The following is a 71,037-nucleotide window of genomic DNA, read 5'->3' as shown; positions in this document are numbered from 1 at the left end:
CGCTCTCTGTGTGTCCCAAGGTTTCATGTAGCCAAATGTACAGGCGTTCCCAATCCACCTGGGCAGCAAAAATTTGTACTGCTGCATCTGCTAGGTTATTTAGCTATGCAGTCAGGGTGTTATTCTTTTGGACACATGACTTATGCTTAAGGCATTTTGGGTTGCATACTGGTATATCCATTTCCAATATTCCAATCTCCAAACAGGCTTTCCTATTTCCCAGTTATTATTCTTCCAATTAGTTATCCACTGGATGGCTCCAGCCCATACAGCATAGGAGTTAGTGTAGATGGTACTGGCCCCTGCCTCACAAGCTAATTGATTGCTGCCAGCTCTGCAAGCTGAGCTGTTTCTTCTATGTTTGTGGTCAGGGGTGCAGTGGATGTGTCTGCTGAAACAGCAACAGCCTTCTCTGTCCACTTTCCTTTGAAGCCAAAAGTGTTATCAAGTCAGCCTTGAAAAAAAAACAGTTAAGTTTCAAAGCTTGAATTTCTAAACTAATAATTTGGTTTCTAGAAAGTTAAATGTCCTTACAAGTTGAATGCCCAACAGAAGCACTAACCAATTTGTGCCTTGTCTGTTTGCAATTTTAAGCAAGAGGACATTATCCAAAACAAAATAAAACTATTTAATTTGAAATTCACAAAATAGAGTTACAATATATATAGCTCATTCCTTTATGCAGTTAACCAATTAAGTTTCAGTAGAATCCTTAATTTTCCTTTGCAGATTTAACAAAGGTGTCCATAGACAAAATGTTTACATTTGATTGTTTCTTTGCCTACATGATTTGCACAGTGCTTAATGAAGAGGCTGCAAAGAAACAAGGTATCATTTTTAAAACAAGATTTCCCTTCACATATTACTACCATTGCTTAATCCCTTCCACACTCCCATGGAGTCCACCTTTTATCTTCACATTCCCTCAAATCACTTGCTTTGTCCTTTCAAAGAAAATGTTTTTCATTCCTAGTAACTTTCCAATGTCTGCTCTACTTTCCTTATTCCTTCAACTCTGCCCATAGGGCTCCAAACCTTTTGCCTTCCCCTTTTTTTACATGCTTTTTCCTTCTTATGGTCCATCCTAATTCCTGCTAAATGACTTTTTCCAATGACACAGGTTTGTCTACTATTAATTTGGTAAGGAGGGTGAGCTTGTTCACTAAGCCTCATACCTCCTGGTTCTTTTCTTAAACATATTCCTGAGGGAAGAAAAACAAAAAATAAATAAATCTGAGAGTTGCTTTAACTCTCAGCACCCATCCTTAAGGGAATCTAGCTCTGTCTGGGTACTGAGGGACATGCATTTCTACCTCTCCACTTTTGCAGCAGAGGCTTTTACATTTTTCCAGTTTCATGTTTGCATTCTTATTCAGTCAGTTTTGAAGAACACCTCATTACAGGTTTTCCATAGAAGACAAAAGCTGCAGCTGTTTCCCTCTCCTTTGAAGTTGAGGGTTTACATATCCACAAAGTTAGTCAATTTGTCTTCTAGGTCTGAAATTGTATGGATAGCAATTAACACTTGATCAGACCAAGGGCTATGCCCAAACCTTTGCAAGATTTTGTTTAAAAGGGGTAACATCTTTTACAAATGCCAATTTCTCAGTCTTCTCTCTGCCTTCTTAAAAGACTGCTTACATTTAAACTTTTCCTAGTATACCCAACCTCCTATTTCTTTCTTTCTTTCTGGAGGGCTACAATTTGAACTTTCTGATATTAGGTAGTTTGCTAATCAAACTTAGCTATTACCTGCAAAGCTTCTTTGTGCTGCCAGCTAGGGCATTTGCACCACAAAGGAAATCACAACCTGGTGTGGCTCCTGGAGCTTTCACAGCATTTTAGTCTGTTTGCAGTTTTTACTCATTCTATAGTTTACAGGAAAATGTGCAATCTTTGTTTACAACACTACTTAGCCACATTAAACTTTGCATATAGTGTAACTCTTTCTTTATGCTTACAGTTTTCCTGTACCTTCATTAAACAACTTGGACTAAAATGGTCTTACCAAACCAATTTGTTTTAAACCTACAAACAAGATTACTGGACCTTGAAAACTTCATATTATTTACACTATATATATATATATATATATCTACACACAGATACACATACATTCTCTCTGAACCTTTCTTACACTATTTCTACATAGCTATACAACAATTACATTCCCTTTTATTCATTGGGGTAGTTCAGTTCCAATAGAACCCCCTCCCTTTAGAGTTCTTTTAGCAGTCTCTCTAATCAAATGTTCAGATTTGAGTCAAATTTGCCTGGGTTATTTACAGACATTCCTTTGGAAAAAGGGCCCATTTTTCCTTCAGAATGACTGTAAAGAAACCACAATTTTCTATCTACACCATTTTAGCATTTGCACAACTGCTCAATTCTCTCCATTCTCTGCAGAGTTTAAATTCTCTGTGTTTTTCTTAAAACACTTTCTTATCTCTAAAATAAAAACTGGCCTTGTTTCAGATATTACTCTTGTATGTTTTAAGGGTTTAGATTCCCAGTACTTACTGCCTTTTTCTTAGTTCTATCACAAGGCTTTCAATCTTATCTGTTACCTGCCTGCTTGTTTGGGCCTGATCCTGTTTTCCATTTCTGCCTGCTTGTCTGGGCCTGATCCTGTTTTCCTTGCTAAATGGAAAGTGGCTCCTTTCCACAGACTCAGGCTTTGTCCCATTCTTTAGCTTGCAGGCAGTTCTATACTTACAGAACTGTACCCACAACTCCTTAGGATTTCCCCAATCCTTTTCTAACATTTCTCTATCCCATTTTGGGTTGCCCCAACCTTTCTGGGCAAACCCTTTCTTTATACCACTAAAATCCATGTCTATCATGACAGGCTTCATGTTGCTGTATGTGAACCAATAGCACAATCCTGCCGACTACGCCAATTCTGTCAGCCGACGGTCAGGGCAGTGAGTCCCTTATGACCGGCTGAAGTTCTTTTAAATTGTGCTTGGTTCTGTTATAGCAACTGAAGGAGTCAGGTTAAAGCTTAAACAGTTACTATTTATTGTTACAGGGTAAACTTAGTTGTTAAATGCTACTACTGTGTTACAGATAACACAGACACTACAAAGGACAGGACAGAAATTACACTAATAAGTTACTTACAGGTACCATGAAACCCTTTGGTTCTCTGAGCTCTTATTAAATGCATGCAAAATAGACACATAGCAGGTATATATTCTCACCCTGCGTTCCAGACTTGGCGTGGCCAGCGTCTTTCTCTCAATCCCTCGGGAAGAAGTAGGGCGAGGTTGGGCGTCCCACAGACCTCGGGAGACAATCAATACCTGCCAGCAGGTATAGATGATTGGAGCTCAAATGGGGTGGGCTGCTGAACCTCTTTTATACCCCTTGGGTCATGTAGGCTTCTTCCTGGGCTCAAGTGGCCAATTAGGAAAAATGGCTTTGAATGCCAAGTTTCCCATGAAGGGTGCAAAGCATAATTTACACCTGGGAAAATGCAGACAATGGGCACCTCTGGTATGTGATGGGCGAAGATTCCTCTCTGGGACAGTGCAGGCGTGTCAATTACTGGTACTAGCCATCAGGGCGACGGGAGGCCCCGGGTCATCAGCTAGCCCATTTACTGTCTGGTTTCTGTTTATGGTAGAGTCAGGGACAGGCAGCAAACCTGTGTTCCCAGGGCATCAAAGGCTGACTGCCTTTCTCTTGCTCTCTGGGGGGGGGGGGAACCAAGATGGGGTTCGTGGAAAAACAAGATGGGGTTTTGTGTCTGGCTACAATTACAAAGCAGTGCTCTTGTGCGAGAGGGCTTGTTCCGGCGCGGAGCACTGAGTGTGTGCATTACAAAGCAGTGCTCTTGTGCGAGAGGGCTTGTTCCGGCGCGGAGCACTGAGTGTGTGCATTACAAAGCAGTGCTCTTGTGCGAGAGGGCTTGTTCCGGCGTGGAGCACTGAGTGTGTGCATTACAAAGCAGTGCTCTTGTGCGAGAGGGCTTGTTCCGGCGCGGAGCACTGAGTGTGCATTACAAAGCAGTGCTCTTGCGCGAGAGGGCTTGTTCCGGCGCGGAGCACTGAGTGTGTGCATTACAAAGCAGTGCTCTTGTGCGAGAGGGCTTGTTCCGGCGCGGAGCACTGAGTGTGTGCATTACAAAGCAGTGCTCTTGCGCGAGAGGGCTTGTTCCGGCGCGGAGCACTGAGTGTGTGCATTACAAAGCAGTGCTCTTGTGCGAGAGGGCTTGTTCCGGCGCGGAGCACTGAGTGTGTGCATTACAAAGCAGTGCTCTTGTGTGAGAGGGCTTGTTCCGGCGCGGAGCGCTGAGTGTGTGCATTACAAAGCAGTGCTCTTGCGCGAGAGGGCTTGTTCCGGCGCGGAGCACTGAGTGTGTGCATTACAAAGCAGTGCTCTTGCGCGAGAGGGCTTGTTCCGGCGCGGAGCACTGAGTGTGTGCGTTACAAAGCAGTGCTCTTGCGCGAGAGGGCTTGTTCCGGCGCGGAGCACTGAGTGTGTGCGTTACAAAGCAGTGCTCTTGTGCGAGAGGGCTTGTTCCGGCACGGAGCACTGAGTGTACGTTACAAAGCAGTGCTCTTGCGCGAGAGGGCTTGTTCCGGCGCGGAGCACTGAGTGTGTGCATTACAAAGCAGTGCTCTTGTGCGAGAGGGCTTGTTCCGGGCGCGGAGCACTGAGTGTGTGCATTACAAAGCAGTGCTCTTGTGCGAGAGGGCTTGTTCCGGCGCGGAGCACTGAGTGTACGTTACAAAGCAGTGCTCTTGCGCGAGAGGGCTTGTTCCGGCGCGGAGCACTGAGTGTGTGCATTACAAAGCAGTGCTCTTGCGCGAGAGGGCTTGTTCCGGCGCGGAGCACTGAGTGTGTGCATTACAAAGCAGTGCTCTTGCGCGAGAGGGCTTGTTCCGGCGCGGAGCACTGAGTGTGTGCATTACAAAGCAGTGCTCTTGCGCGAGAGGGCTTGTTCCGGCGCGGAGCACTGAGTGTGTGCATTACAAAGCAGTGCTCTTGCGCGAGAGGGCTTGTTCCGGCGCGGAGCACTGAGTGTGTGCATTACAAAGCAGCGCTCTTGCGCGAGAGGGCTTGTTCCGGCGCGGAGCACTGAGTGTGCGCATTACAAAGCAGCGCTCTTGCGCGAGAGGGCTTGTTCCGGCGCGGAGCACTGAGTGTACGTTACAAAGCAGTGCTCTTGCGCGAGAGGGCTTGTTCCGGCGCGGAGCACTGAGTGTGTGCATTACAAAGCAGTGCTCTTGTGCGAGAGGGCTTGTTCCGGGCGCGGAGCACTGAGTGTGTGCATTACAAAGCAGTGCTCTTGTGCGAGAGGGCTTGTTCCGGCGCGGAGCGCTGAGTGTGTGCATTACAAAGCAGTGCTCTTGTGCGAGAGGGCTTGTTCCGGGCGCGGAGCACTGAGTGTGTGCATTACAAAGCAGTGCTCTTGTGCGAGAGGGCTTGTTCCGGCGCGGAGCACTGAGTGTGTGCATTACAAAGCAGTGCTCTTGTGCGAGAGGGCTTGTTCCGGCGCGGAGCGCTGAGTGTGTGCATTACAAAGCAGTGCTCTTGTGTGAGAGGGCTTGTTCCGGCGCGGAGCACTGAGTGTGTGCATTACAAAGCAGTGCTCTTGTGTGAGAGGGCTTGTTCCGGCGCGGAGCACTGAGTGTACGTTACAAAGCAGTGCTCTTGCGCGAGAGGGCTTGTTCCGGCGCGGAGCACTGAGTGTGCATTACAAAGCAGTGCTCTTGCGCGAGAGGGCTTGTTCCGGCGCGGAGCACTGAGTGTGTGCGTTACAAAGCAGTGCTCTTGTGCGAGAGGGCTTGTTCCGGTGCGGAGCACTGAGTGTACGTTACAAAGCAGTGCTCTTGCGCGAGAGGGCTTGTTCCGGCGCGGAGCACTGAGTGTGTGCATTACAAAGCAGTGCTCTTGTGCGAGAGGGCTTGTTCCGGGCGCGGAGCACTGAGTGTGTGCATTACAAAGCAGTGCTCTTGTGCGAGAGGGCTTGTTCCGGCGCGGAGCACTGAGTGTGTGCATTACAAAGCAGTGCTCTTGTGCGAGAGGGCTTGTTCCGGCGCAGAGCACTGAGTGTGTGCATTACAAAGCAGTGCTCTTGCGCGAGAGGGCTTGTTCTGGCGCGGGCGCGGAGCACTGAGTGTGTGCATTACAAAGCAGTGCTCTTGCGCGAGAGGGCTTGTTCCGGCGCGGAGCACTGAGTGTGTGCATTACAAAGCAGTGCTCTTGTGCGAGAGGGCTTGTTCCGGCGCGGAGCACTGAGTGTGTGCATTACAAAGCAGTGCTCTTGTGCGAGAGGGCTTGTTCCGGGCGCGGAGCACTGAGTGTGTGCATTACAAAGCAGTGCTCTTGTGCGAGAGGGCTTGTTCCGGCGCGGAGCACTGAGTGTGTGCATTACAAAGCAGTGCTCTTGTGCGAGAGGGCTTGTTCCGGGCGCGGAGCACTGAGTGTACGTTAGAAAGCAGTGCTCTTGCGCGAGAGGGCTTGTTCCGGCGCGGAGCACTGAGTGTGTGCATTACAAAGCAGTGCTCTTGCGCGAGAGGGCTTGTTCCGGCGCGGAGCACTGAGTGTGTGCATTACAAAGCAGCGCTCTTGCGCGAGAGGGCTTGTTCCGGCGCGGAGCACTGAGTGTGCGCATTACAAAGCAGCGCTCTTGTGCGAGAGGGCTTGTTCCGGCGCGGAGCACTGAGTGTGTGCATTACAAAGCAGTGCTCTTCTGCGAGAGGGCTTGTTCCGGGCGCGGAGCACTGAGTGTGTGCATTACAAAGCAGTGCTCTTGTGCGAGAGGGCTTGTTCCGGCGCGGAGCACTGAGTGTGTGCATTACAAAGCAGTGCTCTTGTGCGAGAGGGCTTGTTCCGGGCGCGGAGCACTGAGTGTGTGCATTACAAAGCAGTGCTCTTGTGCGAGAGGGCTTGTTCCGGCGCGGAGCACTGAGTGTGTGCATTACAAAGCAGTGCTCTTGTGCGAGAGGGCTTGTTCCGGGCGCGGAGCACTGACTGTACGTTACAAAGCAGTGCTCTTGCGCGAGAGGGCTTGTTCCGGCGCGGAGCACTGAGTGTGTGCATTACAAAGCAGTGCTCTTGCGCGAGAGGGCTTGTTCCGGCGCGGAGCACTGAGTGTGTGCATTACAAAGCAGCGCTCTTGCGCGAGAGGGCTTGTTCCGGCGCGGAGCACTGAGTGTGCGCATTACAAAGCAGTGCTCTTGTGCGAGAGGGCTTGTTCCGGCGCAGAGCACTGAGTGTGTGCATTACAAAGCAGTGCTCTTGTGCGAGAGGGCTTGTTCCGGCGCGGAGCACTGAGTGTGTGCGTTACAAAGCAGCGCTCTTGCGCGAGAGGGCTTGTTCCGGCGCGGAGCACTGTGTGTGTGCATTACAAAGCAGTGCTCCTGCGCGAGAGGGCTTGTTCCGGCGCGGAGCACTGTGTGTGTGCATTACAAAGCAGTGCTCTTGCGCGAGAGGGCTTGTTCCGGCGTGGAGCGCTGAGTGTGTGCATTACAAAGCAGTGCTCTTGTGCGAGAGGGCTTGTTCCGGCGCGGAGCACTGAGTGTGTGCATTACAAAGCAGCGCTCTTGTGCGAGAGGGCTTGTTCCGGCGCGGAGCGCTGAGTGTACGTTACAAAGCAGTGCTCTTGTGCGAGAGGGCTTGTTCCGGCGCGGAGCACTGAGTGTGCATTACAAAGCAGTGCTCTTGCGCGAGAGGGCTTCTTCCGGCGCGGAGCGCTGAGTGTGTGCATTACAAAGCAGTGCTCTTGTGCGAGAGGGCTTGTTCCGGCGCGGAGCACTGAGTGTGTGCATTACAAAGCAGTGCTCTTGTGCGAGAGGGCTTGTTCCGGGCGCGGAGCACTGAGTGCGTGCATTACAAAGCAGTGCTCTTGCGCGAGAGGGCTTGTTCAGCGCGGGCGCGGAGCACTGAGTGTGTGCATTACAAAGCAGTGCTCTTGTGCGAGAGGGCTTGTTCCGGCGCGGAGCACTGAGTGTGTGCATTACAAAGCAGTGCTCTTGCGCGAGAGGGCTTGTTCCGGCGTGGAGCACTGAGTGTGTGCATTACAAAGCAGTGCTCTTGTGCGAGAGGGCTTGTTCCGGCGTGGAGCACTGAGTGTGTGCATTACAAAGCAGTGCTCTTGCGCGAGAGGGCTTGTTCCGGCGCGGAGCACTGTGTGTGCATTACAAAGCAGTGCTCTTGCGCGAGAGGGCTTGTTCCGGCGTGGAGCACTGAGTGTGTGCATTACAAAGCAGTGCTCTTGTGCGAGAGGGCTTGTTCCGGCGCGGAGCGCTGAGTGTGTGCATTACAAAGCAGCGCTCTTGTGCGAGAGGGCTTGTTCCGGCGCGGAGCACTGAGTGTGTGCATTACAAAGCAGCGCTCTTGTGCGAGAGGGCTTGTTCCGGCGCGGAGCGCTGAGTGTACGTTACAAAGCAGTGCTCTTGTGCGAGAGGGCTTGTTCCGGCGCGGAGCACTGAGTGTGCATTACAAAGCAGTGCTCTTGCGCGAGAGGGCTTGTTCCGGCGCGGAGCGCTGAGTGTGTGCATTACAAAGCAGTGCTCTTGCGCGAGAGGGCTTGTTCCGGCGCGGAGCGCTGAGTGTGTGCATTACAAAGCAGTGCTCTTGCGCGAGAGGGCTTGTTCCGGCGCGGAGCGCTGAGTGTGTGCATTACAAAGCAGTGCTCTTGCGCGAGAGGGCTTGTTCCGGCGCGGAGCGCTGAGTGTGTGCATTACAAAGCAGTGCTCTTGTGCGAGAGGGCTTGTTCCGGCGCGGAGCACTGAGTGTGCATTACAAAGCAGTGCTCTTGTGCGAGAGGGCTTGTTCCGGCGCGGAGCACTGAGTGTGTGCATTACAAAGCAGTGCTCTTGTGCGAGAGGGCTTGTTCCGGCGCGGAGCACTGAGTGTACGTTACAAAGCAGTGCTCTTGTGCGAGAGGGCTTGTTCCGGCGCGGAGCACTGAGTGTGTGCATTACAAAGCAGTGCTCTTGCGCGAGAGGGCTTGTTCCGGCGCGGAGCACTGAGTGTGTGCATTACAAAGCAGTGCTCTTGTGCGAGAGGGCTTGTTCCGGCGCGGAGCACTGAGTGTGTGCATTACAAAGCAGTGCTCTTGCGCGAGAGGGCTTGTTCCGGGCGCGGAGCACTGAGTGCGTGCATTACAAAGCAGTGCTCTTGCGCGAGAGGGCTTGTTCCGGCGCGGAGCGCTGAGTGTGTGCATTACAAAGCAGTGCTCTTGCGCGAGAGGGCTTGTTCCGGCGCGGAGCGCTGAGTGTGTGCATTACAAAGCAGTGCTCTTGCGCGAGAGGGCTTGTTCCGGCGCGGAGCGCTGAGTGTGTGCATTACAAAGCAGTGCTCTTGTGCGAGAGGGCTTGTTCCGGCGCGGAGCGCTGAGTGTGTGCATTACAAAGCAGTGCTCTTGCGCGAGAGGGCTTGTTCCGGCGCGGAGCGCTGAGTGTGTGCATTACAAAGCAGTGCTCTTGTGCGAGAGGGCTTGTTCCGGCGCGGAGCACTGAGTGTGTGCATTACAAAGCAGTGCTCTTGCGCGAGAGGGCTTGTTCCGGCGCGGAGCACTGAGTGTGTGCATTACAAAGCAGTGCTCTTGTGCGAGAGGGCTTGTTCCGGCGCGGAGCACTGAGTGTGTGCATTACAAAGCAGTGCTCTTGTGCGAGAGGGCTTGTTCCGGCGCGGAGCACTGAGTGTGTGCATTACAAAGCAGTGCTCTTGCGCGAGAGGGCTTGTTCCGGCGCGGAGCACTGAGTGTGTGCATTACAAAGCAGTGCTCTTGAGCGAGAGGGCTTGTTCCGGCGCGGAGCACTGAGTGTGTGCATTACAAAGCAGTGCTCTTGCGCGAGAGGGCTTGTTCCGGCGCGGAGCACTGAGTGTGTGCATTACAAAGCAGTGCTCTTGCGCGAGAGGGCTTGTTCCGGCGCAGAGCACTGAGTGTGTGCATTACAAAGCAGTGCTCTTGTGCGAGAGGGCTTGTTCCGGCGCGGAGCACTGAGTGTGTGCATTACAAAGCAGTGCTCTTGTGCGAGAGGGCTTGTTCCGGGCGCGGAGCACTGAGTGTGTGCATTACAAAGCAGTGCTCTTGCGCGAGAGGGCTTGTTCCGGCGCGGAGCGCTGAGTGTGTGCATTACAAAGCAGTGCTCTTGTGCGAGAGGGCTTGTTCCGGCGCGGAGCGCTGAGTGTGTGCATTACAAAGCAGTGCTCTTGTGCGAGAGGGCTTGTTCCGGCGCGGAGCACTGAGTGTGTGCATTACAAAGCAGTGCTCTTGTGCGAGAGGGCTTGTTCCGGCGCGGAGCACTGAGTGTGTGCATTACAAAGCAGTGCTCTTGCGCGAGAGGGCTTGTTCCGGGCGCGAAGCACTGAGTGTGTGCATTACAAAGCAGTGCTCTTGCGCGAGAGGGCTTGTTCCGGGCGCGAAGCACTGAGTGTGTGCATTACAAAGCAGTGCTCTTGTGCGAGAGGGCTTGTTCCGGGCGCGAAGCACTGAGTGTGTGCATTACAAAGCAGTGCTCTTGTGCGAGAGGGCTTGTTCCGGGCGCGAAGCACTGTGTGTGCGCATTACAAAGCAGTGCTCTTGCGCGAGAGGGCTTGTTCCGGGCGCGGAGCACTGAGTGTGTGCATTACAAAGCAGTGCTCTTGCGCGAGAGGGCTTGTTCCGGCGCGGAGCACTGAGTGTGTGCATTACAAAGCAGTGCTCTTGCGCGAGAGGGCTTGTTCCGGCGCGGGCGCGGAGCACTGAGTGTACGTTACAAAGCAGTGCTCTCGCGAAATTCAAGCAGCCAGTGTAGGCAACTGACAAGGTGCTTTTGCACAAAATCTTGCTAGTCTAGACGCACCCTTTGGGTCTGACATAATATTTATTTAAAAATTAAGCCTGGCCAACAAGCCCCCAAAAAGCCCTCATATGGCCGCAGCATCATAACCCACCTAGACCCCAAACCGGAGCCTATCATACATTGGAACCCCCTGTCCTGAGCCTCTCGTACCCCCAAACGCCTGCACTCCCACACCCCCAGTCTTCTGCTAGGACACTCCTGCACCATCCACACACTGCAAATCTGTGTCCTGAGCCCATCATACTCCCAGCCTTCCTGCCCTGAGGCCCTCATGCATCCTCTCAGCCAAAAGCCTGCAGCTTCCTCAGCACCCCAACCCTCCACCTGACCCCAACACTCTCTGATCTTCCAGAAAAGCATTCTGCCAAACTAGACGTGCTTTTCCGAAAATGCTTTTCCGTTAAGTTTTCCATTAAAAGCATTTTCGGAAAATCATGCCAGTGTAGACATAGCCATAGAGTTTTGATTACTTTGGATGGAGTGGCCGCCAGGACACCTATGTTATTCCCTGGAGGCCTCTTTTTTTCGACAGAACTCCCTCTTCCGTGTCCATACATTCCTTTTTCCAAAAAAACTTTTTTGGGAAAGGCAATCTTCCTTGTAGAAAGAAGTTTTTCACCATTGGAAAAACCCCTCAGGTTTTTTTTTACTTTTTGTCAAAAGAATGCAATAGGGCTATGTCTACACTGGCAGCTTCTTGCACAAGAACATCTTGCACAAGAAAACGTCCACACTGCCATGTGCAAGCTGTGCTTTTACGCAAGCACATCCATGGCAGTGTGGACGCTCTCTTGTACAAGAAAGCTCTGACGGCCATTTTAGCCATAGGGCTTTCTTGCGCAAGAAATCCTTGCTGAGCGTCCACACTGCCCTCTTGCGCAAGAAGAGCGTAGCTCTTGTGCAAGAAGCCCTCTCTTACCATGCCGTACTGTAAATCTTCTTGCACAAGAGCGGGTGGACAGTGTGGATGCTTTCTGGAAGAACGGCCGTTTCTGCACAATAACCTGCCAGTGTAGACATAGCCTAGCAGTGTGGATGCAAGTATTGTTTTTCTGGAATAATGGCTGTTATTCCGGAAAAATGCTGGAGTGTAGATGTACCCTTGGGCTACATTTACACTGCAGGCTTCTTGTGCAAGAGTTGTTTTGCACAAGAGTTCTTGTGCAAAAGGTCTTCCACAAGCACGCGTCCACACTGCCATGTATTTTTGTGAAAGATGTGCTTTTGCGCAAGAACGTGCATGGCAGTGTGGACGAGCTCTTGTGCAAGAAAGCTCTGATGGCCATTTTAGCCATAGGGGTTTCTTGAGCAAGAAAATCATGTTGCTTGTCTACACTGCCTTCTTGTGGAAGAGCTCTTGTGCAAGCTTATTCCTCATGGAGAGAGGAATACCTTTTCCGGAAGAAGCCCTGTTTTCCGACGCTGTACTGTAAATTTACTTGCGCAAGAACGCACGTGCAGTATAGACACCTGGCAAGTTTTTGTGCAAGAACAGCTGTTCTTGCGCAAAAAGCCTGCAGTGTAGCCGTAGCCTTACCAGATAGCTATGCTGTATGGACAATGGCCCTTAAGCAGTGCCAATAAACACCTGGGCTGTGTCTAGACTGGCAAGTTTTTCCACAAAATCATCTGCTTTTGCGAAAGAACTTGCCAACTGTCTACACTGGCCGCTTGAATTTCCGGAAAAGCACTGACGATCTCATGTAAGATTGTCAGTGCTTTTCCAGAAATACTATGCTGCTCCCGTTCGGGCAAAAGTCTTTTTCCGAAAGACTTTTGCGCAAAAGGGCCAGTGTAGACTGCTGTAGACAGACTGCTGTAGACTGCTGTAGACAGGCGAAAATGGCGATCGGGGCTTTTTTGCGGAAAACCGCGTCTAGATTGGCCATGGACGCTTTTCCGCAAAAAGTGCTTTTGCAGAAAAGCATCCTGCCAATCTAGACGTGCTTTTCCGAAAATGCTTTTAACGGAAAACTTTTCCGTTAAAAGCATTTTCGGAAAATCATGCCAGTGTAGATGTAGCCCTGAGGAACTCTGCTGCAACCCTGCAGACCAGCAGGTATGCCATGGCTGTTTGCTTAAAAAAGTAATGGAAGGTGACTTGTTCATGTGACATATTCCATTTTGGGAGGTACAATCACAATGGATTTCCCTCCGCATGGGCAAGGTTATAAAAGGGGCCATAAGGGTTCCTTCATTTGTTTTCAATCCTGCTCTTCACTCCAGAAGCATCTTTGCTATGGACAAAGGGCCCAGAAGGATTTGTTGACCCATCCTAACAAAGGATGTACTTCAGAGACTTTTAAGATAGCATGCTATTACATCTCTATTAAGAGCCCGCATCAAGAACTTTGTGCTTGGTGTACGTAATATGATTTCCTTAATAATTCTACTCTCAACCTTTTCTTTCTTTCTTGCTTGCTTGCTACAGCTGTTGCATAAATTGCTGGTTTCGTCCCCTTGGAGGCTAGTCTGATTTACCCCAAAAAGAGAGTCACACTTTCAGGCTGGGTCCAACTCAAGTTTATTGGTTGCAACCAAGGTACGGCTAAGGAACTCAATGTTCAAAGCAGAGCCGACCCTGAGCGTTGGCTAAGCATCCTTTTTATACTTTCTTTAACTTTCTTATCTAACTTGGCACGTCTTGATTTGTTACCTTAGCTTCGTGTTGCCGCGTTATTGGTTAGCATATTTCAACTCTATTCCATTCAGTAACAACCACCAGTATAGCTTACTTAAGCAATAGCAATTAGCAAATTTCCCTAATTCAAGTAACACGTGTACTCCAGTCCTTGAGAAATGGGTCTAAACGGCTAGTTCCCCTTTTTACTACAGCTTCTAAAACATGCGCAATTAGCTAAATGATATGTGCTGTTTCAAACTTAAGTAATGGAAGGGGGAAGAAGCACACATAGTCTTTACTAAATTTTACTACACAGCTACACTACGAGCTTTGCCGGAAGAGGCAATGCAAATAAAGCGTGGATTAGCATTTTCTCGCTCTTCATTTGCATAATCTCTTCTGGTCCATTTTTGCACACGGGTTTTTGTGCAAAAACAAGCAGTGTGGATGTCTCCTTTTTGTGCAAGATCCTTATGCCATAAGGATCTTGTGCAAAAAGGTTTTTTTGCGCAAGAAGGAAACATCCATACTGCTTGTTTTTGCACAAAAACGGACCGGAAGAGATTATGCAAATGAAGTGCGAGAAAATGCTCATCCGCACTTCACGTGCATTGCCTCTCCCAGCAAAAGCTATAATGTAGACAAAGCCTCTTTCTTGTTAATAAACCAAATTAGATTTTTAGATTAGAAGATTTTCGATGCTAAAGGATTGGCATAGCATGCTCTTTTGACTAAGCTCTGAGGTATATATTGCCCTGGAAATGGCTGGTCCTTTGGAATTGGTAGAACCTGTTCAGATTTTGTGAGATTGTTTTTTATAACCTCTCGCCTGTGTAAGGAGCGGTGTTGGTTGTGGCATAGGTAAAGCTGAAGTGTCTAAGGGGATTGCTTATGTGACTTCTTGCTGGCCAGAGTGGCAGCTGACGTGCTTTTTGTTACTTATTTGGTTCCTTATAGAGGACGACTCCCAGTCTTGGGCTGTAATTAGTTCTAGTTCTAAGCAATTCACCCTGATGTGACCCTCTCAGCAGTGTCCCCAGACCAGTGCTGTAACTAGATAATTTTGTACCTTAGGCAAGAATATAAAATTGTGCCCCCTCATGTGTATATATTCATAGTAGTTATTTTGTAGAAAAAGGGAAAATACACAAACAACAATAATAAAAAAATAACACATTTATTTATTATAGTTACGAGATCTGCATAAACAATCAATTTATACATATAATTATAAAATATCACCGTGCCGGGTATTATTAGGTATTTGTTTATAATTGTACTTTGTGTGCTTTTAATGAGGCAAACTAATCAATAATTGTGTTGAAATTAATATTCTTAGCTACCTTGCGTTCTATTGATAAGATGGACATATTTGATAATCTCTCCTGACCCGTGGATGCTCAAAGGTAGTTCTTAATTCATTTTAGTTTACTAAAACTTCTTTTGCAAGAAGCCACAGTCGTTGCCTTGTCCCCTTGATCTGTGTAGCACATTCAAAGCACTTGGCACTGGCGGCTCAGCAGCATGGGCTCCAGTTTTTGGAGGGGAAACCATGACTCCAACAGGCTATGGGCCTGGACCCTGACCCACAGAACCCTGGGATCATAGCTCCCAGATCCCCAGCTCTAATCACATACCCCTAAGTCCCAGAGCCACTCCCCTGGCAGAGGTGAGACAAGACCCAAGAGTCCTGGCTCCCAGCCTGACACCCCCACCTTACCCCTTGCACCTCTGCCCCTGTGCAGGGCAATCTGAGCCCCTTCTCATCTGGCCCCGTGCCTGGGAACTGTGCTAGGGCACCTTAAGGTGGCGCTTGGTGCAGCTGAGCCAGTGCCCATCCTCCCATGCCGCTCAGAAGCAGCTGACGTGTTGGGTGGCCACCAGAGTTAGTGACTGTTGGATTGTGGAATGGCAATGTACAGCCTGACATGTAAACTGTGGGCCGGCTGATGCTAATTGTCGGGGGAGGGAAGCAGCGCTGTCTTAAAATAAGTAGTTTTTTATATTATTTTTCTGCACCCCCCTCAGCTATGAACCTGAGGCAAGTGCCTCACTCACCTCGCCCTTGTTACGGCCCTGCCCCAGACTACGGTTATATTACACCTTACTGTTCTAGCCTCCAATCTAGTCGACTCACAACCAACCTGCTGTTACAGTCCCCCCATACCCATGCTTTATGAAATTGACATGCATAACTCCAAGATGCTTTGGACAAAATACCTCATGTACCCTATCAATTTTAATATCACAATCTTCTGGATCTGTATATCTTATTTTGGTGTGTGTGTCATTCTTATATGTAAAGTTAGAAATTTGGGATAGGAAATGGTTTATGGTTTTAAATGTGCAAATTAAAGCCATCAAGGGTGTTTCCAGTGCTGGGACACCTCAGTGGGTAATCACCTGTAAACAGCCTCCTTTATCCTTTAAGTCTAAGCACTGGTTGATCTTAGGAAGACATGCGATCACACTAACCAGTAGGGTCTGAATAGGTAATTTTCCATGGAAGGGGAGAATGTGAAACAAAGAACTCCCACCTAAAAGGAAGGCTATTTACAATAGTGATAGAAATGTAGCCGTGTTAGTCTGGTGTAACTGAAACAAAATACAGGACTAGGCAGCACTTTAAAGACTAACAAGATGGTTTATTAGATGATGAGCTTTCGTGGGCCAGACCCACTTCCTCAGATCAAATAGTGGAAGAGTTTCTTCCACTATTTGATCTGAGGAAGTGGGTCTGGCCCACGAAAGCTCATCATCTAATAAACCATCTTGTTAGTCTTTAAAGTGCTGCCTAGTCCTGTATTTTGTTTCAGCTATTTACAATAGAAAGTTTTTAGGTTCTTTGTCTGGCATATCACTCCCAAGAGAATAAACCATACACTCCAGTGAAAAAAAGATCTGTCCTGGTTTGAAGGTTTAGCTGAAATAAGAACAGGGTTAGGATACATTTGCAATACGTTTTAGGATGTTAAAACTAGCCATGCATTTTCTGTTATTTTACATTTGTAATTTGCTTTGCATGTTTTCACTTTGCAACCATTTAAATCCTACTGTTTGTACTTAATACAATTACTTAAGTGTAAGTGTAAATGATTGTTACCTGGGGGAGCAATCAAGTGTGTACATCCTCCTTTCATTGTTAAAGGGAGCTTACCTGAATGATTTATTTGGGGTTCTGATCCCATTTGGGGAGTGGGTTTACTGGAAACTATGCCCAAACTGCATTCTACTTCAACCTGAAGAGTTTCAGTGTCTGCATTGCTCTTTGGAGGAAAGGTCTTTGTCAAGAGAACAAGCACCTCTATTCTGTTTTCAAACTTTCCAATCTTTCAAATTAACAGGATGTGAAGAATTGATGCAAATGCATAACACACTAGTGCAAAACTAAGAACAAAAGCACAGAATCTACATTTATCTATCTGTGGCTGTGTCTAGACTGGCAAGTTTTTCCGCAAAATCATCTGTTTTTGCGGAAAAACTTGCCAGCTGTCTACACTGGCCGCTTGAATTTCCGGAAAAGCACTGACGATCTCATGTAAGATTGTCAGTGCTTTTCCAGAAATACTATGCTGTTCCCGTTCGGGCAAAAGTCTTTTTCCGAAAGACTTTTGCGCAAAAGGGCCAGTGTAGACAGCAACAATACTGTTTTCTGCAAAAAAGCCCCAATCGCGAAAATGGCCACGGACGCTTTTCTGCAAAAAGTGCTTCTGCGGAAAAGCATCCTGCCAATCTAGACGCACTTTTCCGAAAATGCTTTTAACGGAAAACTTTTCTGTTAAAAGCATTTTTGGAAAATCATGCCAGTGTAGACGTAGCCTGTCTGTCTGAACTTGGAATCTGACACATCTCTTCTTGGTTACCATCACTTACACAGCTTGAAATTCCTTGTTGTCCATCAAAGAAGCCAGACTGAGATCCATGGGAAAGGAATATCTTCTGAACATTCCAACCATTTCTTTCCATGCCTCTTGAAACTTTGGCTCCAAATGGTAAAGGACACATTTTCTCAGTTTAACTTTGGCATCCTCAGGGATTTTAATCAATGCCACTAAACTAGGGAAAGATGTTCTAAACCCAGTTTTACCTGGGCCATAGGTCACAACAGAATCCATCTCTGGAGCAAACAACAAGCAGTGGTATTTACTATTACTAAGAGCTTGCCAAATACTTGGCCTTGGTTAGGGTAAATTTAAACGTGCCTGGAGTAGAATCCTTTACCAAACCACCCAAAATCTCAGTAGTGTTAGTGAGGAAAAACTTCCAGCAACATGTCTAAAGAAACTGATCTGGTGGCACAGGTCTAAATTAGGGACAACATTAGAATCCCTGCAAGCCACCAACGTGAGGTATCAATTAAAAAACAGCTATTCTGGCACATTGCAGGAGAATTTCTTCCCCATGCTGCATACCTGCCTGCCTGCCTTCTTGCATGGGGGTGGGGGGGGGGGCGTGTCCCATAGCTGTGCACCAGCTCCAACTTCTCAGGAAGCGCGAATGCTGCTCCTCCCCTCCCTAAAACAGCCAGCGAGCTTCCTGAGAGGTTGGAGCTGGCACACAATCAGGGACAGCACAGGAAGAAAGGCAGGCACCTCCCAGCACAGGAAGAAAGGCAGGCAGGCAGCATAGGGAAGAAAGTCCCCAGCTGCATGCCAGATCCGGCTTTTCACAAAGTGTGCTGGCTGTTTTGGGGAAGGGAGAAGCAGTACGCATGTTTGCTGAGACGCTGGATCTGGCATGCAGCCAGGGACTCCCCCTCCCCTGCCACAGGAAGCCAGCACTACCTCCATTTTCCCAGGAGGTAGCGTCAGCGTGGGCTCCTTCTTGGGGGAGAATGAGGAGGGGACTGGAATACCTCATGATCAACTGATCGTGCCCCCTACTCGACCGGTAGATCATGATCGACGGATTGGCGACCACAGCTTTACAATATGTCTACACTGCCACAAAGAATAAGTGGCAGCAATTCTCAGATCCTGGGGCTATCAACTTCAGCTCATGATACATTGCTCAGTGCATGATAAAGGTTCAGAAAAGGGCAATAAAAATTATTAGGGGTTTGGAACGGGTCTCATATGAAGAGAGATTAAGAAGACTTGGACTTTTCATCTTAGAAAAGAGGAGACTAAGTGGGGGGGGATATGATAGCAGTCTATAAAATCATGACTGGTATGGTAAAAGTGATTAAAGAAAATTATTTACTTATTCCCACAATATAAGATCAAGGGGTCATGAAATTAAATGAATAGGCAGCAGGTTTAAAACGAACAAAAGGAAGTTTTTCTTCACTCAGTGCACAGTCAGCCTGTGGAACACCTTGCCAGAGGATGTGGTGAAGGCTAGAACTTTAACAGGGTTCAAAAAAGAGCAAGATAGATTCATGGAAGTTAGGTCCATGGGTATTAGATGGGATGGGTAGGAAAGGTATCCCTAGCCTTTGTTTCTCTGGTGGGTGACAAGGGAGGGATCATGTGAGGATTACCTGTTGTGATCCCTACCTCTGGGGTATCTGACATTGGCCATTGTCGGCAGACAGGATACTGGGCTAGATGGACCTTTGGTCTGATCCAGCATGGCCGTTCTTACGTTATATTCTTAGTGCTAAAAGCCCCATCCTGAGGCATCAGAACCTAAGGCCCAACATCAATTGTTTTCTTTGCTATTTTTAGGCCTGTATTATAAGCCCAAGCATGTAGACCTAGGAAGGCTCTAAGCCAGGGGTGTCCAAACTTTTTTCAAAGAGGGCCAGATTTGATGAAGTGAACATGCGTGAGGGCCGACCATTTTGCCTGACATTCTTTGAACCATTAAAATTAAATGCAAATTAACTATTTTATGCAAACTTTATTGCAAACGGCATACTTTTCATTTCGTCACATGGATGACAAATCTAAACAGGTGTTAAATCACTCTGCCTTTCATATCTGAAGGCCAGATGAAAATATATGTCCTTGGAAGGAAGCTGAAATATATGTCAGGAACATTGTAAAGTACATTACATATTATTGGTAATAAAGGTTGTCTGTCAACTTTTTAAGTTCTAAAAATATGAACAGGAACATAACACCAAGTATATATGTTGTATCCAAATATATTTATAACTGATTTAGACCAACTGACTAACTGAGATTTTACAATGTATTCATCTCAATACATATGGATTCGTTGGGGGCCATAAAAGATAGATATTGCCAAATTATCTGTGGGGACGTATTAAACCGGAACACGGGCCGCAATTGGCCCGCGGGCCGGACTTTGGACATGCCTGCTCTAAGCCTTGCAACTGCAGGGGTTTTATTTGGAGTGCACACATATTCAATTTGTCTAGAAGCGGGAACTCAATACCTGTGACACTCACTCTGCTGACAGTGGGAGATAGCATAAATGTGTCGTCCAGGGCTTATCTGGGCTAGGAAAAGCGATGGGCTGTGTCTAGACTGGCCAGTTTTTCCGGAAAATCAGCCGCTTTTGCAGAAAAACTTGCCAGCTGTCTACACTGGCCACATGAATTTCCGCAAAAGCACTGACTTCCTACTGTAAGAAATCAGTGCTTCTTGCGGAAATACTATTCTGCTCCCGTTCAGGCAAAAGTCCCTTTTGCGCAAAACTCAGATTTGTTTTCCGCCAAAAAGCCCCGATTGCGAAAATGGCGATCAGGGCTTTTTTGCGGAAAAGTGCATCTAGATTGGCACGGACGCTTTTCCGCAAAAAGTACTTTTGCGGAAAAGCGTCCATGCCAATCTAGATGCTCTGTTCCGAAAATGCTGTTAACGGAAAACTTTTCCATTAAAAGCATTTCCAGAAAATCATGCCAGTCTAGACGCAGCCCTGGAGATTAGGTTAGGCCAAGGGGAAATGTACTAGCCCCTATAGGCCATATCTGTGCTGCAACAAGTGTGTTTTACATCAGGCTAGGTAACATGAGCTAATTATCTCCATGGAAAATCCTAGTGGAGATATGGCCCAGGCAGATTATACCTCAATGTAGCTGGTGGATGTTACCCTTATCTCCCCCCATGAGGCTGATGGACATTCCTGCAGGTGGAGGAACATCACTCTCTCCACTACCAGGACAAAGAAGCTGATACGGGGATAGATAATAAGACAGAAAATGGCATTATATATAAATATATAAATCCATGGCACACCTGCATCTTGAATACTATGTTCAGATGAGGTCATCCTATCTCAAAAAAGGTAATTTTGGCATTGGAAAAGGTTCCGAAAAGGGCAACAAAAATGATTAGGGGTATGGAATGGCTACCATATGAAGAGAGATTAGTATGCCTGGGACTTCACAGTCTGGCAAAAGAGGGGGACACAACTGAAGTCTATAAAACCATGACTGGTATGGAGAAAGTAAACAAAGAAAAGTTATTTACTTCGTCCCATAACACAAGCACTAGTGGGTCACCAAATGAAATTAATAGGCCACAGGTTTAAAACAAACAAAAAGAAATATTTCTTCACACAATGCACTGATAACCTGTGGAACTCTCTGCCAGAGGATGTTGAGACCAGTGCTATTCAATATGTGGCCCACGGGTGGGAACCAAAACAAAAAAGTAGTCAATATAATGGTCTTCTGTTGATATGCATTTTAGTAGTTAAATTCCTGGACTGTCATTGCTCATTAAAAGTGCTGTCATATGAGTGGAAATTGGGTAAGTATTGTATTTTATTAATATCAGCAGAACTAACTTAAATGGGGCCTGTATGTTGTATATTCTTGCCTTAATCTTTGTATTCATGCCCATCAGTGTGAAAAAAGCTATTTGCACATATATTTGCATGTATATGCAACCACACTTAAGTTGCAGCCCTCGGCATGTGCAGTATCATTGTGACCCCCTGCGCTTCCAAAGTTGAGTAGCTCTGGCCTAGACTACAACAGGGTTTAAAAAAAAGAACTAGATAAATACATGGAGGATAGGTGCATCAATGGCTATTAGCTAGGATGGGCAGGGATGGTGTCCCTGGTCTCTGTCAGGGCTGGGAATAGGCGCCAGGGGATGGATCACTTGATTATTCCCTCTGGGGTACCTGGCATCAGCCACTGTTGGAAGACAGGATACTGGGCTAGATGAACCTTTTGCCTGACCCACTATAGGCATCCTTATGTAAAGATGAGCGGCAAAAGGCAAAAGTGGGGGCAGCTGTGATACTGCAACACAACTGGTGCAAATAGCCTTAACGGTCACTATGTGGGAATTAGCAAAAGTATGAACAGCTTCTTTGGCCAGCCCTAGTCAATGTAGATTTGATTTACTCTCCTTTGTGGATCCTCTGATGTCTAATAAGGTTTGAGCGGTCATTGAAGCTTTTCCCACACTTGGAGCATTTAAAGGGCCTATCTCCTGTATGGATGGTCTCATGTCTAATAAGGTCTGAGCTTCGAGTAAAGCATTTCCCGCACTCACAACATTCATAGGGCCGCTCTCCTGTATGGATTCTCCAATGTGTAATAAGGCTGGAACTCACACTGAAGCTTTTTCCACACTCAGAGCATCTGTAGGGTCTCTCCCCGATGTGGGTTCTCTGATGAGTAATGAGGTTTGAACGGTCACTGAAGCTTTTCTCGCACTTGGAGCATTTAAATGGTCTGTCTCCTGTGTGGATTGTTTCATGTCTAATAAGGTCTGAGCTCCGAGTGAAACTTTTCCCGCACTCTGAGCACCTATAGGGTCTGTCCCCCATGTGAGTTCTCTGATGCTGAGTAAGGTTTGAACTGTCTGTGAAGCTTTTCCCACAGTCATGGCATTTAAAAGGTCTATTTCCTGTGTGGATTCTCCAATGTTTGATAAGGTTTGAGCGCTGGTTAAAGCTTTTCCCACATTCTGAGCATTTATATGGTCTATTTCCTGTATGGATTCTCCAGTGTGTAATTAGGTTTGAGCGACTACTGAAAGATTTCCCACACTCAGTGCAGGTGTTTTTTCTCTCTCCTGTGGGGATTCTTTGCTGGGTTGTGGTTTCCTGGTGGCCCTTGCCACTTCCTTGACAATCCCTTGACTGATTTCCCTGCTGCCTCTCTGGCCAAAACTGCCTCTGGTGACCTCTTCTCTGCTCACAACTCCAGTGAATATTTCCTTCAAATTTCTCTGAAAGCATCCCAGGTGGTTCCACTTCCTTGTGCTCTTTCTGCAGAGGATTTGCCTCCTTGTTCTTACTCACTGTCCTTTCCTCTGCTGAGATATAGAGAATCCAAACATGAGGCAGGTGTAGGAAGAAAAGTAACCTCAGGTAGGGGATGGGGAAAGGGGAAATAATGTACAGTAATGGTTGGAGCAATGGTGAAAGTAAGCTGGTGTGCCCTGGAGCAGCACATGAACAAGAAATTAACCTGCTGGGAGCAGGGCTCTGGATGCTGCTGGCACCTTGAGCAACATCATAGCCATAATGAATGCAGGTTCCAGTCCCGGGAATCCTGCAGCTGGACAAAATAGTCCCTGCCCCCCTGACCAGCCCTGAGCTCCCCCCACAGCCTCCGCAATCCCCTGCCCTGACTGCTACACTCCCCCCACCCAACCACTGCCCTGACTTTTGCACCCCCACTCCATCTCAAATTTTAATTTCTGACAGGGCACTGTCCTATTACAACCATCCCAATCACCTGCCCTGACCTTGGGGGAGTGGATGTATGTTACAATAGGATAGTACCTGTAAGAAATTTAAGTGACTTTCACTTCTGGGCAGGACATGGCAAAAACAAAACTGGGAGCTGAACCTCTCCCATCTTTCTCAGAGAAGAGAGAGTAGGAGATCCCATGCAAACACTCAAGGGAAAAGGAGAGAGGAGGGAGTTACTTTAAGATGTCAGTGAGGACAGGTGGGAAGCTTCATGAGAATGACTCAGATGCTGGGGACAACAATGAACTCAGAGTTCACAAGCTCTTTGTGGGGAATTCCAGCTCTTCTTTTCAGACTCATTAGACAGATTAGAGGGGCAGGCTGGACCCTCTTGAGATAAACAAGAGCAGTGGGAGACAAAACATTCCTCACCTTCTGAAGTACACACCAGGGAGTACACAGGGTGGGGAGCCCCATGCACTGGGCGAACACCAGAGGATTGTCCCAGTCTCCGTGATCATAGTTCAGGAGGTCTCTGTGACGGGGCACTCGGGCCCCGCACTGGGAGCTTGCCGGGAGGCGACGAGCGGGATGACGGGGCACTCGCGCCCCGCACGGAGAGCGCGCCGGGAGGCGCCGAGCAGCCACACGGGGGGGCGGAGAACACGACCCAGCCCGCCGCGGTGGACTCCCGGAACGCGCCGGCAGCCGGCGCGGGGAGCGTCGGGAGGCAGCGGGCGCCGCCCAGCAGGGCCCTAGAGGGAGGGGTCGGGGAGGCGCAGGGGGATGACGTCACGGGGGAAGGGTGGCCGGGAGGCGTCACTCGGGAAGTGACGCAGAGGGGGAAAGGAGCCGGCGGGAGATTTAAACTCGGGGCTGGCACGGCACGGGGGAGGACGGTGGACGGAGCAAGGGGAGGAGAAACGGAGGGAGAGGTGAGGCAGGAGAGGTCAAGAGAAGTGGGCCGGGAGGCCTGGTGGAGTAGGAAGCGGCCCAGGGCAGGGTCGTGGAGCCCGTGAGCGGGTGTGTTTTGGGGCATTCCCCCATCCGCTAGGGAGGGACCGCGGGTCCCTGCCTTTAGGGCCCTGGGCCGGGGTTCGGAGAGGGGGCGGGCCCGAACCCCCCTACTCCGCCGGCAGGCCGATCCGGCTCGGGTGTAAACGCGATCTTGCGTAATAAAAAGGGCCATCGGCCTAGATGGCGGCTACCCAGGCTTAGCCTTCTGTGGTCAGATCAGCAGTTAGTGGACTCCGAGGAATGAACTAGTTTACACGTGGTGGAGAATGTGGGCAGGGGTCCCTGGGCCCCGGGAGTGAGAAGGGGCTCTAGGAAGTAGGGTAACACACAAAAAAAAAAAAAAAAAAAAAAAAAAGGTGGTGGGCATAAAATAAGGGAAGTAGGACTACCGGTCCGTTTGGGTGTTGGTAGGGAGAGAAGCAGGTGTTGACCGCCCGCGTATTACAATTGACCCCCCCCTCCCGAACGCAGGATGGAGGTTAACAAGATTATAGAATGGCTGGTGGACAACCAGAAGCAGCAACAGCAGCACCAGAATCAAGTGTTGCGGGATATGATGACCCAATTCCAGGACCAGCAGCGGCAAATGCTGAAAGAAATCAGAGATGGGGTGACGGCCCGAGGAACCGCGCCTGGAGCAGAGCCGGGACCCTCAGGAGATGGGGAAGGTGGCGCCATCCCGGGCGCCCAGCTGCCGCTGCGATTGACGAAGCTGGGACCCGAAGATGATCCAGAAGCATTTTTGGTCACCTTTGAGCGGGTGGCTACCGCCGCGAAGTGGCCGCAGGAGCACTGGGCCACCTTGCTAGCCCCCTTCCTAACAGGTCCGGCCCAGTTGGCCTATAGAAGTATGGCCGACAAGGACGCTTTGTGTTACTACAAGGTTAAGGAGGCTGTGTTGGACCAGCTAGGCATATCCCCGGAGACGTACCGACAGCGATTCCGAGATACCCGCTATGACCCGAAGGAACGCCCGCGGGCGCTGGGGCAGCGGGTTAGGGAAGCGGGCATGCGATGGCTGGAACCCGCCAACAAGTCCGGGCTGCAGGTAGCGGAACAAGTGGTGTTAGAACAGTACCTCCGGATCCTGCCCGCCGAGGGGCAAAAATGGGTTCGCCGGCACTGGCCGGAGTCGCTGGAAGAAGCGGTCACGCTCATGGAGCGCTTTTCGGCAGCGGAGGAAACGGGGGGAAGGCATCCCCCTCCCACTCCCTCGGGGCCTCGACGCAGCCCGGCCAGTAGCGGAGGGGCGGACACCTCACACCGGGCAGACCCACCGGCCCGCAGACCATCGTGGGGCCCGGGGGTAGAGCGAAAGCTGGCCCCAGTCTGGAACCCGCCGAGGAGGAGCGAGAACCAACCCGGAGCGAGCGGGGATCCCGGGACACCCAGCCCGAGGGCAGACCCTAGCCCGAGGGGAGCCTGCTTCCAGTGTGGCGAGGAGGGGCACTTCAAAAAAGATTGCCCCTTGATGGATTGTACCTTCGGGCAGAGACGGCGGGACGGGACAGCCGGGACCACTTCGTCAAGAGCCCAGGTAACCAGGTGGATAAGCCTGAATGGGAAGCGGGTAAGGGCGGTGGTGGACTCGGGGTGTGGCCAAACCATGGTGCGGGAGGACCTAGTCCCCGATTCCCAGACCCGGGGGCCCCAGATCTGGATGAGGTGCGTGCACGGGGACGTACATCCGTACCTTACCGCCCACGTATGGATCGATGATGGGCAGATCCGGGCGCGCTGCCAGGCCGCTATATCCCCCAAACTCCCCTACCCAGCGCTACTAGGGAGAAACTGGCCCGGGCTGGCTGCCCTGCTGAAGGAGTGGGGGACGGGTCACGAGGGCCCGGGGCCGGGACAAGAGAAACCCGTTCTGGCAGCCCAAGGGGAAGAGGTCCCCACCTCAGGGGAACCCGAGGCCGGGGGGCCGAACCCCCCGCTACGCCTGGAGGTGGAAGAGGGGGACTTCCTGACACACCAGAGGGAAGACCCGACGCTCCAGACAGCATGGACCCAGGTGCGGGCGGAAGCGGAGGAAGCGCCAGCGGGAGAAGGACGGCAGCAGCTGGGACCACGATTTGAGGTACGGGGAGAGCGACTCTACCGAGTGGCGGTGGGGGCGGACGGACAGGAAAACCCACAATTACTAGTGCCACGCCCATACCGATGGAAGGTACTGGAGCTAGCGCACAATCACCCTTGGGCGGGACACCTGGGCAGCGAGAAGACCCAGCAGCGAATCTTGCAGCGGTTTTACTGGCCCGGGGTATACCAAGAGGTCAAGAATTTCTGCATGTCTTGTCCCCAATGCCAAAGGACCTCTAGCAAGAAAGTGGCCCCCGCCCCGCTGGTTCCCCTACCCATCGTGGGCGTCCCATTCGAACGTATAGCAATGGATTTGGTGGGGCCCTTGGATAAGTCGGGAAGAGGGCATGTCTACATCTTGGTAATTGTGGACTACGCGACCCGCTACCCCGAGGCTATCCCGCTGCGGAAGGCCACCGCTAACGTGATAGCGGAGGAACTGGTCAAGGTGTTTTCAAGGGTAGGCCTGCCGAAAGAGCTACTGACAGACCAAGGCACTAACCTGACGGCGAGGGTGATGACGGAGTTGTGTAAGTTCCTACGAATCCGCAAGATCCGCACCTCTGTCTACCACCCCCAAACTGATGGCCTTGTGGAGAGGTTCAATAGGACATTGAAAGGTATGCTTAGGAAATTTGTACAGGAGGAACCCCGGGGGTGGGATAAGCTACTCCCTGCTCTGATGTTCGCCATCCGGGAGGTGCCACAGGCCTCGGTGGGTTACTCGCCTTTCGAACTGCTTTATGGGCGGAAGCCCCGGGGGGTCCTCGACTTAGTGAGGGAAGGATGGGAAGCTCAGGTTACCCCGGCCCTGGGGGTGGTCCACTACGTAACCCAGCTCCAGCAGAGACTAGGTTCCCTGGCCGGTTGGGCACGGGAGAACTTACAGAAAGCCCAGGAAGGGCAGTGCCAGCAATATAATCAAAGAGCCCAGGTCCGAGAGTTCGCGCCAGGGGATCAGGTGTTGCTCCTCTTACCAGACAGAGAGTCCAAGTTACTGGCACGCTGGCAGGGGCCCTTCAGGGTGTTAAGGAAGGTCGGGGAGGTGGACTATGAGATCCAGCTGGATGGGCCTCGGCGGGCTACCCAGATCTACCACATTAACCTGTTGAAGCGGTGGGTGCCCCGGGAAGCCTTCCTGGTAGAGACACAGATGAAGGACGTGGAATTCGGACCATGGGGAGACCCGGAGGTGACGGTCAAGGAAGCCATGCTTGGGGCCGAACTCACGGAACAACAATGACAGGAGCTCCGGGCCTTACTAGAGAGACATCGGGAGGTGCTGACGAACAGACCGGGACGGACGCATCTGGCCCAGCATGAGATCGTCACCGAACCAGGGAAGCGAGTATTGGACCAGGTGAGACCCCTCCCTCGTAAGATGTGGGACGTCGTAAAAAAGGAACTGGGGGATATGCTGGACTGGGGGGTAATCGAGGAGTCGCACAGCGGGTGGCGGAGCTCGATTGTGCTGGTCCCCAAGGCAGAGGGGGCCCTCCGGTTTTGTATTGACTTCCGGAAGGTGAATGCGATCTCTCAGTTCGATGCATACCCGATGCCCCGCATCGATGAGCTGCTGGACCAGCTGGGGAAGGCCCGGTACCTCTCCACGATCGACTTAACGAAAGGCTACTGGCAGATCCCGCTGTCGCCAGCGGCCCGAGAAAAGACGGCCTTCTCGACCCCCTTCGGCCTTTACCAGTTCCGGACCATGCCGTTCGGCCTGCATGGGGCAGCCGCGACTTTCCAACGCCTCATGAACCGGGTCTTGAGAGAACACAAGCCCTACGCGGCCGCGTATATTGATGACATCATAGTATTCAGCGAGACGTGGGAACAACATCTAGGACACGTGGCAGCAGTCCTGGAGGCCCTGAGACAAGCTGGCCTCACAGCCAATCCCAAGAAATGCCAGTTTGGGAAGAAGGAGGTGACGTATCTGGGGTACACGGTGGGTCGGGGGACGGTGAGACCCCTGGTAGATAAAATTCAAGCAGTACGGGACTACCCTATCCCCACCACAAAAAGACAAGTAAGACAGTTTCTGGGGTTGGCGGGGTATTATCGCCGATTCGTGGCCCACTTTGCATCGTTAGCCACCCCGCTAACGGACTTGACCCGCAAAGGGAAGCCTCAGAGAGTCAAATGGACAGAGCAATGTCAGAGGGCTTTTCAGGCCCTAAAAGAGAGACTGACTCAGGCGCCGGTGCTTGCCCAACCTGACTTTGCAAAACCCTTTACCCTCCAAACTGACGCGTCGGAAACGGGGTTAGGGGCCGTATTAACGCAGGAGATAGGGGGGGCCGAGCACCCGATATTGTATCTAAGCCGGAAACTCTTCGACAGAGAGAAGGGATACGCCACTATCGAGAAAGAGGCACTAGCGATTAAGTGGGCGGTAGATGCTCTACGATACTTTCTTGCAGGGGCCTGCTTTACCCTGGTAACGGACCACGCTCCTCTGAAATGGCTCAATACCATGAAGGACACCAACCCAAGAATACTTCGGTGGTACCTGAGTCTGCAGCCATACAAGTTCAAAATCGTGCATCGACCGGGGAGTGCCCATCAGAACGCGGACTGCCTATCGAGAAGGTCGGAGGGAGCCGCAGGGGAGGGAGCGAGTATAAGCAATGAGTGGTGTGACGGGGCACTCGGGCCCCGCACTGGGAGCTTGCCGGGAGGCGACGAGCGGGATGACGGGGCACTCGCGCCCCGCACGGAGAGCGCGCCGGGAGGCGCCGAGCAGCCACACGGGGGGGCGGAGAACACGACCCAGCCCGCCGCGGTGGACTCCCGGAACGCGCCGGCAGCCGGCGCGGGGAGCGTCGGGAGGCAGCGGGCGCCGCCCAGCAGGGCCCTAGAGGGAGGGGTCGGGGAGGCGCAGGGGGATGACGTCACGGGGGAAGGGTGGCCGGGAGGCGTCACTCGGGAAGTGACGCAGAGGGGGAAAGGAGCCGGCGGGAGATTTAAACTCGGGGCTGGCACGGCACGGGGGAGGACGGTGGACGGAGCAAGGGGAGGAGAAACGGAGGGAGAGGTGAGGCAGGAGAGGTCAAGAGAAGTGGGCCGGGAGGCCTGGTGGAGTAGGAAGCGGCCCAGGGCAGGGTCGTGGAGCCCGTGAGCGGGTGTGTTTTGGGGCATTCCCCCATCCGCTAGGGAGGGACCGCGGGTCCCTGCCTTTAGGGCCCTGGGCCGGGGTTCGGAGAGGGGGCGGGCCCGAACCCCCCTACTCCGCCGGCAGGCCGATCCGGCTCGGGTGTAAACGCGATCTTGCGTAATAAAAAGGGCCATCGGCCTAGATGGCGGCTACCCAGGCTTAGCCTTCTGTGGTCAGATCAGCAGTTAGTGGACTCCGAGGAATGAACTAGTTTACAGTCTCCAATCCCGGTGACTTCTGCCAGGACCAACCTCTGGTGCACCGAGGGGACCTCCACCACCTGAACACGAAGATGGGGATTGTGTAGCAGGGGCTCTGGGAGGAGGTCTGTCCCCATGGTGGCTTCCAAGAACCTGGTCTCTGAAAGCAGCTGCCAGGTCTGGAGGAGGTCCTGGTAGGCTGGCAGCTCAGATTCGTCTTGTGGAAGATCTCTCAAATATAGGAGCTGCTAGTCAGCTCCTGAAGTGGCAAAGGAAAGCATGCGTCGGACTACCTGCACCATATAGGAGCCTCTGCAGGACCTGGAGACGGAGAACATGAACCCGAACATGAACATGAAGAACACGGAGAACATGAACATGAACTGCAGCATCAGTTGCTGGATCTGACCCAGAAAACCCAGGGTGGCCAGAGTATACAGCTGACCTGACAGCAGAGAGCCTTGACGTACTCGCCCACCTGAAGCTGACTAGTGCGGTCAGAGTCCAGTTGATCTTGACCAAGCACTCTGCAGAAGCATACAGCACCTGGAGATACCCCACAAAGTGGGGCCCAAAGCTGAAGGCCTGCAGAGTGCCCAGGAAATACCTGTGGTCCATCCGGTTGAACACCTTCTCCTGATCCAAGGACAGGAGGGTAAACAACAGATCCTCCCTACACCAAGCTCTATGAGATTCTGGACCAGATAAAGGTTACTGAAGATGGTACGGCCCGTGATGGTGTAAGTCTGGTGTGGATGGACCATGTCTGCCAGCACGGACTGCAGTCTCAGTGAGATGGCCTTGGCAATGATTTTACAGTCCATGCTGAGGAGCAAGACTGGACACCAATTCCTCAGATTGCGGAGATCCCTCTTCTTAGACAGCAAGGTGAGCATGGCTTGCCTGCACAACAAAGGGAGGACCCCTCTCTCCAAGGACTGGGCCCAGATGCTGGCAAGGTCCGGGCTGAGGATGTCCCAGAACACACAGTAGAACTTCATGGTCAGCCTGTCCATGCCCAAGGACTTATTGATGAGTATGAGACAGAGGGCTTCCGAGCACTCAGCCAGTGAGAGAGGCAGCTCTAGCCTCCCAGTCATCCATGCTGACCATTGAGAGTTTGTTTCAAAGAACACTGTGGGCGTTGGTCAGATCCAGGGAGAAATGGGAGACGTAGAAGGCTCAAGCCCTCTTGCACATCTCTACCAGATCCATGAGGGGGGTGCCATCCTCTGTCAAAAGGCAGATGATGTGCTTTTTAGATCCCCATCTTTAACTCCAGGGCACAGAAGAAGCGGGAGCGAGAATAAACAAAGGCACCCGGGCCTCGAAGGTCACTGAGGGCCCGAGTTCCTCCCGCTTCTCCCAGTGTGTCCCACAAAGGGATGGATCTCTGGGATTGGTGGCCAGACACCTCTCTAGCTCTAAAACCTTCTGTTCCAACTGCTCTGTTGCCGCATCCCACTGCTGTGTGGCTCCCCAAGTGTAGTCACACCTTCCCCACATCCCACCACTTTTGTGCTGAGGGAAAGGTGCACTGATTCCCTCGCCAGGCCAGCCAGAACTCCCAGAAGGACGCTACAAAGCCCAAGTCCTCCAGCAAGCTATTGTTGAAATGCCAGTAGGCTAGCCTCAGCCCCTCCAAAGAGAGAGAGGCTGTCATGACCACCAATTGGTGGTCCGATAACAGGGCCAGGGAAATGCTGGAGGAGTGGGCCCGAGAAAGGTGATGACAAGAAAGATAAATGCAATCCAACCTGCAGTGAAACTACCATTGACCCTCCACCCGGACAAAGGTGAATGTGGTGTCCTCGTCCGGGTAGTGATCGCACCAGATGTCCACCACGGTGTTGGTCTATTATCTCCCTAAGGACATCTGCAGCGGCCTGGCACTGCTTGGTCCCCATGCAGTCCCATTCCTCAAGGGTGCAATTGAAATCCCCATCCAGAACCAGGCACTTGTGCGGATCCAGAGAGCCAAGGAAGGCAGATGCCTGCTAGAAGAAGCAAAGCCTTTCCGGACTGGACATCAGGGCGTAGATGTTAACAAGATTTAATGTCAGTTCCTACACCCGAACCTGGAGGTGCAGCAGGAGACTGCACAAACTCAGCGGTCCCCAGAACCTTGGACTGCACATTTGGAGTGTGTCTAGACTACAGGGTTTTGTCGACAAAAGTGGACTTCTGTTGACAAAACTATACCTGCGTCTACACTACCACAGAGTTCTGTCAACATAACGTTGACAGAACTCGGCAGTTTTGTTGATGGCAGTAAACCTCATTCTACGAGGAATAACGCCTTTTGTCGACAGAGTTCTGTCAACAGAAGGCGTTATTGCACCTACACTGTCCTTTGCGTCTACACTCTCATGTCGACAAAGCAAGCCACTTTGTTGACAGAACTGGATGTCGTCTAGACACTCTTTGTCGACAGAAGCTTTGAGAGAACAGGGTTGCCACCCCCAACTTGATGGGTTGACAGATGGCTGAAACAGACCCTGTCCTCCCACTACAGCTGCCAGCTAGCCTCGGTGGCCACAGTGGTGTGGGTCTCTGGCAGGAAAATGACAGAGTACCCCCCCCAAAGGAAGGAGAGCATCTGACACCTGCAGAGACCCAGCCTACAGCCCCAGGTGTTCAGAGTGACAAGGATGAACAGCAGCATTGAGAGGGCTTGGGAAGACCCTTGCTAGCAGGAGTGCTAGCAGTTCCCATTAGGCCCTGCAGCAAACCAAGACTGTTCCCAAATGTGAGTAAGGCATCACGGAAGCTGCGGGTCTGCTGATAGGCCGCAACCTCCCACCACTCAATCCCTTCACTCTCCCCTAAAATGGCCCTTATGGTGGAGACTGAACAAGATGGAAATCTCCCCAGCACTGAAGAGCGACAGACACTTGGTACTTGGAGCCACGGATATCCTCCAAGGAACTACACTTCTGATCCCTCAACACATTGAGCATTGTGGCCTCAGACTAGAGGAACTGAGGGGGAGGGGGACGCATATCTACCTGGCCAGAGGGTTACGCTCAGGAGAGTGGGAGGTAGATGTTGCAAAGCTGCTGTCAGCATTCCCTCAGGACCTTTGTGTTAGCTTGACTGATGTCTGGATTCAAGTGTAATACGCTAGGCCTTATGTCTGCCCATTGCAGTTTGTGAAGACCCACTGAATACTAGTACAGCAACACTTAACTCCTTGAGGGGGCTTTGCCATTGATCCACCTGAGTAAAGGTCCGTGCCCTTTCTTGTCTGGGCCAGGGCATGTTTGTAAATAGGTTTCTAGCAAGAGCCCCAAATTAGTGGTCCTGCTGCTTGTACCTGTCTGTGTGCATATGCTGCTTGCCTCCTCCCCCCATCCCCTCTCCCCACAGCCAACCATAAGCCTGTTGGTGCCATGCACTGACTGGGTTGTGTGGCAGTTCACATACCACTAGGCGTAGGAACAGTATGGGAGCAGTACAGCCCAGTGCAAGGGCTTTCTGGTGAATTGGGTTCCCCTACAGTGCCGGGGTTCCTGCTCTATGGTATAACAAAATAGTTCAGCCTCTGAATGCACTTATCAATGAGTGCCATGTCTGCATTACAGCCAGTTAGAGGGCAGGGTTGCACTTGAATGAAAAAACACACATAAGCTCACAGTCCAGGTCAAGTAATATGGGGCTATATTTTATCTTTTGTCCATTCTGTAACAGGCCATTTGCAAGATCAGCAGAAGCTAAGGTTAGCAGATTTCCATGATTGAGACATTGATCGTAGCTTATTTATGGATTCCCGGGACTGAAAAGGGGAACTTAGGTATGGGACCCTTCACCAATATAGGATGGTAGGAAAAATACCCTCAAACTCAGCAGATGCATCATTATATAAAAGTCCCAAAATAATTGATTCAGGCTGAGTTGAGTAATCAGGACACAGGATGTGATAGATGACCACAAAAGCCCATGGTAACGAATGAACGTATATGATAATAAGTTGAGAGCAATGATACATTGATCTATAGGAAAAGAACACTTCAACATTAGAAACATCCCCTACTCGATATGCATCAAACATGTTATCGTCAGAGTATAAAAGTGGGACCCCAGGTGAGAGGGAAGAAGAAGATGTAGTCCTTGGATGGACCGGAATGATGGCCCCTGGTTATGGGGAAGGTGAAGATAATGAGAAAGATGATGGGCTAACACCTAAAATTGTTCTAGAAGGAATGTTGTAAGTATATGGTATGGAAATATGGATGTACATTCCCTAGCTTATGAAATTAGGGTGTTTGTTACTGTGCTAACTGTATTAATAAATTATATTTGTAAATATACAAGAGTTTCTATAGTGAGTGTTGCAACTATGCACATCAGGGTTCCCAATCACAGAATAATTGAATACACGGTGTCCCCACGATAAGTCGCCCCGGTATACATCCATTCCACACTAAAGTTGTTGATGTTTGTAAGAACTGATGCATTATAAGTCCTCCCATTTCCTGCTATAAGTCTTGTGAAACACTCTCCCCAATTTGCTTAAATAGACGTCAGCCACAGGGGAAAAAATCCCTGCTCTAAGCTGTTTTACTATAAGTCCAAGTTTTTTGGAACGTATCTTGGACTTATAGTGAGGACGGCCTGTACTAGGCCTGATCCTGGGAAAAAGAACCTGTCAACCCTATAAGTGGGTAATTAGAAATTTAAATGTAATCTAGATCAGGCAACAGATTTGGTGTCCCTGGGTGGGCCCTGACATGCACAGGAATAAAACCTTTCCTGGAACAGGAAACTATTTATGTAATAATCCAAATTGTAATTTAAGTGATTTTTTTAGTCAGGATTTGATGCTAGTCAGAAACACTGTATATCTCACCAAGGACTTCCTTTTCCCTCCTGTGGCGGGGCAGCCCCGCCTCCCCTAAAAAGCCCGTGTCTCCACACAGACCGGGAAGCGGGGTTTGCGATGCGCCGGGGCGGAAAGCCGTGGAGAGCCCTGGACGGGGAGCGGCGGCGCTCAGAATAAGCGGTGGCTCGGGGGAGCGCAGGATGACGTCAGGGGGGGCGTCATTCCCCCGTGTCCGGCGGGTAATTTAAAAACAAGCCCCATGCCTGAGGGGAGGGCGGCGGATCCCTGGGGAGTTGGAGCCGAGGAGCGGAGGCAAGTCGGGCCGGAGATCTGGAGACCCTGGGTGAGTTGTAACCTGGGGTCCCCTGGCTAGTCTCGGACAGAGGCTAGGGAAGAAGTGGCCCAGGGCGGGAGCGTGGACCCCGAGAGCAGGGGAGTTTAGGGGTTCCAACCTCCTCCACTAGGTGGGGACGAGAGTTCTGACCTTAGGGTCCTGGGTCGGGGTTCGGAGCGAGGGTGGGCCCGAACCCCCTTCCCTAGCGTGTGGAGGGCAATCGATCGCGTCACGAGATTTGCAATGCGATAAAATTTAATAAATCCGGTAAGTCTAACTCCGCACAAAGGGGTGCATCGGGAAAACAGGGGACATGGACACAGGTGATCCCCTACACCTCCCCCTCAGCTTTTTCTTTGTCTGTAGCACATCACTTACTTTACTTCTATTTTTCTTAACTGATTCATTCTGCAATCGAGGGACTATGTCCTCCAGGGGGAAATGATAGGCATAGATACCAAGGTGCACCCAAGGGCTTGACCATCACACTAATTTGGAATGTCTTGTGAGTGACACATCTCCTACCCATTCATTCCCTGGGGATACTGCAATTGTAATATTGTGATTGTGAAAGGACCCCTCATGGCATTTCAAGGGCATCCTCCTTGGGTATTACAGACTAGTCACTAGAATCTCACAAGTAGGAGATTCCTTGATACACGTGTTAAGGGGGAGTTATTTTGTTAATTGGCCATTAATTAGTTGTTGATAAGTGCTTGTGTCCGGATCCAACAGCCCATCCTGTGTGATGGCAGGGGAGCTGGGTTTGTGGGCACAGAGCTGACGGCCAGTGCCTGGTAAAACCCTTGCCTGGGTTTTTCCCCTTCTGTTGTTAGTTCCCTCAGCTCTCCCGGACCACAGCCCCATGTCAGCTGGAATAGTTTCCACAAAGTCTCTGCTGCAATGACAGTAGGGACAGTGGCGGAGGAAGAAGAGCCCCAGATGAGCTGAGAGCAGGAGAAATGAAAACTGCCTCCCAGGGGCCAATGCCTGAACTAAACGTGGCAACCCCGAGGGTGGCAGCAGTAGGGAAAGGCGAAAGAAGAGATCAGGGAGAGGAGAAAGGGTGGAGGGGGAGGAGGATTAGGAAAAGGAGTAAGAGGAAGGGGTGGAAGGGTAACGGGAATAGAAGGTGGAAATTTGGTTGGGAGAGGGGCTGAGCAGGGAGCAGGGGTGGGGAGTGGAAACAGGGTCAGCAGCCTCTGTGGGAGAGGCACCACGATGCAGTGCCTCCTCTCAGGGCAAGGCATCAGTAGGGGAGGTTAGTGTCTCCCAGCGCCAGGCCCCAGTGACACAGGGAGTGAAGCACCAGAGACCCCAGTGCCAGGGGTGATGGGGAACAACAGGAACTTCTGCCCTCTATAAGTACCCAGGGGCTTAGGCTATGTCTAGACTGCAGGCTTCTTTCGAAAGATCGCGTCTAGACTGCACGCGGAACTTTCGAAAGAGCAAGCCGCTTTTTCGAAAGAAAGCACCCAGTGAGTCTGGATGCTCTCTTTCGAAGAAGCCCTATTTACATTCAAGAACGCCTTCTTTCCAAAGAAGCACTTTCCAAAGAAGGCGTTCTTCCTCGTGATTTAATTTCGAAAGAACGCGACTGCAGTCTAGACGCAGGTGAAGTTTTTTCGGAAAAAGGCTACTTTTCCCGAAAAAACCCCTGAGTCTGGACACAGCCTTAGTGGCCACATCCGAAGTGCTGCTGCTGGCCAGGCAGATGGTCACACCCTGGGGCAATGCAGAGGCAGGGGGAGAGAAGGATAGTGGGTCAGAAGAAGGAAAGGACAGCTGCCATCCATCTAGAAGATGATTCCCTTCTGAGGCAGTCAGCTTCAAAACTAAGGCCTTAACCTTCTGCAAAAGGAAGGCAAGTACGCCACCCGCCACCACGTGGTCACCCTCAGTGGCAGGGTCAGTGGTTGCCTCTGCATAGGCAGAGGGCACAGTGGAAGCGGGGACAGTGAGAGTATCCTCCGTGGTCTCCCCATGCAGGGACTCCAGGACCCCCTCCGCAACCACCACAGTCACCTGAGCCACTTTGCAGCCCTGTGAAGTGTTTTGGGGCTCGGAGGGAGGGCTGGCACAGACGTCCACCCCTAGAGGAACAAGGAAGGTATCCTCCCCATCAGCAGGAGAGGTGGAGCGCTGGGCCCACTTGTGGCACTTCCGCATGGTGAGCTCCCAGACCTTGGAGGAGAAGGGCTGGATCTGAATGGAAGAAGAGCCAGGGAAAAGGGCAGCAGTGGGAGGGCGAGGGGAGACAGGGGCAGGGTGGTAGGGGAAGGGAAAACCTCCCCCCGAGGTAAGGCCTGCCCAAGTCCTGTCGCTGACCCTGCCACCCTCTCCTCCGTGGGCCTAGGCTTCCGCTTATTGCAGTGACAGTGGCACCCACACACTCATCTGGGCTCTGTGGACCTCAAGCAGGACTGACGACAGTCACAGTTGGAGGAGGGGCAACCTCATGGTCCGGACCATCAGGGCCACCAGTGATGGTAGGACTGGTGCCCTCCTGGACATCCTGAGTGCCTCTCCAGGCAGGGTCAGGGGGCAGTCCCTTCAGATGTGCCCTGTCACTGATAGAGAAAGCATTGGGTCTCTCCCACAATGTAATATACCCAGTACTGGGCCCTTGATGAGGCACCAGAAATGACCCTTCTATGGCTTCTCCGCCACGCCATGCGGGCAGTAGTTGGATTTGGACCTGCCAATGGAAGATGAGGACGTGGCAGAAGGCTGGATCCTTGTAGCCCAGAGGAAAGGGATTTAGGACTCCCCAGGGTGAAGAGGAAAGGCAGTAGGACGGCACTGAGAAGGAAGCAGCCTGAAAACAGAAGGAGAGAAGAAGAGGGGGCCTGGCACAGAATGAAAAACAGCCAAGGCCTGCCTGCCACAGCAATCCCCCCCCCCCCCGCGCCCCGGAGAAGAGATGTGGGGGACGCAGAGTAAGGATTGTGACAGGGTCGGGACAAAATGTCACACAAAAAGCAGTGGAGGGGAGACATCTAAGCCTCAGACTGAGGAGATCTCTGTTCCCAGAGTAACAGGGAGGGGCTGGTTTAGAACCAGCAGAGACAATCAGGGGCAATGGTTAACCTGGGGTTAATTGACCAAGCCTGCAGATTCAGGTCAGCCTAGGCTAATTAGGACACCTGAAGGTAATTAAGAAAACCAGTTCAGACTTGCTAAGAAAGAAGCTTTGCCTGCAGTTAGTGTGTGTGTGTTTAGCTGAGAGGATAGAGGAAAGCACCACTGAAAGTACAAGGAAAGGAGACAACTGAACACTAGGAGGATGAACTGGGGAGAAGGAAGGTGTGAGGAAATAGCCCAAGGGTCTTGGTGCTGTCTTATAGCAGGTGGTGGGAACTCACACAGGTAGCTACTATTACAGGGCCCTGGGTGAAACCCAGAATAGAGTGTGAGTCTGGGTTCCCCCCAACACCCACCTCCCCATTTCAACTCGGGGAAAAGGACTGTGGAGTTTATTTTCCATTTTACTATACAGGCAGTCCCCGGGTTACGTACAAGATAGGGACTGGAGGTTTGTTCTTAAGTTGAATCTGTATGTAAGTCGAAACTGGCGTCCAGATTCAGCCGCTGTTGAAACTGACCACCAGTTCTGACTTACATACAGATTCAACTTAAGAACCCCAGGCGTCCCCAAGTCAGCTGCTGCTGAAACTGATCAGCGGCTGATTCCAGGAAGCCTGGGGCAGAGCAACTCTGCCTCGGGCTTCCTGTAGTCAGCCGCTGGTCAGTTTCAGCAGCGGCTGACTTGGGGACGCCTCGGGCAGAGCAGCTGGGGCGTTGCTGGGTTGCTCCAGTAGCACCGCTCCTCGCTCCTTGGTGCTACTGGAGCAACCCAGCAGCACCCCAGCTGCTCTGCCCCAGGCGTCCTGATTCAGCCACTGCTGAAACTGACCAGCAGCGGCTGAATCAGGACCTGGGGCAGAGCAGCTGGGGTGCTGCCGGGTTGGTCCAGTAGTGCCCAGAGCGGCGCTGCAGGACCAATCGGCAGCGCCCCAGCTGCTCTGCCCCAGGGTCCACAACAAAAGCCTGGTCTGCTGGGGGGGGGGGTGGGCATACTAGCTGCGCCCCCCCCCCCCCAGCAGACCAGGGACACGGGGAGCAGAGCCGCAGCGGCAGCGGGGTGCCGCGCCTCTGAGGCTTTGCTCTGGCAAAGTCTCAGAGGCGAGGGATCCCGCCGCGGCTGCGGCTTCAGTCCCGGTGCCTGTGGTCTGCTGGGGACAGTCCCCAGCAGACCAAGGGCACCGGGAGCAGCTTACGAACGGGGCTTTCTCGCCCCGGAGCTCGCAGGCAGCAATCCGCCACCTCGACCTCTGGGGTGAGAAAGCCCCGTTCGTAAGTGCGGACCCGCGTAAGTCGGGGACTGCCTGTACTCTGGCTGATGATGAAAAGAGCTCAATAAACAGCAAACTAAAGCCCCAAGCATAGTGCCTAAAATTGTGTGCTCCTGTGAGCCTCTGAAGCAAGCAAACCCGCCAGGAAGCGCAGGATCCACCGAGTTTTTTTTAGGAGCTTTGTCACACCCCCTATAATTCCATAGCACGATCACATCTTGAATACTACACACAGGTGTGGTCACCTCATCTTAAAAAAAGATACCTTGGCAAGGGAAAAAGCTCAGAAAAAGAGCAACAAAAATTATTAGGGGTATGGAACAACTGCCATATGAAGATAGATTAATAAAACTGGGTCTTTTCAGCTAGGGAAAGAGATGACTAGGGGAGGAGGATAAGATAGAAGTCTATAAAATCATGACTAGTAAGAAAAAAATGAATAAAGAAGAGTTATATAGTCTTTCCCATAACCAAGAACTAGGGGTCACCAAATTAATTTAAATAGGCAGCAGATCTAAAATAAACAAAAGGAAGTACTTCTTCACACAATGTAGAACCTGTGGAACTCCTTGCCAGAGGATGTTGTGAAGGCCAGCACTTTAACAGGGTTAAAAAAAAAAAAGCTAGATAAATTCACGGAGGATAGGTCCATCAGTGGCTATTAGCCAGGATGCACAGGGATGGTGTCCATAGCTTCTGTTTGTCAGAAGCTGGGAATAGGCGTCAGGGGAGGAATCACTTGATGATTACCTGTTTTGTTCATTCCCTCTGGGGCACCTGGCATTGGCCACTGAAAGCAGACAGAATACGGGCTAGATGGATCTTCAGTCTGACTAGTATGGATGTTCTTATGTAGACACCAAGAAGTTGAGGTAGTATAACTGATTCTTACCCATGCAGGCACCTCCCAGGATCTCTCTTTTTTCTGGGCCTTGGAGACTGAGGACCCTTGGCGCTTTTCCTCGTTCCAGCTGGAAGATATTATCAGGTTTGGAAACTGGAAATCCTGCTCAGGGAAAAGAAAATGAGGGGAAGCAAGTGAATACATATGGGCTGTGTCTACACTGGCACCCTTTTCCGTAAGAGGGATGCTAACGAGACACTTCGGAATTGCAAATGCCACGGGGGATTTAAATATCCCCCGCAGCATTTGCATGAACATGGCTGCCGCTTTTTTCCGGCTCGGGGTTTTGCCGGAGAAAAGCGCCAGTCTAGACAGGATCTTGCAGAAAATAAGCCCTTTTCCGCAAGATCCCTTATTCCTACTTGAAAGGATCCCTTGAAAGTAGGAATAAGGGATCTTCCGGAAAAGGGCTTATTTTCCACAAGATCCCGTCTAGACTGGTGCTTTTCTCTGGCAAAACCCCAAGCCGGAAAAAAGCAGCAGCCATGTTCATGCAAATGTCGCGGGGGATATATATATCCCCCACGGCATTTGCAATTCCGAAGTGTCTCATTAGCATCCCTTTTACGGAAAAGGGTGCCAGTGTAGACACAGCCATGGTGTTTGTGAGACATTATTAGACTGTGAGATGAACATACAAGTCATCGTTGCAACCCCGGTTATGTTTCCATCAAATCTTGTAGAAAGTGTGTAAAGTAAGAGGTCTATGAAAAAGCTGATTTGCTGATTCTGTTTATACTGCTCATATGTATCTATCATTTTTATTTGAAGCCATGTACTTGTACAGGCAGTCCCCGGGTTACGTACAAGATAGGGACCGTAGGTTTGTTCTTAAGTTGAATTTGTATGTAAGTCGGAACTGGTACATATTTTGGGGGGGAACGGGGAGCTGGAGTTAGGTGGAAAAGACCCTGATTCTCATACAACCTCCTTATTCTAAGAAAAACACATACTGTTTTGATATGAAGGTTTTTTTGGTTGATATTTGAATTAAAAATTGATCATAAGTTTCAGTGTTTCATGCTATATCCAAATCTTCCTTTTGGGGTACCTGAAAGATCCCAGTTATTCATTTAATAGTCAGAATCTTTGTTTTTTATAACTAAAAAAAGCTTATTCAATGCATATTACTGTTCCAAATAGAATTTGCTACAGATGGTTCTGTGAAATGGGTATTAAGTGTAATCAATAGTCATTGGAAAGTACAGTGAAATATTGATACAATCAAAGCTGCTGTTGTATTCTGCTGAGCAGAAAATGGAAATCCCTTCCTGTGAAGTGTGTGTGTGAATTTATCCACAGGATTAATTGTAAAGAAAAATTCTGTGTTGCGAACAGGAGTTTAGCTACAGGTGGGTCCTCATTGTCCGCTCACCCACTTTGCAACCAGACCCATCCCCTCGGGGCTTACCCTGCTCTGCTCCAGCCAGGGTGTGGGGTTGGGGCTTATCCCCTCTTCCCTTCTGTCCTGCTCCTCCCCATTCTTGCCCACCCACACCACTGGGTAATTTTTCAGCTTCACCTCTGCCAGGCTGGAAGGGACTTGTTAATTTCACATGACACTAACAAGATACTTGCAGCTCTAGTGCTGAAGAGGGAAAGAGCTGTTGCTCCCAAGGTGGGGACTGTAACACAATGGGTCTCACTGCCTGCTGCTCCTGATGTTCCCTAGGAAATTAATTTTTCCGCTCTGGAGTACCCCCTTTTGGCTGGTGTCTTGTTCTCCCCAGCAGACCCGCATCCTCTGCGGTGAGAAAAGCCGCTCCGCGTCTCCCTGGTCTGCTGGGGGGAAGCGCCCCCCGCACCGCCGGAGGCGGCGACAGTGGGGGAGGCACCCTGCACTAGCTGCACCCCCCGCCCCCCGTTTGTAACTAGGGATCCGATGTAAATCGGATTGATGTAACCCGGGGACTGCCTGTATTTCAAATGTTTACTTCTGGGAGATATTAGCAGGAGGCATGGCCAACCTATTGTGAAAGGGCTGCTAGTCAAGTGAATAGTATTACTTAACTGACAATGCACCTCAGGTGGTGCCAAACTATATGACAAACTTTACTGTGAATGTTCAGGCCAGCATGTAAGTGATGGCTGCTGCCTAAAAAGGCCTGAGCCGTGCATGAACAAATTACTAGCTCATGTAACAAACTCCATCCTGGGACATAATTTCAGACAATGAGAATAATGGGAGATCCTCCATATGGGCAAGGGTAGAAAGAGTGCCCTGGGGGCTCCTCCATTTTGTCTTTATTCCGGCTAATTGCCTATGAAGGAGCTCTGCTATGAACTGAAGCCTGAAAAGATTGATGACTCACCCTAACATAGGATGTAATCCAGAGACTTGATTTTAGACAGCAGATTATTCCATCTCTGCTACAAGCCTGCACCAATAACAGTGCAATTGGTGTATGTATTTGATTCCATTAACAATTTTACTTCAACCCTTTCTCTCTAATCCTGGGCTGTGCATAGCCCTGTCTCTAAGCAATTCTCCCTGACTTCATCTTTTCATCCGTGCCCCCAGAAACTTCCTTTTTTACAGTGGTGTAGTCATACTTGAATCCACTGAACCAGATTGATTAGCATGGGGTTCTGATCCAAAGCTTATTTAAAATTTGGCTTTTGGGATTGAGAGCTTTGCTGGTTAAAGAGCAGTCGCAATGAGTGAGTAACAACATGAGGCAAAATGCAGGACAATGTAGCACTTTAAAGACTAACAAGATGGTTTATTAGATGATGAGCTTTCGTGGGCCAGACCCACTTCCTCAGATCAAATAGTGGAAGAAAGTAGTCACAACCATATATACCCAAGGATACAATTAAAAAAATGAACAAATATGAAAAGGACAAATCACATTGTAGAAGAGGAGGGGATGCGGGGGGGGGGGGGGGGGGAGGGAAGTAAATCTATAGCCAAGCCCTTCAATACAACCGCATCTGCTCTAATCCCACTGACAGAGACCAGAAGCTTCAGGATCTCTACCAAGCATTTATAAATCTCAACTACCCACCCAGAGAAATAAAAAACAAATTGAAAGAGCCAGACGAATACCTAGAAACCATCTACTTCAAGACAGACCCAAGAAAACCAACAATAGAATACCACTTGTCATCACCTACAACCCCCAACTTAAACCTGTCCAACACATTATCAATAAACTACAGCCTATATTGGAACAGGATACCATACTCAAAGAGGCTCTGGGAGACAGACCCATAGTCTCCTATAGACAACCACCTAACCTCAAGATGATTCTTACCAACCACCACAGGACATACCACACTAATACCAACCCTGGTACCTTCCCTTGCAACAAACCCCGTTGCCAGCTTTGTCCACATATTCATTCTGCTGATACCATTATTGGACCTAACCAAGTGAGTTATAAGATCAAGAACACATATTCCTGCGCATCCAGAAATATAATCTATGCTATCATGTGCCGAAAGTGTCCGTCTGCTATGTACATTGGACAAACATAGACACTTCGCCAAAGGATTAATGCCCACAAAACAGATATCAGACAAGATCACAAAGAGAAAACAGTTTCTTGCCATTTTAACCAGAAAGGACACTCTCTCAATGACTTGACCACCTGCATTCTGCTACAAAGACCTTTTACATCTGCACTTGAAAGGGAATCCTCTGAACTGTCATTCATGTTAAAATTCGACACTTGCCAACAAGGACTTAACAAACATTTGAACTATCTCACCCATTACCAAGATAGTTTCCCCAATTATCACCTCTAATACCATTAACTCACAAACATCCCACTCTCCCTACCTCTAATATCATCAATTCACAGACACTTTCCTTACTTCCCTCCCCCCCCCCCCCACAACCCCCTCCTCTTCTGCAATGTGATTTGTCCTTTTCATATTTGTTCATTTTTTTAATTGTATCCTTGGGTATATATGATTGTGACTACTTTCTTCCACTATTTGATCTGAGGAAGTGGGTCTGGCCCACGAAAGCTCATCATCTAATAAACCATCTTGTTAGTCTTTAAAGTGCTACATTGTCCTGCATTTTGCTTCAACTACCCCAGACTAACACGGCTACATTTCTATCACTAACAACATGAGGGTCTTGACAAAAAGGCCCTGGGAGATCTGTGCTTAGACAAAGTAATCACCTTTGGAGAGAAAGCCACAAATCAAGAACTGAGAGTGTAGGTCTCTCCTAAAGCCACAGATGCTGTTGTAGATAAATCTATGTATTATATATTGCTTCACATAAATCTATGTATTATATATTGCTGCATATGACTTGACATTGTGCCTCTCCATATAACCTTGTAACTTTGTATTAGAACCCTATATAGAAAACTTGTAGCAGAATAAGATTTTCCCCCACTCTCTTTCCCCCACTCTGTAATCAATTGCCCTGTTGAATGAATGAGGTGTGAATGAGTAAGACTTGGGAGCCAAGCACCTCCAGACAGCTACACCAGTTGAAGAGGGGGTGGAAGCCAGACCCAAGGTGTCAAGTGGGCTCTAGAAAGAAGACCAGACATATTGACGGCCTTGGGGATTAGAAGCAGGCACCTTCTTTGGAAAACACCCTCTCTGCAGCACAAAGGGACCAACGGACACAGACCCAGAGTTTGAATCTGGGATATATATTTGCATATGAGAGGGATGCTATAAAAGTGAGGTGTCTTGCAGAGGACCCCGGGTTTCGTCTTGTCACCATCGGAGCATCGATCCGGATCGGCAGAAGCCCGGCTCCACCCCTCCCCCATCTAACTCACCTGGCCAGTGCAGTTAAGGGGAGCAACTTGTTGGTAACAACAGCAAGACGGAGTGTGCTTGTGTGTGTGTGTGTGAGTGCATGAGTGACTTATATATATATCATATGCATTTGATAACTGTTAATTATTCTATGTGTGATCAATAAATGTGGCGTGTTGCCTTATCCCCCCTGAAAAAGATCCCGAGTACTTCTTTAAGTACAACATTTTGGTGGAGAATTGCGAAAGGGGGAAGGTACTACGAGCATTTATTGAGTAATATAAAAGGAAAATTAAATATGCAGCCATTCACTTAGAAGAGGAAATCCTACAGGGATATTTGGATCATGGGTCAGCCCAGCATGCTGAACTCCATGCCATATATCAGGTACTACCGCAATATAAGAACAACCCCAGACCTGTGTTTATCTATGCAGATAGTGATTTCTGTGTCAAGGGAATACACTACTGGATGCATGACTGGGAAAGAAATGGGTGGAAGGCAGCAGATGGGAAAAGCGTGGCATATGTAGAGGAATGGAAATGGATTTACCAATGGGTACTACAACACCCTGGCTGCTTAAAGGTCAGACATGTAAAGGCACACAGCAGACAGGACACTCCAGAGGCTTTCTGGAACAACAAAGTAGATGGTATAGCACGGCAGTATGACATAGCTGCAGTAGTGACCAGGAGTCAGGCAGGGAAGGTAATGGGGGATCCACAGTCAATGGATGAAATTATTAATGACAATAACTGTCCAAACTCCCCAAACAGGACCCCAGGAAAGATAGAAAAGCAGGAACTGGTTAATGTTGCACATCAGTTCATGCATGAGGGAGTGGAAGGGACACTGAGGAGGTTAAGAGAGGTAGCCCAGTGGAAAGGTATGGAAGATGATGTTAAAACCTGGGTTCAAAATTGCATTAGGTGTGCTCAGGATAAAGCCCGGCCACCACATTACCAGCCCCTTATGCACCAGAGGCGAGTAGGTCCCTGGCATAGAATACAAATTGATTACATAGACCAATTGCCACGGAGTCAAGAGGAATTCCAGTATCTATTGGTAATCACAGATGCCTTCTCTGGCTGGGTGGAAGCATTTCCCACTAGAAGAAACACCACCACAGAAGCTGCAAAAAAGTTATTTACTGAGGTGGTCTGTCATTATGGGACTCCTGAGATAATAGATTCAGACAATGGAGGGGCATTTGTAGGGGAAATGTTTACTAGCTTGTTACGAGCCTTAGGCATTAAACAAAAATTTCACATCCCCTATCGCCCTCAATCATCAGGGCAAGTAGCCCTAAGGAAAGTTGTGAGCAATACTGGCAAAAATTGGCCAGATAAGCTACCTTTAATTTTGGCAGCTATTCGTAGCAGCAACCGGTTGAGAACAAAAATACAGCCTTTTCAAATCCTGTTTGGACAGTCAATGAGGCTGATGATAGACCCCACGCAGATAAGTTTAGGATCAGGAGAAACTGATGTTCTAACACAGCAGCATGATCATTTTCAATGGCTCAAACAATTACAGGAGGACAAATTGACCCTGCAATATCGAGTGAACCAGGCCATTAATAAAATAAACGATACGTTCCATAAGTGGAAAAATGGTGACTCCCAGCTCAGGGAGCCTGGAGATCTGGTCATGTATTTAAAATTGGGTAGAAGGGAGCACAATTTGGAATCCAAATGGATAGGTCCCTATTCCATTGTGGACCGGCTTAGTCCTTTGGTGTACTGAATAGATAAAGATGGAAAATTAAAATGGGATCATATCTCGCAATTAAAACTGTTTTCTTGAGTTTTAGATATCCACGTTCCTGGAAATGGTACTTGAGGCATGGAGCATTTGGATTCCAATAACTCTGGTGGCGATTCACGCACTGGAGCCAAAACAGCAACGGGACTCGCGATGGGGAATTCAGTGGTACAATTGGACTAGCTGGAACACACCACAGGAGATACCAGTAGCCAACAACACACTGCAGGGAATCTTCATACTCCTATCAGTTCAAGTCTGGGTAAATATCACCCCTGGTGATTATGGATGCATCTATTCTGTATCAGCTCCAGGAGACTCTAGGTGGGGCTCCAACCCCTCCTGCGAACCTGGTCAGCCTGGATCTCAAACTATACCCCCTTTTAAACCAGAGCCCACAGAGACTAGAACAATAACACTCTGGGTGAATGAAACAATGTTTCTTGGGAATGTCACATTCTTGATTATAAACGGCCCAGATCCAGAGACTGTGAAATTTCCCCACTTGCTCTGGAGGCAACCCTGTCTTCAGGTGCAAGTGGCCCCCATGATCTCTACTCTACATATCACGATGAGATGGGATAAGAACGACCTGGCTGGGGTGAAGCCTGAGTGTGCCCCAGACAGTTCCCCCATATTTGATGCGTGGTATCGGTCATTACTGCAAGAACATATTCCAAGGAGGAGGGCTCGGAGTATAGTAGACACTGTGCTAGTGGGGATAGGAACTGGGACCGGTGTCCTGAACTCCATAGACCTTCAAGCACTGGGAAATAAAGTTAGTGCCATTAAAACCCTTCACTATTCAATAACGGAAGGGCAAGAACATCAAATCGCTCAGTTGGTTCAAACAAGCATAGATCCTGTAGATTTCCAATGGCATACCTGGCAACACATAAACCACCTTCTGGGCCGAATATGCCACCATGAGAGCCATTGCAGATAAAACTGCTCTAGCCCTGTGGTGTTCAGAACAGCAAATTCTTTCCATCATGCTAATGGAGAAGGAAATGGATTGGGTGAGAGCTAAGGATCTGATGGTCCTAGCCCCTCTATTGACATGACATCAGAGTAATCTATTCTTGCCATACATGGCTGGGTGGTACCAGCCATTACATTCATTCCTTAGTGTACAGCGACTGAGCGGGAGCATTTCTGTCCAGGTGCTGAGAGCCCAGGAGGTGCAGACAACTAGGTTGATTTGCCCTTTCTCAGCACTGCCAGTAATCCAGAGAAAGCATATTTGGATTCCCAGACTGGCTGGGACATACATGAATATTAAAGGGGATATAGTGGACCACCGAGGGTGTGAGCAGTGGTCCTCACAACAATGGGTTTGCCCCACACTCCCCATCTTGGAAGAACCATGCTCTCTCCAAAGCAGAGAATTAGCTACATGTTTTTGGGATGAGATGGATAACTCCACCACCAAGGTGTATTTTAATGGAAGGAATTGTGTTTGTGCTGTGGGATTGGAGCCTGTAAGATGGCAAAATAAGTTTCATTCAGATCCCCCTGTCCAAAAATGTATGTGTAATGTCTCCATACTCCATACCCCTAAACTGGTATATTATTTCCCAATACACACAGAAAAACAAATTGATGTAGAAACCTCAGATCTAGTGGACCTTGATCCGAATTTCTTTGGGTATTAATTGGACAGGCCTAGATGAGTGGATTTATAATAATGAACAAATTAGTAAATTAACAAAAACCACTCGGAGAAAAATCCAAACTAGAAGTTTGGCCATCCTCCATGAGGGAGCAGAAATACTTAGGGTGGCTGACCAGGCAAAACAATTAAGTATTCATCATTGGTATGATGTGTTTAAGGGTTGGTCCCCTACCTGGTCAGCATTTTTGAATATAATCCTCCATCCCATTATTAGTTTAGTAATAATCTTGGCTGTTATGCTAGTTTTAATGCTCTGCATGTGCTGTTGGATGAAACGAATGTATTTCAAATTGAAACCACAGGCTGAAATCATGACCCAATACATAGCTTTAAAGCAGATACATAAGATTTAAATGGTGACCACTCAAGAATTGTTCTTGAGAGGTCAAAAGGGGGACAATGTAGATAAATCTATGTATTATATATTGCTTCACATAAATCTATGTATTATATATTGCTGCATATGACTTGACATTGTGCCTCTCCATATAACCTTGTAACTTTGTATTAGAACCCTATATAGAAAACTTGTAGCAGAATAAGATTTTCCCCCACTCTCTTTCCCCCACTCTGTAATCAATTGCCCTGTTGAATGAATGAGGTGTGAATGAGTAAGTCTTGGGAGCCAAGCACCTCCAGACAGCTACACCTGTTGAAGAGGGGGTGGAAGCCAGACCCAAGGTGTCAAGTGGGCTCTAGAAAGAAGACCAGACATATTGACGGCCTTGGGGATTCGAAGCAGGCACCTTCTTTGGAAAACACCCTCTCTGCAGCACAAAGGGACCAACGGACACAGACCCAGAGTTTGAATCTGGGATATATATTTGCATATGAGAGGGATGCTATAAAAGTGAGGTGTCTTGCAGAGGACCCCGGGTTTCGTCTTGTCACCATCGGAGCATCGATCTGGATCGGCAGAAGCCCGGCTCCACCTCTCCGCCATCTAACTCACCTGGCCAGTGCAGTTAAGGGGAGCAACTTGTTGGTAACAACAGCAAGACGGAGTGTGCTTGTGTGTGTGTGTGTGAGTGCATGAGTGACATATATATATCATATGCATTTGATAACTGTTAATTATTCTATGTGTGATCAATAAATGTGGCGTGTTGCCTTATCCCCCCTGAAAAAGATCCCGAGTACTTCTTTAAGTACAACACTGTGGCAATGAAGAAATTGGAACTTGAGCATGAAACATGCAAACATTGGTTTGAAGGAAAAGCAAATGGGGGCCGGATTGGAGAAAGAGAGAAGCTGCTACAAGAGGAGGATGTTAAAAGAGAGCAAAACCCTTGCAAGGCATATGGAATGAATGGCTGTTGGAGAGAACCAGGCAAGCTGCAGAAAAGACTTTCCAACTTCATTTATGAGCACTGCAACGTCCTGGAAGTCTAACCCCTCAGGGCAACAGAAGTTAGGAAAAGATATGTCCCATTTACAAGGATACTGAGGCTATAGAGAAATTTTTGTTTACCTTTGAATGCCTATGCAATGTGCATTGAATCCCAGATGACCAGCAAATGACCATCCTGCTGACCAGATTGACTGGAAAACCCAGGAGGTATTTAATTAAATGGAGGAACAAGCAGCTTTAGACTATCTGTGATTAAATATTCTGTACTTAGGTGAGTCAAGGTCACTCCTGAATGCTTACTGGGTTAAATTTAGAAAGTTTAAAGTGTCTAGTGGATGTACTTTTGTGGAATGTGCTCATAAGCTGATGGGGTTTTGTTAAAAAGTAGGTTGAGGGGGCAAAAGCAAATGGGCTCACATGGGCAAGTGAGCTTTGAAAAACTAATAGATTAAATAACTTTGGAGCAATTTTTAGATATCATTCCTAATCACGTTAGAGCCAGCTGTTTGTGTGACAGAGAACCTGAGTCAGTTCTACAGGCTGCAGAAATTGTGGCTGCATGTACCCAGGACTCAAGAAGGGTGTGAACCCCAAAATAAAAGTAAAAACAATAAGGAGTCCTGTGGCACCTTAAAGACTAAGGGTATGTCTACACTACAGCATTATTTCAAAATAAGCTATTTCAAAATAGTTATTCGAAATAGCTTATTTCAAAATAACGTGTCTACACACAAAATGCATTTTGAAATAGCGTTTTGCTATTTCGAAATAGCACATCCACACTGAGTGGATGCTGAATCACATTTAAGGCCGGCCGGAACCAGGTCCAGCAGGTCATCAGGTCAGGATTTAATTTGTGTGGCTGCTGCCTGAGGCTATCTGAGGCCTGTGCTTAAAGGGACCCCCCTGGACAGCTGGTTCTTAGCTTTTCCTGCTTGCTTGCCTACCTCGATGAGGGCCAGCAAAGCATTTTATCTCTGTGTGCTCTGGTTGCCCTCACTCGGGACACCACAGCACTCTGCAACATGGAGCCAGAGCTGCACCTGGGCACTCTGGTGCTTCTCTTGGACACGTTGCTGCGAGCCTGGCTGCACTTTCTGCAGGCTGCCATCCGGGAGGTCCATTGGGGGGATGTCAGTATCCAGGATGCCTTGAGGGAAAGCTTCTACCCTGAGGAGCACTAAGAGCCTCCTGCCCCACTGGGGGTTGTGCCTCATTCCTCCCTCAAGTCCTTCCACTTACCCCCTCCCTCCGGCCCCTTCCTGATGTAAAATAAAATACACTTTTTTTTCATAAACACAAACTGTCTTTATTTAACAAAATTGGGGAGTGGGGGGGAATGAAACTCTGGTGAGACTGAGGAAAGGAGGTGGGAGAGGGGAGGGGGAAACCTGAGAGGAGGGAAGCAAGGGGAGAGGAAGCTCAGGGTTGGGGGGTCTTGCAGGACCAACTTGATTTTCATGCGAACCTGCTCCTGGGTTCGCATGTGGTCTTTGGTGGCCAGGCTGGCAGCTCTCCTGCCATAGACGGCCACATTCCTCCATCTAGTGCGGAGATCATGGACGCTGGGGGCATTTCCCCCAAACCTGAATAAGGTCCATGATCTCCGCCCTGGGTCAGGAAGGCGCCTGCCTTCTCCAGGCCCTAGCAGGCTCCTGGGAGCTGGCCGACTGCTCCTGGGGAGCGGCGGAGGGCTGGCTGCCAATGACTTGCTGGCTCATGTTTTGGGGCCACTGCGTCAGGGTGACTGCTGGCTCTGGGCTGGCAGGCTTGGAGCTGGCACAGGCACTGTGGCCAGAGTCTACCCCTTTAAGGGCTCCGGGGAGTGAGGGGAGTGTTCTTGGTTGAGGCTGGAGTGGCCACCAGGGCACCCTAGGAAGGCTGGAGGCCCCCTATTTCAAAATAAGTGTCTACAGAGCACGTATTTTGAATTTGGTGTTATTCCTCATAGAATGAGGTTTACCAAATTCGAAATAAGCACTCCACTATTTCGAATTTATTTCGAAATAGCGGTTTGGATGTGTAGATGCTAGGAAAATTATTTCAGAATAAGGGCTGTTATTTCAAAATAATTTTGCTGTGTAGACATACCCTAACAGATGTATTAGGGTATAAGCTTTGTGGGTAAGTACCACCGTTACCTACCAGCCCTATGCTCTTGGGGAGCCAGGGAGTGACACTCATGGAAAACCATCCCCTTCTCTCAGTCCTCTGCTAGAATCAAAGACAAAGCAATGAGAAGGCCAGGGAAGACCCACCTAAACTGCTTCAGACAAGGGTGATACAGTTAAAGAAACACTCCAGCCTCATCTGTATGGAAGATAGAGCAGAGAGTCATCTCCATTAGCATACAGAATGGAGACCAGCTCTTCCAAAGCAGGAACCGCACTGAACTATGGGATACTGAAAGCAGAGAAGCAGTGACTGATGGGAAATCCCTGCTCCAGATGCTAATGAACCCAGGCCTGCTCACACCCAAATTAGTCATTATCAGACCAATTCTAGTAACGGATCCTATTGACACCTAAAATACTGAAACTGCCTAGTTGCTTTGTGAGCTTCTTCAAGGAATATCACCCAGAACCAGGTGTGATCAGTCTCTATTGTCTCGCCTCTGTTTACCCATAAACAAATCCAGTGTTCTCTTGAACTATTGTCCTAGCCCTATAAGAACTCCTACCCTCACTCAAGAAAAACTGTTCTGATACCTGGATTTAAACTGCATCAGTTCCATTGAGACTTCTGCATCTCCTGTCTGATCGTGCTAGGGGCTCTGCTCTGCTTGTCTCCTGCCCTCTGGACCCCCAGCTCCCATCACTATCTGGGAACCACAATCAATGCAAGCTCCACGGAGTGGTGAGGTGTCTCTCTCTCTCTCTGTCTTTCTCCCCCCTCCCACCCAACTACCTCGCTCTGGGTATGTGTAGACTACAGGGTTTCGTCGACAAAAGTGGACTTTTGTCAAAACTATACCTGTGTCTATACTGCCGCTGAGTTCTGTTGACATAACATTGACAGAACTCGGCAGTTTTGTCAATGGCTGTAAACCTCATTCTACGAGGAATAACGCCTTTTGTCAACAGAGGTCTGTCGCCAGAAGGCGTTATTGCATCTACACTGTCATGTCGACAAAGTGGCTCGCTTTGTCGACAGAACTGGATGTCGTCTAGACGCTCTTTGTCGACAGTATCTGTCAACAAAACTTCTGTCGACAAAAGCCTGTAGTCTAGACATACCCTCTAAGCCTAGCCTCCTGACTCTGCCCTATGTAAACTGTTATATGATTAGCTAGCCCTAACATTTGTAATCAGTTTCAATCTAGATTTAATATTATAACTGTTTTGTGTGTTTGGCTTCCTATATATATATTGAGATGAACATATAATAAATAATTGTCATAGTTAAGCTGGCTGGTCTCTCTCTTTCTTTCTCTTTCACTCACTCTTCTTCAAGGGGTGTTGTTCTGGCTTCCCCATTCGCTCTGCAACAACGCTGCTTGTACCCAAGCTGAAGATCCCTGTAGTGCCCAAAATCCTGTGGGGTTTGCTCATCATGCGGTTTACCTGCGAATGACTGTGGTGTGAAAGTGGGGATAGGGAAGTGCTGAACCTGGGGGCATATGAGGATGGCAGCTTAAAGTGCTGTTTAATCCAGCCCACTGAGTCCAAAGGCTCATGAGGGTGCAGTGTGGCATTGCTGTGAAACCCAGCCTGCTGAGTCCAGGGACATATGAGGGGTCAGCCTGTGAGTGCTGAGTACCCAGTCCTCTCAGGCGTGCTCTGTTAGTGGGTGTGAGTGTTTGTGTGTTGCTAAGGTGGGAAGAACCCCATCCTGAGGTATCTAGTCCCTGCAGGAGAGCTCCGGTGGGAGGGGGAATTGGCAGTAGGGAGAATTCAACTGCATATGAGAGCACAAGTAAGCACAAGCAGCACACTGAGGGTATGTCTACACTACCCCGCTAGTTTGAACTAGCGGGGTAATCTATGCATACCGAACTTGCTAATGAAGCCCGGGATTTGAATTTCCCGGGCTTCATTAGCATAAAGCCGGCGCCGCCATTTTTAAAAGCCGGCTAGTGTGAACCCCGTGCCGCGCGGCTACATGCGGCACGGGCTAGATAGTTCGAACTAGGTAGTTATTCTGAACTATCTGTACGCCTCCCGGGCTTCATTAGCAAGTTCGGTATGCATACATTTCCCCGCTAGTTCGAACTAGCGGGGTAGTGTAGACATACCCTGATAGACTTGTTAACCTCCCCCCAGTCCCATAAGAGTAACCCTAATAAATGAGCATACCCCAGAGTATTGGGCAAATCTGGTAACACCACTCACTCCTGAGACTCTGCTGCTTGCCTATGGCTGTTTTCAATTGCTTGTTAAAGCAGCAGACTGCACTGGATATGGACGTTTCCCTCTTTTCTCCATTTCACACCATTCAGGTTCTTGTTCCTTTTCTCCAAAGGAAATGCACCCGCCAGGTCAGGATTCACTCTAACACTCCCCGCCCAGGCATCAGGTGTCAACTAGGCAGTCACTGTTCCACCTCTCTCAGGCAGCGATTTCCTGTACCCAAAATGGTTTTGGTCTGAAACCTTCCCACAAGACACAGAAACGTACCTGAGTCGTTCTCCAGCTCCAGGCGCAGCGTCTCTGGGGAAGAAGAGGTGAAAATTCAGGCCTTCACATTCATGAGTCTATTCCGATTGGTTAGTCACGTAACTGCTTTTCATGACAAGATGATGCCACAGAGCACCAGCTGAGCTAGCCCCACAGGGTTACTCACATGGGCAAGTCCCTGAGCTGGACCAGTGAGAAAGAGCCCCAGGGTCAGTGACATCATGAGAGTCCCTGACTCCTCCCCAGCTAGAAGGATGAACCTGACAAATTCCAGTTCACCTTTGAATCCCAGCAGCACCTCCTGCAGGATGGCACTTTTCAGAGAGAAATTGCTGAGTCTCTTCTCCAGTTCTGCAAACCCCTGCTCTGGCTTCTGCAATGGCTCATCTTCCCTGCTGAGGAAAGTAGGAAGAGTGAGACGTGGCTCCAATCCCCAATGCCAAAGCCCAGCAGCCCCCAGACTCTGGGAAAGCTGCATCAGAGCTTTGTTGTCTCAGATATCACCTGCACTCAGTCCCCCTCCCCTCAGAGACTTCACTCCTCTCCTCACCCCAGCCCACCTGCTGTGGTGACATCCAAGCGCTAGCATCTCTGCTGACACACCAAGAAGATACACACATCTCTGAGCCAGGGTTTCAAGATATTTCACAAACTCAGGCCAGGTCTACACTAGACTATTAAGTGGTTGAGAGGTGTGAAAAATCCACACCTCTGAGCCAGGTATAGAAGTCCCTGAGCATACACTGCTAGGGCCATGGAGGAAACCTTCCAACTCCCTAGCTACTGCCTGTTGGGGAGGTGAGTTACCTATGCCAATGTTGCCATAGGGCAGGGGTTGGCAACCTTTTCAAACTAAAGAGCCAAATTACGTCAAAATTCAGAACAAGTGGTCAACAAAGAGCCAGTATAAGAATCCCATTTGCATAACTGAAAATATACAACTTAATATTATTGATAATAGACATGATCATTAATAGTAGCATCAATGAAACATTGTCCTCACACACTTTATTTAATGGGACTTCTGCTGCCGCTGGGGGTGGAGTTTGTTGACAAGGGGGTGCAGGAATCAGGACTAGGGTGCATAAGGGGCTCAGGGAAGGGGATTGGGGTATGTGAGAGGTGCAGCAAGCAGGGCAGGGCACAGTGGCTTGATGAGGGGCTGGGCCAGGATCGTCGCAGCCAGATTGTGGCCTTCTCTCCTACCGATGCTGCAGCAGGAGGGGGGGCCACTGACAGCCCTTCCGGTGGCCAGATGGGGCCAGACCTCAGGGGATTGAGGCCAGGATAGGATGTTGCAGCCAGATGGGAGCTGGGCCCTGGTTGGGGCCTTGTTGGCTGGGCTGTTGCTGCACAGAGGCTAGGGACAGACCACAGCAGTCAGATGGGGGCTGTAGCCGGGTCACCGTGGCCAGATGCAGGCATCTGCTGCTGCCAGCTCCTCTCGCTAGCCAAGCTGAGAGCATATCCGTGTCATGTTATTGGATTTTAAGGGGAGCAGCCAGATCACTGCTGCACCCATGGGGGGGTGTTTGCCCCAAAGTCTTTACAAAGGGGGCCATGTGAGGTGTCAAAGGAAAGCTTGTGTTCTACTGATTCTATGTATGCTATTCATGTACTTGTGTGATACCTGTATGTGAAGTTATGAATATGGACTCTGTGCTTATACTAGGAATGTTCTTTGTCTGAGATAGAGCAATGGGCTCTGGACTGCCTGTTGTAAAGAGCAATTGTTCAGTCAATGACTATGCTAATTGGCGAGGCTCCAGGAACAATGGCTCTCAAGGTGCCCAATTCACACCTGAGGGATACTCTGGAGACCTGCAAATCAGCCAATATCATGGCTGCTGACATGGGACACAGGGATAGGTCACTTGGCCACGTGACCCGCTCCAGCTTAGAAAGCATCAGAGATGGATATAAAGTGCCATGAGGCAGACTCCATCTTGTCTTCCATTCTGCTACTGACCCCAGATGCAGCCTTGTGAGGGACAGAGACCCATGAAGGATTGCTGACCCCTCCTGACATAGGATGTACACCAGAGATGTTTAAGCTAGCAGTTTAAAACATCTCTGCTAAGAGCCTGCATCAAGAACTTGGTGATTGGTGCATGTCATGTAATTTCCTTAACAACACTTACTCTCAACCTGTTCTTTCTTTTATTAATAAACCTTTAGATTTTAGATTCTAAAGGACTGGCCCAGCATGATCTTGTAAGATCCCAAAGCGTAAACTGACTGGGGATTTGTGACTGGTTCTTTGGGATTGGGGAGACCCGTTCGGGGTAGGTGAGATTGGGTTCTATAACCCCTCACCTGTGTGTACGGCCTGGGGCTGACTGTGGCACAAGGAGAGCTGGGGTGTCTGAGGGGTTTTGCTCGTGAGGTTTCCTGCTGGCCAGATTGACAGCTGAAGCACTTGGTGCGACTGGTTTGTGGCCTATTTGGGAAAAGTGCCCAGCCTGGGGCTGTAAGCAGCCCTGGTTTTGAGCAATTCGCCATGAGCAGACGCCGTCAGCAGTGCCCAGAATCGGCCCGGTCCATCACAACCCGTGTACCCCTACAGCACGCTCTCAGACGGTCCTTTAAATGAGCAGCATGCCCCAGACAGTTTTTCAACTGCACAGCCGCGGTGCACCACTTTACTTTCACCTCTGGCTAAAGGTGAAATAGACCAAAAAAAGACCATCTTGACATGAGTAATTAGGCATTTTTAAATTTTTGAATTAGTTTTTCATTTTAATGTAGAAAGTTGCATGTGTGTTGGGAATGACAAAAGAGCCACATTTGATTCTGTACTGAGCCATATTTGGCTTGAGAGCCATAGGTTGCTGACCCTTGCCATAAGGAGTGTCTACATTGAACACATGCAGCAGTACTGCTGCACCATTTGAAGTCTAGACAAGCCCTTAGCAAGGCAGCACTGCCTCCACTTGCATTTGGGAAGTTTGCTTTGCAATCTACTTTAAAAAGACCAAATATGAGATTCTGCATGCTGCGACACACGATGTGGCTGGGTGGGGCTCACAGGCCCTATGTAGGCCAGTCCTCATTCGCTCTCAGACAGCCCCATGCTCGTCTCCTTCCTCAGGCAGCCGCTAAGGAAAGACACGCTCACAGGCATTCTACCCGTGAGTCCCAGCAGGGGAAGCGCGAGTCAGTGTGCTTGACAAGCAAAGGAGGTGACATACCTGCTCTCAGTGCTTCCTGCCCCCTGCAGAGGGAGAGAAAGAAGAGGCAAGTCAGTGGCTGTGCCTCAGACTAGGGAGGCCTCCGGTTCTGCAGGGGAATCATCACTGAAGCCTCAGGTCTTTGGGGAATTTCAGACACTCAGGTTCACACTCAGAGAAAACCTCCCAACTGCTTCCACTCAGCTGGGACTTCTGCTCTCAGCAACCCAGCTAGGAGCTTGCTGGAGGGAAACTCTCCCCAGGCATTTTAAAGGGAGAGACTGTTTGCTACATTGAGAGTGAAATTTCCCCTAGTGCCGAGACCCATGAAGTTCTCTCACTCTACTGAGCCCACTAACCTGGGACGACATGGAGCCTTAGACCTGGCAGAGGGAGGGTGGGCTGGAAATGTCACTCATGCAGATAGACATTTACAGCACAGTGGGGTTACCCACCCAGGGATCCCAGGTCCCATTCCCGGCTGTGCCACAGACTCAGTATGTAACTGTGGGCAGGGCTGTACCCTTTCCCCTAATGCCCTGACCCCACTCTGTGAAGTGCATTGGACCGTAGGACTAAGAAACTGCATATTCTCACTGCCATAACCCAGTCTGACCTGCAGGGACTGGCTCCACGGCTGCTGGCCCTTCTCTCCAAGCAGGAAAATCTCCCTGGATCGCCTGGACACGCCCTCATCTCTTCTCTTGACAATGTCTCTGGCTAGCTCTTCCAGCTGGGCTAGCAGGAGCTGCTCCTGCTCCTCCAGAAAGTCTCGCAGCTCCTTCCACTCCGCAAGGATCTTCTGCCTCTCAGCTTCCGTCTGTTTCTGCAACCCCGGGGAGAGGGTGGCTTGTAACAGGGGAGATTCAGAACTGTGCCTCTCAACTGCACTCCACCCAACTCTTCGGCTGCTCACCCGCATTTCCTCTCCTCTCCATCTCCCTTAGGTGCTAGAAAGGAACTCTGGTCACTATAATATCTCCACAGCCCTTGTGCAGGGTCTGTCCATGCCACAGACTGACACTCTCTTGCATTGGAGCCTCTTGAAACCTAAACACATCAGGCTGCTCCCATGTTTGAGCCTGACCTCGTCCCTGGGCTCCAATGTGGATGCTTTCCTGGCTGAGACTGGCAGGGTGAGTCCTGCATTTCCATGTCACTCAGGGTACTCTAATCCCAGGCAACCCTGAGAGGCAAGGGGCTCTAGGCACCTACCAGCAGGTCTACGCTTTGCCTCTCCTCCTCAGCTTTTTGCAGACAAGCCAGATGCTCTCCTGGTACCTCCTGAAAGAAACAGGGTGGAAGGGAGTCACAAACTACTCCACAGAGCCTCACAACTTCCAGATTTCAGGGCCGAATCCTGCCCTGCCCTTGCCTGTACAGAGCTCCTGGGACTCAGACTTTCTTGCCAGATACAGTTAAGCCTCAGCAAGAAAGATCTCATGGAAGCAGTGAAAGCAGTCAGGTTTTCCAAGGAAGACACAGGACACCGTGGTGAAGTGACAGGGGTACAAGCCCTCAGCCCAAAATGTGCCCCACCCACATCCTAAACAACCAACTTCAGGCATTCCCCCACTTCCCCAGCTTCAACCCCAATGTACCAGCAAAATATTGGGGTATGTAAGGGTTAAAGAAGGAGTCTTAGCAGTTGTAACCATGGCAATGGGGCATGGCTTAATCAGACACTGCTCCTATTGATTTATAGACTTTTTGATTCCTCATTTCCTACTTGCTCTGGATAGTTGTACTTTTAATGAACGTTCTGTGTTAAGGAAGATAGCATTGTTAACCCCTTACTTGTTCCTATTAGCTCTGAAGTGTACATTCAGGATCACATATCTTTTCCCCCTTGTAAGTTGCTGATTCAAGGAGTTGTGTGATATGAGAACTGCTTACCTCAACTAAAAGGCTGTAAACAGGGATGGGTACAATTATATTCATCACGTGGTTATGATTATGCATTATATGGGTGTTCATATTACTGAAAGAGGGCTTACAGTGCGATGTAGTTGATAAATGTATTTACATACTAATTAAGATACAAAGGTAAACCTGTGGTTAATTCGTTGCTCACTAGGGGTTTGAGGTGAAACGAGTATCTGCAATAAAGAAGCCTGTGTACTCCATCCCCTCTGGGCAACTAGCGTTGTAAAATTTTGATTAACTGGCTAATTGAATAGTCAATGCAAAGTCGATAAGGGCTCTTTCGCTTTTGAAGTGTAGCAACAGCCTCAGGGCTGTTGCTACACTTTAACGGTGAAAGTGCTTTGGGGAATATGGGGTCAATGGGGCAGTCCTACACTGGCCCCAAGTGGAGTGGGAGAGCTCAAGTCCCCCTACACTCACCCAAACTGGTGGTAGGCTCTCCAATAGCCAGGGAGAGCACACCGGCTACTCAGGCAACTAGGCCACTAGACTTTTGGAGTAAACCATGGGGCCATATTTTCCCTGAGTAAGGGACATTGAACTTTTGGACTAGGCCTGTGGGCCATATTTCCCCTGAAGCAGGGACATTGAACTTTTGGGCTAGGCCTGTGGGCCATATTTCCCCTGAAGCAGGGGCACTGAACTTTTGGGCTAGGTCTGTGGGGCTGTATTGTCCCTGAATAAGGGTGTGACGGGGCATCCTCACCCCGCACTGAGACTCCTGCCGAGCAGGCGCTGCTCGGCATCGGAAGGGAGGCAGCCTGGCGGTGCACGGCATGCTCCTGTGCTGTGCCAGGGCTTGCTGACCCGGCCGACTGGCGGGCGGTGGACTGGAAGCGCGGGGGCGGGAGCTGGGGCGTTCCCCTGCCTCGTGCGTCTGCCGCAGCGGGGAGGCAGGATAGCTCCGCCCCCCCCCCTCATTGGTGACGTCAGGGAGGGCAGAAGCGGCGCGTCATTTAAAAACGCCACCGCCATATCCTGGAGAGAGAGAGTAGAGCCTGATAGAGGCTCAGAGACGCCCGAGGGCGAGTCCCCGGAGAACAGCCGCGAGGCTGAGAGGGCGCGTAAGGGGCCGGCGATTTCGGTCCTCTGTCCCTGTTCTGCATGTCAGCAGCCTGTCGGACAGAGGGAAGGTGAGCCGTCCGGCGCCGGGAAGCCGGGGGTGGGGAAAGGAAGCAGCCCAGGGCAGAGCCTCGTTGGGCTGGTGGGCTGACGCGTTACGGCAGGAAGCTCCGTCAGCCGGACCGGATCTAGACTGATCCGAGTCTTTAGGGCCCTGGGCTGGGGCCCGTGAGTGAGGGTGGACCCGGGCCCCCCTTTTGCCCTCCCTGCACCCGTGGGAGGAAACGCCGGTCTTTAGGCGTCACGTAGAGTGTTGTAGCTGAGGCAGTGGGAACCGTCCCGACGAATCCCAGCAAAAACACACAGGCAACACGGGAGTTGCCGAACCGGTGGGGGGGGGCCATAGAGTACAGTCGGACCAGACCAGTACAGGGGCACCAAATTGTGTGGTTGGTATCACGGGGGTATCATGCCCTAGGACGGAGGCACATCCTGTGTCAGTTGCCCAATCACTTAGTTTGGTGAGATCTTTTTGAAGCTATTCGCAGTCTGCTTTGATCTTAACTATCTTGAGCAATTTGGTATCACTTGCAAATGTTGCCACTGAATTGTTGCCTGTCTTTTAACCAGTTATCAATCCATGAAAGGACCTTCCCTCTTATCCCATTACAACTTACTTGACTTAAAAGCCTTTGGTGAGGAACCTTGTCAAAGGCTTTCTGGAAATCTAATTACACTATATCCACTGGATCCCCCTTATCCCCATGTTTGTTGACCCCCTCAAAGAACTCTAGCAGATTAGCGACGAGGAGTCCTGTGGCACCTTATAGACTAACCGAAGTGTTGGAGCATAAGCTTTCATGGGCAAAGACCCACTTCGTCAGATGCATGTCAGATGCATATCTAGCAGATTAGTAAGGCATGATTTCCTTTTACAGAAACTATGCTGCCTTTCCCCCAACAAATTATATTCATCCATATGTCTGACAATTTTATTCTTTACTATAGAATGAAGGACATTTTCTAGAGTTCTATCAGCTCTAGTTTCCAGTGTTGAGGGTGATGGGGTCCTTACCGGTGTTCCCTGTCAGCAATGTGCTTGTGTGGCCGCTCAAGAGAGATTTGAATGCCATAAGAACATAAGAACGGCAGTACTAGGTCAGACCAAAGGTCCATCTAGCCCAGTAGCCTGTCTGCTGACAGTGGCCAGAAACAGGTGCCCCAGAGAGGGTGGACCAAAGACAATGATCAAGCGATTTGTCTCCTGCCATCCCTCTCCAGCCTCTGACAAACAGAGGCCATGGACACCATTCTATCCCCTGGCTAATAGCCTTTTATGGACCTAACCTCCATGAAATTATCTAGCTTCTCTTTAAACTCTGTTATAGTCCTAGCCTTCACAGCCTCCTCTGGCAAGGAGTTCCACAGGTTGACTACACGCTGTGTGAAGAAGAACTTTCTTTTAGTAGTTTTAAACCTGCTACCCATTAATTTCATTTGGTGTCCTCTAGTTCTTCTATTATGGGAACTAATAAATAACTTTTCTTCATCCGCCCTCTCCACATCTCTCATGATTTTATAGACCTCTATCATATCCCCCCTCAGTCTCCTCTTTTCTAAACTGAAAAGTCCCAGTCGCTTTAACCTCTCCTCATATGGGACCCATTCCAAACCCCTAATCATTTTAGTTGCCCTTTTCTGAACCTTTTTCAAGGCCAAAATATCTTTTTTTGAGGTGAGGAGACCACATCTGTATTCAAGATGTGGGCGTACCATAGTTTTATACTGCATCTAGACTGGCAAGTTTTTCCGTTAAAAGTATTTCCGCAAAAGAGCATCTAGCATCCGTGCCCAGTACAGATGCGCATTTGCACAAGAAAGCTTCAATGGCCATTTTAGCCATCGGGTTTTTTACGGAAAAAATTAAGGTGCCTGTCTACACTGGCCCTCTTGCACAAGTATTCTTGCGCAAGAGGGCTTATCCCTGAGCGGGAGCGTCAAAGTATTTGCGCAAGAAGCACAAATTCATTCTTACATTAGAACATCAGTGCTCCTGCGCAAATTCAGCAGCCATTGTAGACAGCTGGCAAGTTTTTATGCAAAAGCAGCCAGTCTTGCCAGTCTAGATGCACCCGGGCAGTATGCCACCCAACTGTTAGCAGAGTGCCCACAGCTAGAGTTTTTGGTTCTACTGGTGGTGCGCATTCACACATGCCAACTATTTTGCCCGGTACTGATGTTAGATTTACTGGTCTGTAATTGTTACACAAAGCATCATCCATCTTCCATGTGAGGAAGACTGTCACACTGAAATTCCCATTACCACCTAGGTTCAGTGCCCAGGGAAACTGAGGCACACATGGGGTTACTACAGGAAAGTGGGGCCGAGCATGGAGTTCTGGGGCTGGAGTTCTGGGGCTGGGGGCCTGGGATGGAGTTCTGGGGGCTGGGGGGGGAGAGGTAACAGGGTGCCGGGCTGGGGAGAGAGTCCCCTGCACCTGCCTCCTCCCAAGGTCCCACCCCCCCAAAGAGAAGCCGGCATGAGCCTCTCTTGTGGCGACCCCCCCTCCCGTGGGGCAGGGGAAACCCCCCCAAAATTACTTCTCCCCCGGAGCTGACCCCCTCCCGCGGCACAAGACTAACTCAGCTCCCCCTCTGAAGCTTATACAAAAGTTTCTATCATTTTCCATCCTTTTGGCCTCCCTTTTTCCTTTAGTGAGATGGGCAGGCAGGAGTTTTGGTAAAAACGTATCAGACATACACACAGTGCCAGCTCTGCCTCAGCTGGGGCTGGATAATCAGAACCACAATTCCAAAGGAGGTGATAGATCTCCCCACGTTTTGTTGCCAATTTTCCATCTCAGTCCTAGCAGAGACTTGGGATTCACGTGGCTTTCTCTTCCACGTGTTCGGATGCTGTGACTGCGAGTGCCTGGAGAGGCAGGCTGCTCAAGGCAAGGCTGGCCTTGAATCTTGGTATCTATGGCTTCAGTTGAGTGGCTTGTGTGAAACTGGAAGAGCAGCTCAGAGAGAGAGACGTCTCTCCGGGGCGGCCCTAGACTAGCTGCCAGCAACTGGTGCCCAAGGTGAACCGTGCAACGGGCACCCCCTCCCCCAACGGCAGGTATCGACTGAGGGGTTTGGTTCTGTGCTGGGGAGAGGGGGGCTGGGGATGGAGTTCTGTTGACTGGGGGCCAAGGGGCTGGGGATGGGGGAGAGGTAACAGGGTGCCGGGCTGGGGAGAGAGTCCCCTGCACCTGCCTCCTCCCAAGGTCCCACTCCCCCAAAGAGAAGCCGGCATGCGCCTCTCCCGTGGCGACCCCCCCTCCCGCGGGGCAGGGGAAACCCCCCCACATTACTTCTCCCCCAGGGCTGACCCCCTCCCGCAGCACAAGGAAACCCCCCCCACTTTCCTCCTCCCCTGGGGCCAACCCCTCCCCCCCGCAGCACAGGGGAACCCCCCCTGCGTTCCTCCTCCCCCGGGGCCAACCCCCCCCTCGCGGGGCAGGGGAACCCCCATGTTACTTCTCCCCCTGGGCTGACCCCCTCCTGCAGCACAGGGGAACCCCCCCCACATTCCTTCTCCCCTGGGGCCTCCCCCCCCCCCACGGCACAGGGGAACCCCCCCACGTTCCTCTCCCCCCCAGGGCCGACCTCTCACCTCCCCTCCCGTGGCACAGGGGAAACCTCCCCACGGACTTACCCCCTCCTGGCAGCAGGGAAGCCGTGCTCCAGGTAAGGCACCGGAAAGGGAAGGGGAAATGGAAGGAGCAGGGTTTGGAATTTGGCGCCCCATGTAACTTGGCACCCTAGGCGGCTGCCTAGTTTGCCTATAGGCACGGACCGCCCCTGCCTCTCTCCTTTACTTAAGGAGAGAATCTCATAGCAGCCTGAAGGAAAAAGTCCTCATGGCAGACAAAGCCAGGCTTGTAGGGTATCCTCAGCCTTAGGCTCCTTATTGCTTCAAGTGCCTTCAAGAAAGCAAGGCTGTGTGTTGTGTGTGAGTTTTATTTAAGTTTTTCGGAGTGTTATTTCAACAGGTAAGTTAATCACTTACATTGATAACTCTCATGTAGTTTTTTGCGGTGCAATAATGTGAAAAACAATTAGGTTAACCAGGTAAGTAAATGGGCAGTTAGGAAACATTACAGATTGCTTATAATACATTTATTAGGGATCTTGTTAGTTATGTAGCACTTTAAAGACTTTTTTTCTTTTTGTTTTACCAAGATACAACTAACACGGCTATCTCTCTATTACAATAAATTTGATATGCTCAAAATCTTGTTGACTTTTATTCATGAAGGCAATGTGTTACTCATTTGCTATAACAGTGGTTTTAAATGCTTGAATGAAATATAGCGATGAAATTCATATTTAGGTTTTATAACATTAACTTTTCTCATGTTTTATAAACCTTACATGTAAGTATTTGACATTTTTTATGTAAAAGACATGAACCTAATGAGAACGGGATATGAACAAATTAAAGAGAAAAAAATATTGAACAGAATGCAAACCACAAAACTATATATATATATATACACACACACACAGGCAGTCCCCGACTTACGTGGATCCGATTTACGTCGGATCCGCAGTTACGAACGGAGCTTTTCTCGCCCCGGAGGACTGGAACGGCGGGACGTCCAGATGCGCTGCAGTCCTGCCGCCCCCGTCCTCTTGGGTGAGGAAATCTGCTCCACGTCTCCCTGGTCTGCTGGGGGGGGGGTGCAGCTAGTGCCCCCCATTCCCTCCCCAGCAGACCAGGCTTTTCTTGCCTACGCCTGGGGCAGAGCAGCTGGGGCGCTGCCGGTAGGTCCCGTAGCGCCGCTCCTCAGCGCTACTGTACCAACCCGGCAGCACCCCAGCTGCTCTGCCCCAGGCATCCCCAAGTCAGCCGCTGCTGAAACCGACCAGGGGCTGACTACAGGAAGCCTGAGGCAGAGTTGCTCTGCCCCGGGCTTCCTGGAATCAGCCGCTGATCAGTTTCAGCAGCAGCTGACTTGGGGACGCCTGGGTTTCTTAAATTGAATCTGTATGTAAGTCAGAACTGGCATCCAGATTCAGCTGCTGTTGAAACTGATCAGTTTCAGCAGCGGCCGAGGCCAGTTCCGACTTACATACAGATTCAACTTAAGAACAAACCTCCAGTCCCTATCTTGTACGTGCCTGTATATGTCTGTAGTTAGTAAAATAAGTAATTCATTAAACAATAAATACCCTAAGAGGAGGATTATTTACAGTGGCGTAGTGAGGAGGGTGCAGGGGAGGGCAAGTGGCCCCTGGGTGCCACACTAGTGAGGTGCCAGTATAGTTCCCCTACACTCCCCCTGTCATCCCTCTGCTCACCTGCTCCTCCACTGCCTGCCACCACCCGCTGGAGCTACCTCCTCCCCGCCTCTGTCCCAGCCCCACTCCCTCCACCTCTGCCAAAGGGTTAGTGCTGTGGGACCCAGCCCCAAGCTGGAGGGGCTCAGGTAAGATGCAGTACAAGCTCCCCCACTCCTCCCAGGGTCGAGCTCAGCTACGCGCCAGGTTTGGGGCCCCAGCATTTGGCTGGCGGGCGGGGGCAGAGGGGGCGCCAATTCGCATAACACCCTCGGTTGCCTCTGCCCCAGCCCCCCGACATCACCCTGGGAGCCCGGCCCCACGGCCCCTCTTGGCGCGTCCCTCGCACGGAAGCGGTTCAATTCCTGCATCTGCAGCTCGCCTGGCTCTTGGCCACAGCGGACCCGTGTGTCGGACCAGCTCCCCAGCGCTGAGCGCGGCGCGCAGGGGCAGGCGCCCCCCGGCTTCGCAGGCGGCCTCGCCGCACTGCCCAGCGCATGGCCCGGCCCGAAGGGCGCTGCCGGGGCGCCCGCAGCAGCCGCATTCGGAGAACTGCCGCGGGGACCTCGAGATCTCTCCTCCCCAGGCCTCGCTCTGATCCACCAGCCCGACCCGCCCGGTCCCGGGGACTCAGCCTGCGGCCTCTCTCCGCCCGCGGGGAGCTCGCAGCCCCCGGCCCGCTGCAGCCACCGCCGAGCCCTGCCCGCCCCGCGCTGCGCAGGACCCACCTCGCTGCCCCGCTGCCTGCGGCTCCTCGCCCCGGCCATAGCTCCTCTGCCGGCACAAAGGGCTGCCGGGCTGGGCTGGGGGGGGCGGCTCCCCTTCGGATTGGCTCGGCTGCGGGCGGGGCCTTCGCAGGGGGGTTGTGACTCTCGGTGGCTCCAGCCCCAGCTCCTCAACCTGGAGGGCGCCAGAAGAGCGAGGCCCAGGCAGGGGATGGGGGTATCAGGATCCCCGGGGTCAGTCCCCCAGCGCCACTGCCAGGTCGGGTTCCAGCTGGGAAAGATCCTGAGCTTGCACGTTCCAGATGCGAACGAAGGGGCTGGAGCTGCAGCTGGGAGAACTTGGAGCAAACACGAGTCCTCCTGGACTAGGATGCAGCTGCATCTCCCTACCTGTTGACATCAAGACCTGCTGAGGGACCAAGCCGCAGAAACTTCAGTGGAGTAGCCCTCAGCTCCAGCCAGACTTTGCTCCAGGGTTACAATGGAAATGGAGGGGAGGCAAAAGATTCTTTCCAACCAAAGCCAAGATTCCCTGACCTGCAGGGATAATTGTGAATATTCTGTCTGAGCTCCTGCATCACTCCATCTGCCCTACTTCCCAAAAATAAGTCCTAGAGAAGAGTTTTTAGAAAAATAGCCAATATTGATAGCACCAGATAATTCAACCCCACCCCTGGAAAACTGTTCCAATGGTTAATTACCAGCTTCCTTGGCAGTAATCCATGCCCTATTTCCAGTCTGGATTTGTGTAGCTTGAACTATCAGCCATAGGATACAATGTTTGCTACATTGACCAGCTTATTATTAAATATTTGTTCCTCATTTACTTAGACTGTGATCTAAGCATCCCTTCCTCTATGCAGGGAAAGCCTTATGGTTGCCCTAACCAGAACTATTAAACCAGTGTCCCAGTGTCTGATGACAATCTGGGGGGATGATTTTTAGAGATGATTTTATAATCAGCAAACACTAATGAAGTATTTTTAAAATAAATTTTAAACTCAGGTCCTGTAGACTAAACACAGTAAATTCAGAAATTGACAGTACATACCTGGCGTTAGCAAATGCCTGTGAAAAGGTTTCATTACCAATTGAATGGCTCTTTCACAGGTTCAGTATTCTGCTAATACTGGAGTTGGCAAACTTTTCAAACCAAAGAGCCAAACTACATCAAACTTCAGAATACGTGGTCAACAAAAAGCTGTATGAGAATGCCCATTTGCATGAATAAAAATATACAACTTAATATTATTGATAATTGACAATGTAAATTGCAAATGAAACATTGCACTCAGGCTATATCTACACTGCGCTGTTTGCGCAAGAAATATGCAAATGAGGCGAAGCGTGGAATATTGTTGCACCTCATTTGCATACTTAATGAGCAGCTGCTTTTTGTGCAAGAGGCTTTTGCACAAAACCCCCTAGCGCAACAGCTGTTCTTCCTGAAAAAAAGCAGCTGTTCTTCCTGAAAAAAAGCTCGCCACCCGTGCAGAACTGCACGTTGCGCATGCGCAGTCAGTGCTGCGCAGCCGAGCCAGGCTAAAATTGTTGAGCCCTGCTCATTAAGTATGCAAATGAGCAGGGCTCAACAATTTTAGCCCGGCTCAGCTGCGCAGCACTGACTGCGCATGCGCAACGTGCAGTTCTGCACGGGTGGCGAGCACTGCAAATGAGGCACGGCAATATTCCATGCTTTGCCTCATTTGCATATTTCTTGCACACAAAAGCGCAATGTAAACATAGCCACAGACTTTAATGGAACTTCTGCTACTGCATCTTTTCATGCATTTCTTTGACATTTACATCATAACTGGTCAAATCCAACATCATGCATGAATTTAGGCTGTCTTCTGTCAATCTTATGGCAGGGGGTTATAGATGCAGGGGTACAGGAAACTGGGTTTGGGTGCATGGGTTGCTAAGGGCACATGGTTGCAGCGTGGGGGATGCAGGAGTATTATGGCAGGGGGCTGGAGATGTGGAGTGAGAAAGTAGAATGAATCAGAGTAAGGCCAGGTGTGCCTGCATGTAGCAGGAGCAGGAAGAGGGACATTAGGTGATAGACATAGGTTCCATTTAAGATTGTAAGTGAGACATTAACAGGAGATTGCTGAGGCTTAATAATGAAATGAGATACATGACTGACCGCAGGTAATCTTGTTAGTTTTGCACCCTTTTGTAATCTTTTGTTTCACACACTTTTTACCTGCAGAAATAAGGTGACTCAGGCATTGTTTGGGGAACTCACTTTCCTGTCCATATTGGCGAAGCGCTTTGCTAATAAACAGAGTGATCTACTAAATTGTGAGTCCCGAGTCTAACTTTGACTCTGGGTTGAGGTGTCTGAGGGACTCAGGGCAGGGGGGTTGGCTGTATGATGGACTCAGGGCACTGGGTTGAGGTGTGGGGTGCAAGAATATTATGGCAGAGAACTGAGGATGTGGGGGTGCAGGAGTCTGGGGATGTGGGATATGAGGGGATCAGAGCAGGGGCTCAGGTGTATGATGGCTCAGGGTTGACGTGTGAGAGGGTTAAGGAGTGTTAAGACACTATGGCCAGATGGGGCAGGGCTTCAACGGGGGGCTTCTTGGACAGGATTAATTTTTAAATAAAGTAAAATATCACGTCCAACACAAAAGGTTTCAACATTGTCTTTATTTATGGCAGGGGTGAGGAACCTTTGTTGGGTCGGGGCCACTGAGTTTGGGTGAAGAAGGCAGTTGTGACCCGAGGCACAGGATTGGGGAGCAGGAGTTTGGATTGTGATCTAGGGCAGAGGACTAGGGTGCAGGGTCTGGGAGGGGTTATGGGCTAAAGAGGGGGACAGAATGCTGGGGGGGAAGGAAAGGGCAGGGGTGCCAGAGGCAGGCTCTGACCAGGAGACTTACCAGTGAGACTCCAGGTCAGTAGCCCAGCATGTTTCTCAGGAGCCTGTTTTGCCCCCACAATGAATTCCAGAGTCATGTGCTCTGTGAATAAGAGTCTAAGGGGAGAGAGAATTGGTGCTTTGTGTGCGAGTCTTGAAACAGGCAGCTTCCATTGGCCAGAAACCAGCCAATGGGATTGTGCTGGGGGTGGGTACAGTACTCCCCCCTCCCACTTTGTGGAAAAACAAACAGCCTGGCAGCCGCTTTTCTGAGCAGCATGCAGGGACAGAAAAGGCAGAGGATTCTGCTGTGTTCATAGGTCAGATTGTTTTGCCCAGGTCTGGTGTAGCACCAGCACAGGCTCCCTCGTGCAGGGGGGCACAAGGGAGGGCTGGGCTCCAGCTTCAGAAGACCCATATCTAGCTCCCTATTAAGCCATAGTGTGCCAGCCTGTGTTATTAGCTCTGGCAGGCTTTTTCACTGTTACATTAACTGGATCCTGTAAGGAGGAAGCAGAACCACGGAACAGGGATAGGAAGAGGTGGGTGAGTGGACATTAAGACCCAATGAAGCCCCACATTTTGGGGTGCCCTAAGCAACTGTGTAGTCTGCATATAGTAAAGATGGCACTGTCTTTATGTCTATCACTACAAGCTATGCGTTCTAATCCCTTATTATTGTAGCTCACATCTGAGTTCTGTCCAATTTAGCAGTATCCTTATTGAATTTTGGATACCAAAAATGGAGGGGATTCCTGCAGCCATTGCACCAGTGTCCAATACAGAGATAAAATAACTAGGACAATCAAGAGATAAGAAATTAAACGTGTGTGTTGTTAATCAATAATAGAATTCTATTTAAATATTTTTGATGTCTTCTACATTTTCAAATATATTGTTTTCAATTACAACATAGAATACAAAGTGTAGAATACTCACTTTATAAATATTTTACCTACTATATACTTTAGAGAGTTTGTCTGATCAAGAACTCCTCCTAAATAGTAAGACGGGGTGGGCAATAATTTTTGATTTGGGGCCACTCCAAGAATTTGGTAAGTGTTCAAAGGCCACTCTGTTCTATGATATAAGAGGAGGCATGGGGTCTGAGATGGAGGTTGAGTGCAGAAGGGAGCTTGGGGTAAGGGAATGAGGTGCAGGAGTGTGGACTCTGGGAGATTGTGACCTGGGGCAGAGGACTGGGGTGCAGGAGGGAGTACAGGGTCTGCAAGGGAGTATGGGTGGAGGAGAAGATTCTGACCTGGAGGAACGATGTAGGAAGGGGTTCAGAGTCTGGGAGGGGGATGTAACCTGGGACAGGAGTACAGGGATTTGGAATGTGAAGGGGGCAGAAGATTGGGGTGCAGTCTGGGAAGGGATTGTGACCTGGGGCACCGTTGAGACATCTGGTTGAGCTACAGGAATGGCTGCAATTGAAGTTCAGTAGGAACAGCTGCCTGAGGCTGCTGCTGTTCCTACTGAATAGTTTGCTAAAATACTGTCTCTGGACACCTTCACCCACCCAGCGCCCGACACCCCGTCACTCCATCTACCAACCTCTAGCATTTTGCCCATTTACCACCTATCCAACTTCAGCTCCACAAAAACATGGCAGGCCCCAGCTGCTAGTGAGAACCCAGTCTCCATTCAGAGAGGTGGGTGTACAGTTACACTTGGCTCCCAGGCAAGCCCACAGCCTTCTCCAGTGACTGGAACATGAGCAATTCCATGCAACTGACTCAGAAGCCAGGCATCATTTCTGTTGATTAGCTGGGTAAGGAGGGAGGGAATTTCACCTGAAGTGCAAGGACGTTAATTGCCATTTCAGGTCGATCCTGATCAATGTTCCAACATGGGCAAATTGCCAGCTCCAGAGCAGCCAGCATCACTACAGCTGCCTTGGTAACATTGTTCAGGCACAATAAAGGTGATAGCTTTAGTT

The 71,037-nt window shown here is 50.0% G+C and overlaps 1 protein-coding gene across 6 annotated transcripts; it reads right to left on the bottom strand.

Moving 5' to 3' along the window:
* Nucleotides 1–16,203: 16,203 nt before the first annotated feature.
* Nucleotides 16,204–67,699, bottom strand: LOC102458062 (uncharacterized). 6 transcript variants are annotated; one of them, XM_075911457.2, is made up of 8 exons: nt 66,230–67,698; nt 58,398–58,466; nt 57,799–58,008; nt 57,204–57,226; nt 54,292–54,404; nt 54,013–54,045; nt 39,861–39,974; nt 16,204–22,616 (listed from the first exon to the last, which is right to left on the bottom strand). In XM_075911457.2, exons 1-8 carry the CDS (start codon nt 66,266–66,268, stop codon nt 21,694–21,696), a joined length of 1,524 nt encoding a protein of 507 aa, XP_075767572.2. In that variant the 5' UTR covers nt 66,269–67,698; the 3' UTR covers nt 16,204–21,693. The 6 variants fall into 6 exon arrangements, with proteins under 6 accessions (XP_075767572.2, XP_075767571.2, XP_075767573.2 ...); XM_075911456.2 differs by having other exon boundaries at nt 54,292–54,407; nt 66,230–67,697; XM_075911458.2 differs by lacking the exon at nt 57,799–58,008 and having other exon boundaries at nt 54,292–54,407; nt 66,230–67,699.
* Between the last annotated feature and the right edge of the window lie 3,338 nt (nt 67,700–71,037).

Source organism: Pelodiscus sinensis, chromosome 29 (assembly GCF_052426305.1).
Source record: "Pelodiscus sinensis isolate ZL-2025 chromosome 29, ASM5242630v1, whole genome shotgun sequence".
Lineage (NCBI taxonomy): Eukaryota > Metazoa > Chordata > Testudines > Trionychidae > Pelodiscus > Pelodiscus sinensis.
Note: the sequence above shows the minus strand (reverse complement) of the source record. Positions and strands in the feature narration are given on the sequence as shown.

Bases quoted from the DNA above. Each gene is read 5' to 3' on its own strand.
- LOC102458062 (XM_075911456.2), bottom strand. From the start codon at position 66,268: ATGGCCGGGGCGAGGAGCCGCAGGCAGCGGGGCAGCGAG. The intron at 39,975-54,012 runs GTACGTTTCTGT...TTCCCTGAGCAG, and splicing joins GGAGCTGGAGAACGACTCAG to GATTTCCAGTTTCCAAACCT. The intron at 22,617-39,860 runs GTAAGAATCAGT...TCTATATCTCAG, and splicing joins CCTGGGAGGTGCCTGCATGG to CAGAGGAAAGGACAGTGAGT.